Source organism: Nelumbo nucifera, chromosome 4, assembly GCF_055504915.1.
Source record: "Nelumbo nucifera cultivar China Antique chromosome 4, China Antique-T2T, whole genome shotgun sequence".
NCBI classification, from domain to species: Eukaryota; Viridiplantae; Streptophyta; class Magnoliopsida; order Proteales; family Nelumbonaceae; genus Nelumbo; species Nelumbo nucifera.
In genome coordinates, this window is record NC_142652.1 from 33,463,768 (window position 1) to 33,531,159 (window position 67,392).

The 67,392-nt window shown below is 38.3% G+C and overlaps 5 protein-coding genes, 1 long non-coding RNA gene and 1 other non-coding gene across 12 annotated transcripts; 5 read left to right on the plus strand and 2 right to left on the minus strand.

Moving 5' to 3' along the window:
- Positions 1–662: 662 nt before the first annotated feature.
- NDHL (inorganic carbon transport protein-like protein) lies at positions 663–3,167 on the minus strand. The gene is made up of 5 exons (XM_010276434.3): positions 3,000–3,167; positions 2,809–2,898; positions 2,618–2,725; positions 2,435–2,529; positions 663–874 (listed from the first exon to the last, which is right to left on the minus strand). The coding sequence occupies exons 1-5, from the start codon at positions 3,123–3,125 to the stop codon at positions 775–777; spliced, it is 519 nt and encodes a 172-aa protein (XP_010274736.1). The 5' UTR covers positions 3,126–3,167; the 3' UTR covers positions 663–774.
- A 167-nt stretch (positions 3,168–3,334) lies between these two features.
- Positions 3,335–6,683, plus strand: LOC104609983 (uncharacterized). Its single transcript, XM_010276435.3, has 5 exons — positions 3,335–3,635; positions 3,775–3,976; positions 4,100–4,181; positions 4,274–4,390; positions 6,269–6,683. The coding sequence occupies exons 2-5, from the start codon at positions 3,792–3,794 to the stop codon at positions 6,317–6,319; spliced, it is 435 nt and encodes a 144-aa protein (XP_010274737.1). The 5' UTR covers positions 3,335–3,635; positions 3,775–3,791; the 3' UTR covers positions 6,320–6,683.
- Positions 6,684–15,245: 8,562 nt separating this feature from the next.
- Positions 15,246–15,332, plus strand: LOC148792152 (small nucleolar RNA snoR14). Its single transcript, XR_016071140.1, has one exon. It is a non-coding gene; the product is annotated as a small nucleolar RNA snoR14 (small nucleolar RNA).
- Positions 15,333–17,501: 2,169 nt separating this feature from the next.
- Positions 17,502–31,895, plus strand: LOC104609984 (ARM repeat superfamily protein). Of its 2 annotated transcripts, none has more exons than XM_010276437.2 (9): positions 17,502–18,186; positions 18,286–18,636; positions 18,709–18,924; positions 20,204–20,853; positions 21,439–21,535; positions 21,617–21,670; positions 21,748–21,863; positions 24,976–25,166; positions 31,023–31,895. In XM_010276437.2, the coding sequence occupies exons 1-9, from the start codon at positions 17,929–17,931 to the stop codon at positions 31,661–31,663; spliced, it is 2,574 nt and encodes an 857-aa protein (XP_010274739.1). In that variant the 5' UTR covers positions 17,502–17,928; the 3' UTR covers positions 31,664–31,895. The 2 variants fall into 2 exon arrangements, with proteins under 2 accessions (XP_010274739.1, XP_010274738.1); XM_010276436.2 differs by having other exon boundaries at positions 17,513–18,186; positions 18,709–18,960.
- Positions 31,896–35,283: 3,388 nt separating this feature from the next.
- LOC104609985 (protein RSI-1-like) lies at positions 35,284–36,728 on the plus strand. The gene is made up of 3 exons (XM_010276439.3): positions 35,284–35,597; positions 35,685–35,715; positions 36,394–36,728. Exons 1-3 carry the CDS (start codon positions 35,517–35,519, stop codon positions 36,576–36,578), a joined length of 297 nt encoding a protein of 98 aa, XP_010274741.1. The 5' UTR covers positions 35,284–35,516; the 3' UTR covers positions 36,579–36,728.
- A 999-nt stretch (positions 36,729–37,727) lies between these two features.
- Positions 37,728–52,757, minus strand: LOC104609986 (senescence-associated family protein). 5 transcript variants are annotated; one of them, XM_019199849.2, is made up of 13 exons: positions 52,600–52,756; positions 50,951–51,396; positions 46,148–46,327; positions 45,363–45,436; positions 45,147–45,223; positions 44,973–45,044; positions 39,775–39,843; positions 39,509–39,546; positions 39,264–39,381; positions 39,069–39,137; positions 38,875–38,978; positions 38,466–38,541; positions 37,728–38,371 (listed from the first exon to the last, which is right to left on the minus strand). In XM_019199849.2, the coding sequence occupies exons 2-13, from the start codon at positions 51,286–51,288 to the stop codon at positions 38,207–38,209; spliced, it is 1,380 nt and encodes a 459-aa protein (XP_019055394.1). In that variant the 5' UTR covers positions 51,289–51,396; positions 52,600–52,756; the 3' UTR covers positions 37,728–38,206. The 5 variants fall into 5 exon arrangements, with proteins under 5 accessions (XP_019055394.1, XP_010274742.1, XP_088758814.1 ...); XM_010276440.3 differs by having other exon boundaries at positions 52,619–52,754; XM_088902688.1 differs by having other exon boundaries at positions 52,380–52,611.
- A 4,422-nt stretch (positions 52,758–57,179) lies between these two features.
- Positions 57,180–59,441, plus strand: LOC148792153 (uncharacterized). The gene is made up of 2 exons (XR_016068553.1): positions 57,180–58,634; positions 58,714–59,441. It is a non-coding gene; the product is annotated as an uncharacterized LOC148792153 (long non-coding RNA).
- The last annotated feature ends 7,951 nt before the right edge of the window (positions 59,442–67,392 follow it).

A 67,392-nucleotide genomic window follows, 5' to 3' on the forward strand; every position in this document is an offset into this window, starting at 1 on the left:
AGGTACCATGAATTTTCAATTGCAACACTTGAGTGCCTTGAACTTTTAAAAATAGACACTTGGGTCCATGCGTTAGTATTCTGTCAGTTAAATATTACATAATGTAAAAAATACCCTTCTCATGTATTTTTGAGATCATTCTCAAGTAATCGAACTTCCCCACAATCACGTTCTCACATGGACATCAAATAATATATTCAAATTTTTTGACGATGGCATTCACTGGTGATGATTTTACAATGTAGAATTATTTCAAAAATACATAAAAATGTATTTTTGACCTTGTGTAATGTTTAACTGATGGAATACTAATGGATGGACTCAAGTGTCTATTTTTTAAAGTTCAGGGTACTCAAATGTTGCAATTAAAAGTTCAGGATACCTATTTGTCACCGCCCCCAAAGTACAAGATACCTATCTGTAATTTACCCTTTTTTATTTACTTTTTTTTTTGTCAATGTAGTAGATACCAATTACATTAATGGAACAATGTCTCCCTTTAAAAGGGTTTATATTGCAAAACTGTTTGATATGTAAGAAGATTTTATTATTTAGATCTAGATCATTTTATATGCTCAATTTAATTAATGAAGGAGTACATATTGGAATTTCCACATAAACAGATCTTATCTGCTAGCACAATACTTATGATAATTACTATATATGAAATGCAAAGGAGATTTATATGGCAAGTTAAGCAAATTTCTGTAATATTATACAATAGAGCAGCTTGGCTCAAAAGATAATCAGCCATTTGATAACAGTGATGTTCAATTATTCAAATGAAGGATCTTGCGGTGTTGACCAAGGATACTTCATGGATGGATCTCGGGGAAGTCGCCTGAAGTTGATAAATGGTGCCCAAAGAATAATTCTGCAAATAGGAAGATTGAAGTAAACCTTATTATTTCTATATTTCAAAATAGAATTCATGGAATGAAATCTTGAGGCAAGATTCTACAAAACAAACCCAGTGAAATTTCTTAAAACAGAAATCGAATCTCATAATATTGTCTGCATTGATGTAGGTAGTCTACCATATGGTTTTCCCATATACCTAATGAATAATCTGAGCACTGTTATGAATGGAATAATAATTTGTCTTTCTGCACCTGTTTGGCTACAATTTATAATGTAAATTTACTATACTCGTTTATTTTTCATTTTCATTTTTTATATGTCCGCTGATTTTCTAATCTCATTTGCTTTGACTATTTGCATGCAAATGATCTATTCCCATAGTCTGTTTGATTCAGACAAGAATCGAATTGGGAATTGAAATCAGATGGAAGGGGATTTCATTCCACCAGGAATGTGAATGAGATTTCGATTCTGCTCAACCAAAAAGTTGGAATCTGAATAGCCCATTTCGATTCCGATTCCAAACCTGAACCAAATAGGCCATTAGTTTTAATTTTGACTATGTTATATTATGAATGTGCCAAATTCGGCTAATAAATTGCATTGTAATTTCTTTATTCTGATTTGTTTTCCGGTGAACATCATGTTCGTGTAACATTTGAAAATTGAGAGTTCATGTCTGTATAAATTTGGTCTACTGGCAAAGGAAAAGAGGGGCAAGTGAGTAAGCATTTAAGCAAATCAACCCCATTAATGGGTATTAGCACTTCAAAATGCGATTTGACTGGTTCCATAAGCACTTGAAACATGGCTCCAGCGTAATGAACTTTACAAATTCATGAAAAGTGACAGAAGAGCACAAGGGATTGTTTTTGGTAACAAAACTTTTCTGAATGAACTTCTAAACCAACAATGGAATTCCATTATTCTGATCTATTTTTACCCCTCATAGGCACAATCCTGCAAAGTGTTTTTAACTTGTAAAAACTTGGAATCCAAAACATTAATTTTCATGATTTTGCAGGAAATTCTGATTATACTACTAGTAGTGATTAAAAAAACAACATTTCATGGACAACTTTGAGGTGATATTGTGGCTCATGTGATCCATCTCATTATAATGAATATTGAGATCCTTGACTGAAAAAAAAAAAAAAAAAACAGAAGAAAGAAAATCTTGAATGGCTGCAAACTGAAACATGTACATTGCAGAACAGTCTTAGTTCTTCCATCAAGATCCATCAGGACAGTGAAAAGCAATATAAACAATTGTTGTGAACCAAAGAGGCAATAGGGCAGATGCCTTTCGATTCCAATTGCCAGTGCTACTCAAATTTTGAGCAGTCTTTAACATTTCCAAAGTCTACACAGATGGGGCCATGTTTCACATATAGTTTCCACAGATTACAAGTGTAAAAGTTTTCATGGTTTCACTGAATGGTGCTAGTTTCTGGTTCTACTGTGGCTAGTCAAAAGCATGGCCAAACATTTGAAGAGGAATGGTGAATAAACAGATTCAAGAGGGGGCAGCTGTAGAACATCTGTGCAATAATAGGAGCTACTCAGTACTCACCCGGGGAAGAACATGAACACAAACATGAATTGCAAATACATCTCCAGGAGCTTTCGTTTGTACCATCTGAGCCGAAGCCAATTCATGATGATAGGCTGTGATTCATTGAAAACAATAACCATGAACTCAATGCATTCGATGAGAGAAGCAGATCCAGATAACTATCTATGGCCCTTTACTCACCGGCATGATTAGGAAATACCAAAATGCAACAATTCCCAGTTGTATCAGTGTTGTCGTCAAATCTTGTTCGTCATTTACTCCCGTCACCGCAAATGCCGGTTGTTCAATCTGTCAGAATGGTCTCTCAATTATAAAACCCATCTCAAGAAGAAACAAACAGAATGGAAAACAGATGCAGGTTACTGTCTCACAGTGACCAAAAGAGTTCCAAGTTGTAAAGCTAGACCAGACTTCTGTAGAGCTGACCAGTTAATGGGCTTTTCAGAGGTGCTATTAAGTGCCTGTAATTGAACAAAAAGGGGTTCTCGAATTCATGATAGAATCGATAATTCAGCAGAAATAAGTGCAGAAATTAACAAAATCAACAAAGAGAATTGTAGACCTTTAAGGGCTTGAATTTGGGTTGCTGAACGTGTTTAGAAGTAATGGAGAGTGAAGGACGTCGGAATTGTGAAGAGATGCAGACTGGCACTGCCTTGGCCAGTGGAGAGCTCAATGAACAATTCATTTTAGAGCTCCCTCTCTCTCTCTCTCTCTCTCTCTCTCTCTGTTCCTTATCGTCTGGGTTGTTAATATTTAAAATTTGAGGATTTGCCACGTGGCTATTGCAATGTAGCTAGACCACTCATAATTACCATGAGGGAAATGTTACCATGCTGCACAATGCACCACAATATATGTACCATTCCATCTCAAGTAGAAAACTTAGTTGACCACCTGGATGTTTTTGACCATTTGATCTGTGTTGTTCCACAAACCACAATGTTACTCCTAATACCGTGTGGAGTTCGAAACGACAATTCACCGTTGAGCCGATCTCTCATCCTTCTCCGACATCAGACTTGACATAGCACCAGTGAAGGCATCAGGTGACAGATAGACTCCACTGTCACTGTAACTCAGCGGAAGAAGCCTTTCTCTCTGTACTTCTTGTTCTCGCCTCTCAGTTTCTCAGTTGCACTTGATGGTCCACTGAGTAAAACCCAAAAGCGGAAGCGTTTCTCTTTGGCAATTAACAGTTATTATCTGAATTTTTAGTTGTTTTGGTTTTAATTTTAATTCCCATTTGAGTTGGGTTGTGTTGGATTTGCTGCACACGTAAGGTGTTTGTTTGAATGATTGTTTAATGATCATTAGAATTTCAATTTGGTTATCAGGGGTTTCATAACTAATCATGAGGCTTTTTGATGGGTGGAGAACTTTTCGAAGAATACCTTACGAAGAATGGACGGCCATTCTAAGGATACCTTACGATGAGTGGAAAGCTATTCTAAGGATACAGAAATTCCGGAGGATCGTGTCCTACACTGGATTCTATTGCTTCGTTTCCTTATTGAGCTATGCCTATACAAACAATACGTAAGTCATTTTACCGCTTTGTGAGCTTGGAGTTGGAGGCATATAGAATCAAATCGTTTCTGGGTAATTCTCAAATGGCTTATATGTTTTATTCATTTGCTATTTCTTAACTTCCTCGTGCAGAACAAGAGCCGGAATTTCCAGGGGTGATCAATTCTATGCTTCTTTTCCGGCAGGAACTGAACTACTAACTGACACTGCCAAGGTCTATGACTTCAGTTTTATTTTTCATATTTATGGGGTTTCTGGTCCTCCTTATATGCAGCCTATGGATATAAATTTTGCACTCTCTTGCAGTTGTATAAAGCTGCGCTTGGTTATTGTTTTGAAGCGGAGGAATGGGGCCCAATTGAATTTGCCGTCATGGCTAAACACTTTGATCGCCAAGGAAAGGCACCTTATGCTTACCACTCTGTAAGTTTGTTACCAATATAATTGTCTGCTTCTTCTGTGTATGTTTTCCTCATTTTATAATATTATTTTTGTTATGCAAGTTCAAGCCATCCCTCTTAGGATTTAGGAACTAAGAAAATATGGCATTTTCATGTCACAACAGCATTCGCTGGTAAGGACAGATTTTGGCAGTTGACCCTCTGAGAAAGTCTGTTGAGAGTCTTGATGATATTTGATAACCGCAGTTACCACAGAAAGAGTGTGGGGAGTTGGTTCAGGTTGACCTAGAAGTAATGCTGGATGATGTTGTAGGTTGTGGATCCCTTAGAAACAACATGTTTTACTTCTTGAGTAACTTGGCACATGGATATAGAAGATATGAAGAGCTACTTGAGGTTTCTGATCTTGGATCTGGAAAACAAAGAACCAATTTACTGTACATTAAAGAAATAAGTTGCTTCTCAAGCACATATTTTAGGGTGGCTGTGATTGATATCTCAGTTAGAGTGGTGACAGCATGGTGGTAATGGCAAGACAATTTAGCTATTTCATGTGACCACCCAGTAGATGCAACATTTAAAAGCAGGAAGAAGAAAATTTAGAATTAGCATTTTTATCTAATGGCACAGGAGTTACTAGATATTGAACTGGAAGAGTGCCTTAGACGAGAGTACCTTCCTACAAATATGGATGGGAAAGCTAACATTTAGTTATCAGTATCATTGTGCAGTCTTCTGCTTTGTGCCCTTGATCCTGCATTAACTTATTGAGTGTTTCCAATTTCCTTTTTTTGACTTGATGGCAATAGGTTATCAAGTGTTTGAGCAATGTCTCTTTTAAACCTCCTAGTCCTAGTCTTATTGCTTGTCAGTTGACCATCAATATGATTGAGTGGGTGTTCTCTTTTTTCAATTGCTTAGAGGGGTAGAAGAACTTGTATTTGTATTTATTTTCTTATGAGCAATCAACAGTCAAAACCTTGTTTGTTAAATGAGTTGTCATAACCTAGTCTGGAGCTTTAATCTCTGGTTGTTCAGTATGAAACTTGCCTTGTAAATGAATTGATGCTATAAACTCTTCCTTCTAAAGTGCCCTAGTGAGCAACAAGAGTCCGAGGAACAAAATATATATATGTTTAAACTCAAATATGCTTATGATCAATTACTGAATGTCTTTCCCATGAAGAAAGTATAAAACTAGGAGATGGATTTTTTCTATGTCAAGTAGGCTTCTATATTTATTTAAGAAGTATATTATCTATTACATTGCCCTGAAACTATATTCAGCTTCTGAAAGCACTTGGATTTGAGGCTTATGAAAATAACTATACATTTCAGACATCAATGGCTCTTGAGATGCAGATGCAGTTACATAACCAGTTTAATAGATAGAGGATTACATTATAGCTAGACATCAAGTCAATCATGTGAAAAGAGGAGAGATCCCATTGAAAATGCTTATCTTTCTATTATCCTAGTGGGCTTGCTGAGGGATAAGTCACACCTAGCAACAGGATAAGGGGAAATAAAAATTTGATGGCCATTTGCCCTATATCAGCAGGAAGTAAGTGAATGGAGTCTTAGCATCTGAGGCATTACCGCATTAGTTTATCTGCAGAAAGACTAGATTAACTATTCTTGTCTGAAGTTAATTAGGTGATTTGCTATAAATAGTTGTCGTGCAAGTCTTGTAATTAGTCAGGACCATGAAGGGAAACAACTAGGTCTTTCTTTTCTATCCACTTGGATCTATCTTTATGCAAAGCCTGTTGATTGCATTATTTACTCTTTGATTTGCATAATCCTTTATAGTTTTATTTTCCTTATTCATCTTGAATTATGTATAATCTTTTCTTAGCCCTCTGGTGTTCAGCACTTGCTCATTTTCATTCTTTTTCAGCAATACATGGCGCATCTTCTTTCTCATGGGCAGCTTGATGGAAGTGGCTAGTGGAGGTGAAGTGCCAATAATCCACTGCACCCATGTGAAGATACTATGGCAGTGATTACATATGCAATGGAAATCTTTTAACAACCTTTTTGAAGCTATGTAATTCTGAAAGGGGAGCAGCTACTATCATTTGATCTCATCTTGGGACTCCTTCCTTGTTCTCCATCTGAACCACTTGTTATTTTAAGTGATGTGTGCCAATTCTGTTACCCATTTTATAATTTTTAAAGAAATTTAAATAGGAATTTACTATTTGATGGAGCTTCTGTGTTTAGTTCAATTCATTGTGCAGCATGCAGATTAATGCTTTGAATAATGTTAGAATTGACATGGTTCAAGAAGATTGTTTATTTTTGAGTTCCAACTTCCAAATTGTTCTATCAAAAACAAAAAAAAAAGAGTTTCCAAGCTAATGTTGTACATAGGATGCATTTCAACTGTTAGGCCTGCATTACACTGACTTCTAGATGGCTGAATCGTTTCCATATAAAAGGTGTAGAAAACAAAGTTTAGACCTCAACACAGGTAGAAATGTAACTGATTTTTTTTAATCTTTTTACAGATGGATTTTTCTTAACAATCCTAGAGAGAAAAACACAGCCCATGTTGAAGATTATTATTTTGTTTGGAATGATGAGTGAAGGTTCAACGTAGAATGAAGCCTGAAGTATTAGTTAAAAGGAAGTAGAAGGAAAATATTTATATATTATTTTGTGTATTGTAAAAATAAGCCTAACCCAACTTCTTGTCTAGACAATATTACATATTTATGCCAAATGAAGGGATTATGTGACCAATTTAGATTGTCAATTGGACGATAGGACCCTCTGGATTGGCCACTTCTAATTCCTCAGCTTCATACCTTCCACCGTTATGATAGATAGAATTAATTAAAAGGACAATTATACCCTTTCAAAAATACAGGTTCTTCTTTCGCACCTAACCGCTGAAATACCTTTGGTGTTTGGTTTAAAAGGACAATCATTGTTGTTTATCTAAAACACGGTATCAGTTCAGTGTCATATAAGCATTTCTCCTATGGAATTTGAAATGTTGTTTCGTTAAATCATTAAGAAACATTTTTTTGAAATAGTGTTAGAGCCATCTGTGGGGTTATAGTCTCAATGTTTATAGTTTAACAACAATGCTGACTAGGTGTTTATAGTAGATATGTATTTGGTATGTTCTGTTTCACGTTGAAGTGCTTAAAGTAAACTTTTTAATTCTATGTAACACTAATCACACTTATTTCAATCTAATGGATAAGAATTTTCAAATCTAGGATTTCATCAGATTTAATTTTCTCCAATGTACAAGGGTGTTATGCTTGATGATGGAAATCCAACGGTCCAAAATTCATGAAAAACACCCCCCTCGGTCAAACAAGTTCTCTCTCACTTATATATAAAAGATTATATATGGGTTCAATGAAAAGGAAGGGATCAAATAAGTTATCATGTCATCGTAAATTGGTTTACAAGCGTAGGCTTAAAGCTCTAAACCAATCAAAATTGTGAAGGAGGGTTTGAGGAATTTAACCTGCTGGTGCCTGAATTCTTTGAAGAATTCCAATAAGCCCAAGATGATATATGATGCACTATATCAATTCATCACCATGCCACATCGGATGACAGATAACTGCCATATCAACTAAAACATTGTGATAGGCAATGGCTGTTGGGGGAACCTCAATTTGACGTTTCCTCCAATGCCCCCTCATTGCTATTTTCAGAAAAAAAAAAAAACATTTTTTGACTTTTTTGAGTTAAAATAGTTTCAACCAAATAAAAAATTCCTATTGCAATTCAAAATGCTTAGGTGGCACTGATATGGCAGGGTTTCAATGGGAAACGACAATGGTACCAAACATATCCTTAGTTAATGATCAAGGAGTAAAAGGATCCATTTGTTGTGGATCCTAGAGTACATTGTGTTTGTCTTGTCTCCATGAACTCGATAAGGGGATAATATAGCCTCAATCCAAAGCAAGGTTCAAAGTATTGATACATATCGGGCCATATCTGTTGATACGTATCGTATTGGGGGCTTTTCAATATGCCCCTACAGGGGGTGTTTCAGGGTCTAAGCCAGTTCAGGGGTGGACGGACCTTTAAACCCACCCCCTAAGCCAGATTTGAAAAAAATATAAAAAAAAAATAAAGAAACAGCTACTGATACACTCCAATATGCCTTTACCAATATATCAGGTGTATCCATGGTTTTTAAAACCGAACCGGTGAGGGGTCTGGTTTCGGACCGCTCAAACAAAAAATAAAAAAATTCAAAAAAAATAAAAAAATTCAAAAAAAATAAAAAATGCTCAAAACCATTCGAACGGTTAACTGCCCGGTTCAGTGGTTTGCTGACCAAAATCAACGGTTTTGGGGGAAAATCCGGTTTTTGGGGAAAACAGAACCAGTCACCTAACCGGTTCCCGGTTTTGAAAACCATGAGTGTATCGATACTTTGAACCTTGATCCAAAGCACTTAGTTCTATCCTCTGTACCTATTTCGTCTATTTTTGCTTTAGGCTCCACTTTTCAGGAAGTTATTTACCCAGCTAAGTGCATTTACTATCCATGTTCTTTTATTTTCCAAATAAATAAGAAAATGATCATTTTAACCATAAAAACCATTATTAAAAGGGACAATTTTGTCCTGTCCAAGTATTGGTAACTTTCCCCTAGGTGGGAAAGTTATTTTCCACGGGAGAAGGGATACCTAGGAAAAATAAATTTTCCATAGACCTCACATAAATCTGAAAAAAAGAACGTGAATACCTTAGTTAATGGAAACCAAAATCCCATAACCAACTTTTCCCCTCTCAAATTCAAAAGAAAAAAGGGCTCTTAATCTTTTCTTAATTAGACCCTCGGTCTTCGGTCTTTGGTTCTTTTGAATTTGAATTCTTGGCAAATTTCCTTTCAATGCTTCTTCTATGACTTATGATTTAGGTTGATGAGCTATTGTTGAACGGTTAGATCCAACCAGTGAATCTTAGTTGCAAAGATCTCAGCACTTAGAAGGACAAAATTGGATTTCTATAATATTTACACTTGCACTAGAATCACATGCTAACAGAATATTAATGGAAGGTATGTTTAAGTCCTTTGAAAAAACACAGGCTATATTTTAATCCTTATGAGAAAGCTCAGGTGTACCCTAGTTTATATGGTAAAAAAAACTTATAGGTAAGAAAATTTGAACATTGGTATTTAGTTGAAAAACAATAAATCCACGGCTGCACCATGCTTTAATTACTTGCGATAATTACATATGATTAACTTTCATACAATTGTTTCTTTTTGGTATATATCTATTAAATAATTAACAAAAAAATCATTATTGAATCTTATATATCAATAAGAATTATGTTTATATCGTTTTTGCCATTGCTGATAAAAAAAAAATCATCATTATAATAATTGTATGGATTTCCTAAGAATTATGATACACATGCATATTTCCAAAATTTCCCAAGTGTGTCATAGTAATTCATACTTTATATAAATTATTAAACTATGTTTTTTTTGTTTTTTTGCATTTATGGGGCTGCAATATTAATAAATTGTCCCAATTTGAAATGAGATGGATCCCATTAAGGATGACCTGAATTTGATCTATTTGTAATTGGATCATGGATCCATCCCTATATGATCCAATATAACTTGATTTGAATATACATGGCCCCTGCTTCGCAAGAGTTGGATTGGAATTGTGACATTGCTATTTGTTACATTAAAAAAGACAATGGCTTTTTAATAAAAAACTTGCAATTATAAGTATTCGAGTCTTGAAATTCATATAAAGACATAAAAGAGATCATCAAGTGCTTGTTTTTTAAATATTGATTCAGCAAAATATCTCATATAAAAGAATGATCATATAGTGATAGTTCTGAGTTCTACTTCATAGATGTCCTTTGTTTTACATCAAGAACTCCCAGTTGACCTGGACGGTAGGACCGTTCGGCCTGGGAACCATCCAAGCAACTGCCTCCGTTTTACCCCCAACCCGGTCCTTGGCCAAAAATTGTTGAATCAGTCAATAACTCGTTGACTTGGGCAGTCAATCCATCGACCCGTTCAACGGTTTTTGGCCATTTTTATTTTTTAAATTTTGTTGTCAGAACATGCCATCTATTCGAACCAGACGGTCATGGGAAGGGTGGACATTGCAAGGGATTCCAAAATCTTGAAAGATAAATACAAAGTGACCTTAAACACAGAAAAAATTGGCGGTAAATCCACCAAACTGAAAAAACCAAGGAAAAAAAACAGAAAATCGAGTCCAAAGTTCTGCTTTGAATTTTGTAAGAAAGAGACAAAATAGATCGTCTTGTAAGAAAATAAAAAACATTGCACAAGAAAATTCAAAGAAAAAAACGAAAGGGAAGAAATAAAATGGTGGTAAACCCTAGACCGTTTTGGAGGATCTTGAAGAAGAAGACCAAACACAAAAAAAAAGAAAAATAGAAAAATGAAAAAAGGAACATACCGCACACGCTCGAATAAAGCCCATAGTAAAAGAAACATTTGAATAGTGAAAATCCAAAAGCATAAAAAACCATGGCTTTCGAACCGCCATTGACTTGGATGGACGGACATTTTGACCCAGGAACCGTCTAGGCAACTTGTTCCGTTTTACCCCAATTCCAATCCCTGGCCAAAAACCATTGAATCAGTCAACGGCCCATTGACATGGGCAGTCGAACCGTCGTCCTGTTGACATGGGCAGTCGAACCGTCGACCTGTTGACTCGTTCAATGGTTTTTGACTATTTTTTTATTTTTTAATTAGGAACTGTCTAGGCAACCGGTTTCGTTTTATCCCAATCCCGGTCCCTGGCCAAAAACCGTTGAATCAATCAATGACCCATTGACCCGAGCGGTCAAACCATTGACCCGTTGACCCGTTCAATGGTTTTGGCCATATTTTTATTTTTGTTGTCAGAATGGGTCATTCATTCGAACCGGACAGACGAACCGCTATATTTTTTATTTTTTTTAATTGGGAACCATCCAGGCAACCAGTTCCGTTTTATCCCAATCCCGATCCCTTGAAAAAAATCGTTGAATCGGTTAATGACCCATTGACCCATTCAATGGTTTTTGACTATTTTTTATTTTTTTTTTAAATTTTGTTGCCATAACGTGTCGTTCATTCGAACAAGACGGTTGAACTGTCAACCCAAAAACCGATGGCTAGAACGGTTCCGTAATTTTTTGCCTATAATTTTTTGGTCGTCTAGTCGAACCATCGACCCAAAAACTGGTGGCAAATAATATATATAAGATTCCTTATGTTTGTTTCTTGTAATTTGAGAATTTTCAATGAAAAATCTTATATATATATTAAAGGGAAATCTATAAGATGCTTATATATACTTCAATTGGTTCTATTACTTAAGTTGGTTTAATTGTTGTATTTTTAATAAAATGTCCTATCTTCAAGTTTCATACAAATAATTTTCAATTCATTTTGTTCAAAAAATACAATATAAAGTCATTTTTAGTTTATTCTAGGGTAAATTACAAAGACCCTCTTATACTATAGGTCAATGACAAAGACCCCCTGTACTTTAATTTGCAACAAAAATCCCCCTGAATTTTAGTCGTTAGACAAAGGCCCCTTTCATTAGTGTTCCATCAGTTATCCTCAAAAATATTTTTATTTAACTATTTATTTTTTTAAATCCCTAAATTACCCTTTTTCTTATTTATTTGAATGGTGAGAAAGATATCTCCGACCAAACCGCCATAGATACCTATCACCACACTAAAACCGTAAAATGTAAATGGGAAAATCAAGAACCATTAGGAACCCGGTTCACAAACGTACTGGGAATCTAAAGAGAGGACAACACATAGGATCCAAGAAGCGACTCTGCACTGCACTGATGCCTTTGATGACATAAAAAAATAATCATGTGCTCCTTCAAATTCTGCAACAAAAAAGTTAGAAGTAGTATTCCCTACTACTGATATTGGACTTCTGGGCTTGAACTTATCATGAATTGGCTTCTAGTTATGCTCTTGCCACCCTTCAATAGTTATGAAAAACACTAACCAGTAAATTTCAGAGATGCAAATGACCAGAAATCAACCAAAACACAGAAGCCACACGCATAACCTAAACTAGTAATACAAACATTAAGGTAAATTCCTTTGCCAATACAATTCAGAATTATGCTTAAGAAACACACATGCACATTGAGTATATATCTTGGATCAATTTGTCCAAGTTGCAGGAAGAGGAACCTTCTTCGCTGACATTCCATTACACCAAAAATGGTCTGGTTTCTCTTCATTCGAATGGCATTCCATTACAACAAAAACCAATAGCATCAGATGGTCTGGTTTCCTCTGAAATTCCTTTGCAACCCCTTCACTGTTGCAGAATTGCTCTTTGGTCAAATACACTGGGTTGCCTGAGAAATGTTCTATTCATGATACTAGAGAGAACTAGGCAGCTGGCAGGATACCCGATTTGAACTTCTTGTTAATCACTTCTTCTGCCATATCTCCAAGAACTAGGCCAAGCTCTGTGTTAACCATGACCACAACATAGAACCTTTTAACTTCTTCTGCAGTGACCCTGTTAGTAGAGCCTTTTAAATAACAATAAAATGTCGAACTAACCTCTGAATTCTAGACCATACATGAAGCCCATAACAGAACTACACATATTGACACTTCTTCTTTGCTTGTGAGTTGTTACTTGTTAGTGCAGTCGCTAACCTTTACAAATTCAAAGAACATTGTGATCAATGGATTATCACCGATAAATAGCCACTTATACCACATTATGATCAACGATTGCTAGAATGTCAATGTGCTAGGGGTGAAGATTGCAACTTCAGGAAACAACCCGAACACCAATGGCATTCATGTAGAATCATTGTCGACTGCCACGATCCTGAGATCTAACATCAAGACCGTCGACCGACCGACGACGCTTTGTCTTGTTGCTTGTGATCTGGTCTTAGTTTTTTGTTGGTTTTTTTGGGGTGGCTGCTTGCAAATTTGGGTTTCTGTTTTCTGCTCATCAACTGGCTCAGGTCCCAACTCATACTTAGTCGTGGAGAGATCCTAGAAGATTTCAATCTTAGAACTGCCAAATTCCAACATATGGTTGCCTTTCTTCTTCCTGACTAACCGTGAATTGGTCTTTGAGGGCAGAAGATGGATCATCGCCGTAGTTGATGATGAGACCTTGGTCCAAGAGGTTTTTACACCAAGTGACTGTGATCAGGAGCTGCTTTTGTGTGGACAGCTTTATTTTGTAACAACAAGTGATTGCATTTGCATTTTAGATTGAAGGGACCAGTGATACTGGAGGACGACAACCCTGCGTTGAACTACCTCCGCAAAAAGAGCCGTTCACTTTTATGGCGTATTTTCTGAAACAAGAAGCTATCACTCATTACAAACAAGCACCCAAATAAAGAAAATGAGAATTTGGAGATTACAAAATGAACAATACCAGAAAGAGGGAGAGGAAGAGAGGGAGTATTGCTTCTTGTGCTAGAGAATATGGAGAGATTAAAGATACATCATGGATTCTCTTAGATTGTATTTTCCTTTTCCAGTGACAAACAAAGGTGTTTTAGGTAATTAGGTTTTAAGAAAAAGGGACAAAAAAGAAAATAGAAAAAATTTAGAGGGGTATTTTGATAATTTAAGACTTAACGACTAAGGGGTATTTTTAGGGGGGTCTTTGTAATTTACCTTTTATTTATTAATAATATATATATATATATACATATATATAATTATTAGTTTAACTTAACGTTACTATTCATTATTCCAGGTTCAGGGTATCAATATCATCAATATGACTTCATTTTTTAGATGGGGCATCGATAATTTGTTAAAACTTGAAAAGGTATTGGCTCATACTTCTATAATAACAAATGGATTGAGGGGACAGTCTTTCAAATGACTGATTGACAGCAGCCAAGTTAGGCACACGTTTGGGTGGGATTTTGCATTGATTGAACCGCTTTGAATAAAGTCCATTTTTTTTAGGATGCATTGAGAACATCTTTTATTTTTTCATGAGGTGGTGCAATGTGCTGTGAAGTGGGTGTAACGAGAAAATCTGGATTCTCCCAAAAGTGTACAGTCTATAAGCTGAGAGTGCACACATTTCCGGGTAGGGAGTCGATCTGAACTCCTAAGGTGTGTTTGTTGAAAATGGAGATGTTCCCAATATATGGTTGGAATGGGTCAATCTGAATTCCTATAAGTTGTGTTTAGTGAAAAAGGAGATGCTCCTAATGAACGGTTGGGATGTGCTGTAATGTACATTTTGTGAGAAACAAGGTTCAAAATTTCAATTGGGCGTGTGGTATCATATTGGTGGCTTTTTTAGACCCTAAATAAGGGCTGTTTCAGAATTTGGGCCTTTTCAGGGGTACGGAAGTCTAAAACTGCCTCCCCCCAAGAAAAGGGTAAATTACAAAGATCCCCCGTACTATGGGGTCTGTGACAAAAAAAGGGTAAAATACTGTTCATCTTCCCTGACCTCATGATAGCAAATTTTCAAAGTCCTCTCCCTCTCTCTCTTCTTCCCCTTCCCATTTTTCTCTGGTGCATAGGCTGGGTTCCATTTCAGAACAAACCGAGGCAATCTGCGAGCTTCGTTTCATCTCCAAGCACGACCCGAATAGCCATTCCTTCATAGAAGAACCTTGCAGAAGTTGACTGAAGGTTAAAGTGGAGAACGTTTTGCTAAAAGTTTCCAAATAAAAGAAAAAACCATTCGGCAAGAAAACACGGTGGCTACTCTTAACCTTCATAATAAATTTTGGCGATTGCTTCAGTCAAATAAACGTTCTCCCTCACTTCTGATTGTTCTCCACTCTCTTTAGTTTCTTATTTCAAAACACTGGTTAATGGTGTGTTGATGGATGTTGGGGGAAGACGAGGTGACAATGAAATTCATGGTCTGTCAATCCACTGAAATTATTAGTGTGATGTTAATCATGAATCCAGACAAGTTATGATCGTTTTCTCCACAACAACCAACACCTTGAATTCATTTCCAACACGCCATTGGAGGTTCTGTTTCTTTTTTTCTTTTAATTTATTTATTTGGGGTTTGATTTTCTTTGATTTGCAGCTTTCCCTTTTTTTTTGTATAGAACAAGCCGTCGACGCCTTGTATGAGTGGGAACAGAGAACGTAGAGAACAAGCTGCGGCCGTTCCACACGAAACGACTTGTTCTGATCGGAACAAAGAACTGAACTCAGCCTATGCACCAAAGAAAAATGGAAAGGGGAAAAAGAGAGATCGGGGGAGAGAAAGGGAGGACTTCGAAAGAACAAGCTGTGTTTTTCGTGTATGGTGTGGTCGGAGAAGATGAACAGTATTTTTCTCTTAATGGGGATTAAAAAATATTGCAACCCCAGATTTCGACTGAAGGCCAATAGAAGATGTCTTTGTCTCACACGGTTATAGTACAGGGGGGTCTTTGTAATTTACTCAAAAAAATAAAAAGAGTTATAAAATATTGAAACCCTTGATAGGCCTATTTATGCATTTTAAACCCCTGAGAAGCCAATCCAAACTTCTATAAGAAGTAAGTTGTGTTTGATGAAAAATCTGAAGAGTCCAAATTGGTTGTCAGTCAATAATCATTTGAAGTAGGGCTGTGAATGGGTTAGGTTTGCATTGGGTCTAGGTAGAATCAGTCCCGAAAAAATCATAGACCCAAAAACTGTTCTGACTAATAGTTGGGTCTAACGGGTCTCAATTATATTGAAAACTATATTTGTTTATTTAAATAACAACTTAAATTTTAAATTTTGACAATATAATCTTACTAAAAATGATAGAAAATTAGGGAGAATGAAGGCTCAGCCCAAGGTCAGAATTTTTAGGCCCAAAGTACAGTTGGGGTAGGTGCCAATTTGGAATCGATGCCAATTCAGGATGGGCATTGGTTTATAAAGTGGGGTTTTTTGACATTTTGAATGTTAATAGGTCAGCAGATGAATTCAAAAATCTTCATTGAGCCTATCTATACTTTTCCATAAAAATTATAAGAAAATAAAAAAGATATTAGATACTTAATAAAATGATCGATTCTAGGTGATCAGGTTTGAATTGATTATGATAGGTAATAATCAGAACCAGACCAGAACCATTATAGCCCGATCAGTTTGGATCCATCTGATAGAACCGAACCTTTGACAGCCCTTAGTTTTGAACTCACAAGATTGTGATTATGCTAATAATCAGAGAGTTCACATCTGCGCCCGACAACGTACTACAACACACCCCCATTCATGTATTGGGAACATCTCATGATTATATCATCATTTTTTATATTATCATCGAGAGATATTTGTTTATTTAAATAACAACTTAAATTTTAAATTTTGACAATATAATCTTACTAAAAATGATAGAAAATTAGGGAGAATGAAGGCTCAGCCCAAGGTCAGAATTTTTAGGCCCAAAGTACAGTTGGGGTAGGTGCCAGTTTGGAATCGATGCCAATTCAGGATGGGCATTGGTTTATAAAGTGGGGTTTTTTGACATTTTGAATGTTAATAGGTCAGCAGAAGAATTCAAAAATCTTCATTGAGCCTATCTATAATTTTCCATAAAAATTATAAGAAAATAAAAAAGATATTATATACTTAATAAAATGATCGATTCTAGGTGATCAGGTCTGAATTGATTATGATAGGTAATAATCGGAACTAGACCAGAACCATTATAGCCCGATCAGTTTGGATCCATCTGATAGAACCGAACCTTTGACAGCCCTTAGTTTTGAACTCACAAGATTGTGATTATGCTAATAATCAGAGAGTTCACATCTGCGCCCGACAACGTTCCACAACACACCCCCATTCATGTATTGGGAACATCTCATGATTATATCATCATTTTTTATATTATCATCGAGAGATATTCCCAATATATGACAGGGATATGCTGTGGGACGTTGGGGGGGCAGATGTGAATTCGCTAACATCATATTACAGCCGTGCATCGAGAATATCTTCGTACTTATATATTCCCAATGCAAAATTAAAGGGAGTGTGCTAACGGTATGAACACAGTCTTATAAGGAACGGGATCTGCTCTCACACAGTGACGCTTGACAGGCACATCCATCATGCTTTGGGAGCATCTATAAGTATTAAATAGAGAAGATGTTTCCAATGCATGGTAAGATGTGCATGTGTGATCGGTGTGAGACGCCCTATGTGAGGAGCAGATCTGATCTTGTCTTGTGAGTACCAAATGCGATGGGACGGATGGCGCTTGATGATGTTCCTACCAATAAAAATCTCTCCTCTTATACAGGATAACCTTCACCTCCACCAGAAGAATGGAGAGGAGAGTTTGGCTCTGGACTTTAGCTGAATGGCAGATTCGCCCGCGACGTCGTCTTCTACAGTAAACTAAAAATATAAACATTACTGAACATGAACAGACAGATACTCTGGTAGTGGTAGAGAGCTCCACCATTACAAACCTAAAACCCATCCAGTCCCAGTTTCTTGTTCTCTGTAACCCTCCAATCGAATCGCTGAAACCAAATTCCACACTACAAAAACCCTGCTGCCCTCATCATCTTCGCCCAGAATGGCCTCAACTATGTCATTTACCTTCAAGTGCAGGTGCAAGCTTCCTCATTTCCATTACAAGATAGTCCACAAGGAGTTTCTGACACTTAGACCGAGAACTGCAGCAACAACCAGTAGGCATCATACCTCCTCCATCTTCACCTTTCACCCTTGCCTTATCCTTAACCCCAATCCCCGCTCCTCTCCTCTTGTCCGCCCTGTCAGCAATGACGGTGGTGGCGCAGTCGACGCCACCCCTCAGTCCTCCCCTTCTACTGTAAGTTCCGATTTTCCTTCTCCCCTTTTCTGGTTTCTTCAGTAATGCCATGAACCGGTTCAATCATCGATTGCCCATGTTTGCTTAATTCCTTCTCAGGAGGTTGAGGCATTGGAGGGAAACTCTTCGAGCTCTGGGGATGGTTACGTGGCTTTGTTTGTTCGGATGCTTGGGTTGGACAACGATCCTCTTGACAGAGAGCAGGCGATTGTTGCACTGCGGAAGTATGCACAAGGAGGGAAGCACTGTATTGATTCTATTATGCAGTTTCGTGGGTGCATCAATCTCACTGTTAACCTCCTTAAATCAGATTCTAGTTCTACTTGTGAAGCAGCTGCTGGCCTCCTACGGACTGTTTCCTCGGTTAACCTTTACAGAGATTCGGTTGCCGGAAGTGGAGCAATAGAAGAATTAATAGGCATTCTAAGTCGATCTTCTCTCTCACCGGAGGTATGAAAAAGCTATCCCTCCTTTGGAACTGGGGTTGGCATTTTTTTAGATGTCTTGAACACGTTTCTGCAGGTGAAGGAGCAGAGTTTATGTACTTTATGGAATTTGTCAGTTGATGAGAAACATAGAGCTAAGATTGCGAGTGCTGATTTCCTGCCGGCGCTTATTAAGTTCTTGGATGTTGAAGAAATAAAAGTCATGGAGGCAGCAGGAGGAGTGCTCGCAAATTTGGCTTTGAGCCAGTCTAATCATAGCATCTTGGTTGAAGCTGGTGTTATTCCCAAGCTGGTAAGGCTATGTATCCAAAATCAAAACCAAATTCAGGTATTACACTGATAATAATGCGGGGGCATTGGGATGAAGTTATCATTGTTTATGATAAGTTTACAAAAAAAGTGGTGAGTATATTATGAGGGTTTAGAATGTTATGTGATGTAAGGCTAGGTTTGAAGGGGATGGGAACAGAAAGCTTAGAGATCTGTTAGTTGGAAATATGTAAATGTTAAGAGTCCTAAGAATGAAGATGATGGAAAGTAGCTAGAGATATAGGAATTTACTTAGGTCTGACTATGGTCTATTACCTAATTTCGAGGGGTAGGCCAATCCGTAAACATCCAGTCCTGTGGACTGTTTGGAAGTGAGAATATTCCCCTGATATTTTGTGTTTTCCTTCTGTGTTTAGTGTCTGTTGCTATTTGGCTTGATTGTTGTGCAAGGTAGTGTTTTTACTCAAAAGGAAAAACAATTCTGCTTTGTAAGGCAATGCATTCTTTATCTTTTCCAGGTCATGATCTGATGTCTCTTTTTGCCCTGTAAATTTGGAAAGAGAGAGTGATAGACTCTTCTTCCTTTAGGCGGTGAGGTGTCATCCTCTTCATCCTTGTCTGGTCGGAGTCAGACATTAGTTAGGTTTAGGGTACTTAAACTCTATGTGTGTCCTCTCTCTCTCTCTTTCTCCTTTTCATCTATTTCTTCATCTTTCTTCTATGTTGTACGGAGGTTGCTTTTTCTCTTCCTTATTAACCATATGTTTTCAGATTTGTTATTGTAAAGATAGCTTTTAGGGATATAGCATCATATAAGCTATTTGTCTTGGTTTTGCCATCTAACATGGAGATTTAGTCATGTAGTTTACATATACTCTTTCTAACCGAAGTTTTATTTTATGCATGTTTGAGGTGGATAAAACGTGTTGAAACAAACATGTTTCATAGTTATGGTTCTTTAACTCTACTTGGAAAGAGATGTCTATTATCCAACCTCCAACCCTGCCTACTTCCCACTTCCCTCCCTCAACCGCCCCACCCCCCCCCCCCCCCCCCAAAAAAAAAAAGAAAAAAAAAGGAAAAAGGCATAGCCCTAAAACATTTCCTCTTTTCTTCTTGCCTTGGGTGTCAGACTGTCGGGGCTGTTTCTGTTATGGCTTGATGATTTCATATATATCATATTGGAGTATGTTAATAGAAAGTATTTCTTTAGAAGGTTCTATCAGGCTAATAAATTTAATATTTTCGATATTTGGATATCTGATTGTAGGATTTCTAATGGTCATGCACACTGACTGCAGGCAAAGATCTTAAAAGCTGATCTGGAAGAATCCAAAGTCATCAGAAAGGAAGCAAAGAATGCGTTGCTGGAACTTGCAAAAGATGAATACTATAGAGTTCTTATAGTAGAGGAAGGTCTGGTTCTAGTTCCTTTGGTTGGAGCAGATGCTTACAAGTCCTTCAGACCAGCTTCACATTCATGGCCCTCTTTACCTGATGGAACAGAATTTGAAAGGAGTAACTCAGGTCCTTCAAGATATGGTGCCTCTGAGCTGCTCCTTGGATTAAATATTCAAGACAAGAATGTTAGCTTAGAGGAAGCTAAAATGAATGCAATAGTAGGGCGAAGTCAACAACAATTTCTTGCACGTATTGGGGCCATAGAAATGGAAGATGGAAGAAAGCCTTACTCTGGATCATTGATGAATGAGAGATATACACTCTTACCATGGATGGATGGTGTTGCTCGCTTAGTTTTGATTCTTGGACTTGAAGATGTTACAGCCATTTCAAGAGCTTCACACTCAATCGCTGATGCAGCTATCAATGAACACATGCGAATCTCATTCAAGGAAGCTGGAGCTGTCAAGCATTTAGTTCAGCTATTAGACTGTAATGATGATTCTGTTAGAGTAGCTGTTACTCATGCTTTGGAGAGGCTTTCTGTCAGGTCCTTCATCATGTTTTCTTGTTTTAGCTACTAGTTTTCATCATCTATGCCTTGTCCCAACTGTATGGTCAGCAATGTGAATCCCATTTTGCCATTTCATTCTATTAAGTGCCATATCCACTGTTAAATTGTTGAGTGCTTAAATCATTTCTTACTACTTCAACGCATGTCCATTTTGGTCTGCCCCTTCAACTTGTAACTGATCACTTCTTATCGGTTCTGTAGATGGTCTTCTCTGCACTTGACCACAGACCATATCCTGTTACTCTGTTAGTCTACTTTCTCTCATTTTATCACCTATTGTGTCCGGTTGGCAGCTGGCATTATAACTTTTCCCAAACTCATATGAACATCTAGAGATGTAATTTATGTCCATATTGCAAAGAACATCCTTACTTTTTTGTTCAAAAGTTGATATCAGTCAATATTTTTTGATGAATAGTTGGTATTAGTCAATATTGAATTTTATTGTCTCATTTAGTTTTAGACTCTGTTATGCTCCAAAGAATTAGTCAATAACTGAGTTTTTTATAGCATCTTTCCTTTCTTCTTTATTTTAATCTCCTACCTTCTTTCCTGGTGCAGCAATAATGTTTGCCAATTAATTGAAGCAGAAGGTGCTATATTTCCTCTGGTTAATTCTCTGAAGCACAAGGAGATATCAGAAAACCTTTTGGAAAAGGTCTTTCAGTTCTTTATTTCCAGAGGGAAATGTGTTTTAATTTGATTTGCATGTGCTGACGGTAGTTTTCTGGAAATGCAGACCATGGATATTCTGGCCCGGATTTTAGACCCTGGTAAAGAAATGAAATCAAAGGTAAAACAGTTGCTTTGTGCTGCATTTTAGGAGCTCCTGACTTTCTTTTGACTTACCTATTTATGTTTTGTTTCCAGTTTTATGATGGACCAGTAAATGGATTAGGAAAGTTATTGAATTCAACAACTGCAAATGGTGTCAGAGGAATAGTGGGTACTCCAGATAATATGCCAGTCTCAAAAAGAACTGCTAGGTTTGTTATGTCTGTTTTTCTCAGCCAAATATATAATTTACTTTTCTTTTCACTTCTCAGAAATATTCAACAAATTGTCTCAGAATTTTCGTTTAACTAAGACGATCAGAACCTTCATCATTATACCTTCGTTTCTTTTGATCATCAATACTGCCATCATTATCAACAATTCAACTATCATCATGGTCATTATTATCATCACCGCCATCCTTTTCCTCTTCCTTATCTGTAATGTTATTGCTGTTATAGTTATTATTGTGGGTTATGTCTTAATTTTTTTTTTGATAAAAGGTAAGGTAAATTTATTAACTGAAACAGAACCATACAACTCAGCCCCAAACAAGGAGCAAAACTGAGAACAGACTCCCAGCTTACATTACAATTCAAATGCACTTCTGGACCTCAACTGAGTTCCAAATACCCTAGGCTGGAAGCCTTTCACACCTGCAGTCCATGACACTAATTTTCCCACGGCACAGGAGATAAGACAGTCTACATCCTTAGCTTTATTTTGAAAGATTCTTCTGTTTCTCTCCGTCCAAATGGAACTGATCTCAGCTGCAGGGATAACCCACCACACGCTTCTAGCCAGCTTAGAGGGACCTTGCAGGTCCCAGCTCCATAACAGATCTGATACCCGTTTTGGCTTGACCTAGGAAAGACCTACAGAAGAGAGGAAGTGGCCCCATAATGCTGTCAAAATAGGGTAATGGATGAAAAGATGATTATTATCCTCTTCTGCTTGCCCACAAAGCTCACAAAGCATGTTCTGAATCAGAATTCCTCTTCTGGCCAGATTCTGTTTAGATAGGTTCCTATCCAAAACTACAGCCCAAAGCAGAGCATTCACTTTGGAAGGAGGAATCTGGCTCCAAATTTTAACAGCAGGGAAATTTCCAATTCCTCCACCTGATAACCTTTTGTCAAAGGAACTCACAGTGAAAATTCCATCTGCATTCCACTCCCAGATCCAAGAATCTTCTTCCAAGGGGTTCAAAATCTGGTTTGAAAGCAAGCCCAACAGATCCACCACTTGATCCACTTTCCAATCTTGAATAGGTCTTCTGAAAGCAGGAATCCAGGTAAATCTATTTCCATTCACTTCACAACAATCTGCCACCATTGTATTTTGGTTTTCTGCTAGTTGAAAAAGCTGGGGGAACAACTCTTCAAAGGACCTGTTATTGCACCATTTGTCTTTCCAGAACTTCAGATGGTGCCCTGAACCCAACTTAGGGGACAAACCATTGTGAAGAAGAGGGTAAACTTCCATGATTTTCTTCCAAAGAGAGCACCCCAAGGAAGGAAGTTTGAAATGGTTAGCCAGTCCCCTCTATCTGTTTCATACTTGGCTGCAATTAAATTCCTCCACCAACTAACTCTTTCTCTTGCAAACCTCCAAATCCATTTTCCCATTAAAGCTCTATTAAAAGTTTTTAGACTTCTCACCCCCAAACCACCTTTTTCCTTTGGAGTACAAACCTGTTTCCAACTGACCAGATGAATTTTCTTTTTCTCCTTCCAACCTTTCTAAAGCAAATCTCTCTGAAGCCTTTCTAATTTATGAGCCACTTTAGTGGGTATTGGGAAGAGGGAGAGGAAGTAGGAGGGAAGATTACAAAGAGAACTTTTTAGGAGAGTGATTCTACCCTCCAAGGAAAGGTATTTGGCTTTCCAGGAGGCCAGTTTCCTTTCTAATCTTTCCACCACCGATCCCATATTAGGGAGGAGGAACATTTAGCCCCTAAGGGGAGGCCTAGGTATATTGTTGGTAGAAAACCAATCTGACATGCAAGAGCATCTGCTAGAGTTTCAAGATTCTCTATCTTCCCCATTGGAATTACTCTACCCTTGGCCCAATTGATTCTCAAGCCTGTCACCACTTCAAACCAACTCAGCACCCCAAGCATAACCTCCAATTGATCTAGATCCGCATCAATAAAACACAAGGTGTCATCTGCAAACTGAAGTAATTGAACTTTTTCTCCTCCTGGAGTTGATTCAAACCCCTTCCACAAACCCTCTTCACCAACTCGGTTAACAAATAAAGACAATATATCCATTATACAAATAAACAGAATAGGGGAAAGGGGGTCTCCCCTTGCCTGAGGCCTCTGGAGCTTTTAAAGAAGTTAGCTGATTCTCCATTTACTAGAACTGCAAATTTGGGGGAAGAAACACATACTTTGATCCAGTTCCTCCATTTCTGTCCAAAGTTCATCTTCTCCAAGACAAAATCCAAGCATTTCCAGTTGACATGGTCATAGGCCTTCTCCAAATCCAGTTTGCAAATCAGCCCTAAATTTCCCTCCCTTTTCCTTGAGTCTATCAGCTCATTTGCCACCAAAACACTGTCTAGCATCTGTCTACCTGGCACAAATGTAAATTGATTCTTTGTAATCACAGTAATCAGAACTGTTTTCAATCTTTCTGCTAGGACCTTTGCCAGAATTTTTATAAAAGCTATTCAGCAAACTGATGGGTCTAAAACATGGAAAAAGGAAAAATAGGTATCTTCAGGTTGAAGAAAAACAAGTTTACTTTCTGATTCTGTTTGTGCTTTTCATGCTACAGTTCATATCAAACTTCTATGATAATCGAGTCTGGAAAAATATCTTCGTCCTTTTGGGAAGATTGTGCAACTTATTTTTTTACATCAATGTGTCATTTATGATGCTATCAGTCCTTCCATCAGTGGATCTGTTGATCCATATATCTAAATGCTTTCATGCATTATGTAGGAATTCAATTTATCCCTTGCATCAATATAGCTTGAAAAGCCATTGTTTATTAGTCTCCTGGATACCTGTATTTGTATCTTTTATTTGTTGAAGAGTGTTGCTTCAAATTGCGAAGCCTTATGTAGAGCAGTATCAATATGTTGACAAGATGCATTTATTTTGAGATTATTCAAATTCCAGCAGTATTTTAAGGTTTTTTGTGGTTCTCATTTTTCATTTGAACAATGTAACCCATTCAATTCACATTTACACGGTGAATCATGTTTGGACATGCATGCTATTTTTAGAATTTGTAATCTTTATCTAGAGTTGTAATTAAATTGTGTGGTAGACATGATATTAATCTAATGCAGTTCTGCATACCATCTCAGGGAAAGTATATTAGATTTTGGTTTCATTTCTTGCCTTGCTGACATCTTGAAGACATCATCCCCAAATTTGCAAAGAAAAGCTGCATCCATCCTTGAATATATAGCAGTTATTGAACCATGCATGGATAAAATCATTGCAGCAGATATTGAAGCTGGGATCTATTCTGTTTTCCAACAAATATTTTTAGATGGTAAGTAACAAGTATCTATCCTACTGTAAAACTTTTGGTAAGATATTGCCAGAACTTATTTTCCTGTTGTTTCCCTGATCATTCTAGTGAACTTCTTAGTTGAATTGAAGAACAATTAGGAATTAGGAATGCTGTCTCATCTACACTCTGTCCAATACAAATGTCTCAGTAATGTAGGACAGGGTAGGGGTCCTACTAATTTCAGATCTGGTAGTGGGCTTTATGAGGTGAAGGAGGAGCTTTTGGTGATCAAGGATGAAGAAAAGAGGTAGAAAAGCAAGTAGACTGCTTGCTGTCCACCAAATAATGAGCAAGGAGTTAGACGAAACAGTAGAACTCTTGCTGTTGTGGCAAACAACAAGAATTAGGTGAAAATCCTGGCAACAGCCAGAATTTGTTAAGCCAAACTTTATTTCTTCAAATCAACATTTTTTTTAACTCTGACTCTATCTATAGGCTTAATTTGTGAATTTGGATGTCCCTTTACAGATCTAAGTTGGACAAGGAAACTGATCCAATTACCCAAATCAACTTCTAAGCTTTAAAACTGAGACAAATCCATAGGTAACCTGTAGGGATACTCAAATAAGGACTCTTAACCATTAAACATCTCTAATAACACTTTCCTAGTCCTATTAATACCAATTGAATGTAAAGACACCAGAAATTACTAAAATTAGCAAATCGTCAGTTTACTAAAAATAGTAATTACGAGAATATAAATGGTAAGCCTGGAAGTTTTTTTTGAAGAATAAAGAAGAAAAGTTTTATTGAAGAAAAAAACAAGTACATTCCAATCAGGTGTCAAGTCAACACACCAAATACAAGCTTGGATCACAAGGAGACCCTAAGAGTTCTCTATAAATCTGAACTGCTGATTTGCTCAAATTCTTGAAGAGAAAGAGCTCAGCTTGTGACAGAAAGAAGATTTTAATGGAGCAAATTGAGGAACTGGACTTGAAGGAGGAAAGGGGTTCTTTTGGAGAAGAAGACAAAGAATTGAGATGGAGGGTTAGAAAGCAATTGGAGGATCTCTTATTGTAGGAAGAGATAAGTTGGAGACAAAAGTCTAGATGTAAATGGTTAAAGGAGGGAGACAGAAACACTAGATTTTTTCACTCTGTGGCAAACACCAGAAGAAGGAAGAAAATCATTTCTAAGCTAGAAGTTGATGGAGTTGTTCTTTCCCAACCAGCAGAAACAGCATAGGCTTTTGCAACCCATTTTAAATCAATTTTTGGAAGGCCTCTAAATGAGAGGATTTGGGTGGAGGGCTGGAATGGCCAACTCTTAGTTTAGAAATTAGGGTGGTGTTAGAGAAAAACTTTGACTTAGAGGAGATAAAGGAAGCGGTATTTTCAATGGATAGAACGAAAGCTCCAGGCCCAGATGGATTTACAATGGCATTTTATCAGGATTGTTGGGATATTGTGAAGAAGGACCTAGTGTTGGTTTTTGAGGAGTTCCACAGGAGGGGGAATCATTAATCTGAGGTTAAACTCCACATTCATTGCATTGGTCCTAAGAAGAAAGAAGCATCACATCCAAGGGATTTCAGGCCGATTAGTTTGGTGAATAATCTATACAAGATAATTGCAAAAGTCTTGTCTCTAAGAATTAAGAAAGTTCTTCTAGCCATTATCACACCCAATCAAGGAGCTTTTGTGAAGGGAAGGCAGATCGCTGATCAAATTTTGATTGCAAATGAAAGCTTAGAGAATTTTAGGAAATCCAAGAAAAAGGGAGTGGTTTGCAAACTAGACTTAGAGAAGCTTATGACCTAGTTGACTGGTCCTTCTTAGTGGAGGTAATGAAAAGTTTTAGTTTTGGAGACAGATGGTGTAGATGGATCTGGGGTTGTATCAGGAGCTGCCATTACTAGATGTTGGTGAATGGAACTGTGGTGGATTTCTTTCCGGCCATGAGAGGAATAAGACAAGGTGATCCGCTCTCCCCCTTTCTCTTTACTCTGATTGCAGATGTCCTGGGGAGACTGATACATAGAGCCAACTCTAGAGACTTGATAAGAGGTTGGAGAGTCGGAAGGGGGGAAGTACCACTTACACACTTGCAGTTTGCAGATGACACAATCCTATTTTGTGAGGGTGGGGATATAAGATGGATCAGAAACCTAAAACTGACAATACAACTCTTTGAGCAGATGTCTGATCTTAAAGTGAACTTCGATAAGAGTTGTGTGGTGGGAGTGAATTTGGAGGAAAGGGAAGTAAGTGATTGTGCATGTGTGTTAGGGTGCGCTATCTCGGAGTGGCCTATCACTTATTTGAGCCTCCCCCTAGGAGATAACCCCAAGAATGAAAGCTTTTGGAACCCGGTAGTAGAGAGATTTGAGAAAAGGCTTGCTTCTTGGAGGAATCACCTTGATTAGGTCTACCCTTTCCAACCTTCCTATTTACTTCATGTCAGTGTTTAAGATTCCTACAAAGGTCTCCAACAGGATAGAAAAATTAATGAGGGATTTTTTATGGGAACCAGGAGTGGAGAAGAAAGACCATAAGGTGAGGTGGGAAGTGGTAAATAGGAGCAAGAAGCTAGGGGGGTTTGGGATTGGAAATATCAGGAAAAGGAGCATGGCATTATTGGGGAAATGGTTGTTGAGATTCCTGTTGGAAAGGGACAAATTGTGGACGAAGATTGTGGCTAGCATACATGGGCTGGATGAGAATGACTGGGATCCTGGAATTTTGGCAAGGACTACTGTCACATCCCCGTGGAAAGCCATTCATGATCTGCTTCCAGTTTTCTCCCCTTGGATCAGGTACGATTTGAACTCCAGTAACCGAATAAAATTCTGGGAGCAAATTTGGGTTGGGGACCTACCCCTGAAAGACCAATTTCCATCATTGTTTGCTTTATCAGATTTGAAAAATGAACCCATTTCCTCCTTCTTGGTTCCTTCTGATTCTTCTTCTGGGTTTGGGTGGAATCTAGGGTTGAGAAGGGCAACAAGGGATACAGATTTGGGGTGTATGTCATCTTTGCTAACCATCCTTGAAAATGTTTTCTTGAACCCTAGTAAGGGAGACACCAGAATCTGGACCCCTTCTTCATCCGACTCTTTCTCTTGTGCTTCGTTTTTTGAGATATTAGTCCAACCTACTACTCCACTTGGGTTGTCATTCCCGGTTAAAGAGATTTAGAGCAAACCCATTACTCCTCAGGTTGGTAGTTTTTGTTGGGAAATTTTCCCGGAAAGATTTAACACAAATGACTTGCTTCAAAGAAAGAGGCCCAACTGCTGTTTACTTCCCAATAGGTGTATTCTTTGCAAAGCTGATGGGGAAACGGGTTATCATATTATGGTTACTTGTCCAGTTACTAAGACAGTTTGGGAGTGGGTGTTTTCCCTTTTTGGGTATACTTGGAATCCCCCCGTGAGTGTGCAATGCTTGTTCTCTCATTCTTTCTTTAGTTGGCCTAAGAGAAGGAGGAAGATTATGTGAAGCATTAGGGCTGCAGTGTGCTGGTCAATATGGGAAGAAAGAAATTCACGATTTTTTTCAGATAAGGAAAGAACCACAGAAAACCTAACAGATTTGATACTTTCAAGGGTTGCTCATTGGCTGAAATCAATGGAGATATTCTCTGAATTTCTATGGCAGACATGCTGAGAAAGTGGAAAGAGATTGCTACTGCTGTTATGTATAAAAGGAACAGTAGTCCCACTTGGACCCCCCCTCTCGCCAGATTCATAAAACTGAATTTTGATGGATGTAGCTTAAGGAATCCAGGGCCCTCTGGGATAGGGGGTGTTTTCAGGAATGAGGAGGGGTATATTACTGCCATGTTCTCTGGGCCAATTGGAGAGGGTGACTCTCTTAGGGCCGAAATTCTAGCAGTTCTTGAAGGAATCCAAAGATCAAGAGAATTAAGCATTAGATGCTTAGTGATTGAGGGGGACTTGAAGGTGGTGATCAGGTGGCTGAAAGGAGATATCAATGGCTTGTGGAGCTACAGCAATGAGAAGAAAAAAATTAATTGGCTGTGTAAGGACTTAGAGGTGCAATACAGCTGGGTGAAGAGAAGTGCTAACTCAATGGCTGATGGGTTAGCTAAGCAAGGGGTGGCTAAGGACTTTTTGTTTTGGGCACAGTTTTTGTATTTTGTTGCCATTTTGATGTTGGGGAGTTAAAATAGTTTACCTCCTCATTTTCTGTAATTAATTTTCACAAGTATTATTCATTAATAAAGATTTCTGTTATCAATCAAAAAAAAAAAAGGGAAGACCAAGGTAGGTGGTTGGCAGATTTCCAGATTTACAGCCCAAGACACTAGCCATACTGGGATCAGGAAGACCTTCCTCTGTCTTCAACAATTCACTCTTAGGTAAGTTAATTTTGAGGCCTGAAATTGCTTCAAACCATCTGAGAATGTAACCCAAACAGGCCAGCTGATTCGAAGAGTAGTCATAGAAGAAGACAGTGTCATCAGCAAATTGAAGTAGGGAGATCTGAGTACCTCTTTCACCGACTTTAAACCCATGAGGGAGACCACTATCTGTTGCCCTACAAGTGAGCTTCCTTAATTATATTGAAAAGGAAGGGAGACAAAGGGTCTCCTTGCCTTAGACCTCTTGAGCTTTTAAACCTACCACAAGAAACACCATTGAGGACTGAGAAAGTGGGACTGGCTACACAAACCTTGATCTAGTTTTGCCACTTGGAGCTGAAATTCATTCTTGTGAGCATAGTTCAGGAAACTCCAACTAACATGGTCAAAAGCCTTTTCAATATCCACTTTGAGAATCAGCCCCTCTCTACCCTCCCTCCTCCTACATCATAGGTTCTGTGTTGGCAAATTACTCTTTCTGTTTGTTTGAGTTATCATGATGATACTGAGGAGGCTATTTTAGGTTGGAGGTCATGGACAGAAATGTAAAATGGTGCCAAGAGACAGAATTCTTCAATGACTTTTCTAGAAGGACATCTCTTAATAATAGATTTTGTACATCTTGACCGAATTGCTAATTGATATTTAGAAAATGCTGTACCAGAAAAGTTTTTAATTCAAAGCTTTTAATTTCTAGGGTTTACAAGTAAGAAAAATGCTTAAAAATGTGATGAAAAACTAAGAATGCCTGAACTGAACTTTTGAAAATTTGGCTACTGGTTCCCACATAAAACACCTCCCCACCCAAAAGTTAAAATTTGATAAAGTACTAAAAATCATGCTCCCAAGTCCCAACTGCTTTCTAACCTGTTCAAATCCTAGGTTCAGGGATCTTAAAAACATTGCATAGCCTAATCCCAGGGGCTTTTGGACCTACATTTTTTCATTATCCATATGGCAGATTGTATTGTCTCTTTTCATACAACTCTAAAAGGTTAAGAGGTCCCAAAGCTCCATGCTGTCTGTCATCATATTGGTCCTAGAAGGTCAAGTACTCTTGGCCCAATTACAGGTCTGGCGAGATTAATTGATAATCCATTTAACTATAGTGTTGTGCTTGTACATGGTATTATGAAACGGTGAAACCGCTGGATGTTCAGAAGTAAAAATTACTTAGTTACTTCTAAAGCCCTTCCTTTCCTTGTGTAGGCTCTTATAAAACTGCACTTTAAATAGAACAATACCTATATTTTTTTCCCATTTGGCACCCAGATCTTTGTTGACCATGCTTTCTGCTTATGAATTATGTAATTAGGAGCTATTTTCTCATCTTATCACTTAATTGCATCATTTGTCTCTTAAAATTGATTAACACGATTCCACAACAATGAATCCATGGCTTTTTATCCAGTCAATACAACCAATTGACGAGGCAGTGATACTCGTGTACTTTTGTATATTCTTCTGGTTAGTGTTCAAGTATAATTCTCCTTGATATTTTGGCAGACATGGAAGATGATATTGATGGTTTGAAGCCAGATATTAATGCCTTACAAGTTGAAGAAGCTGGTCTTGCAATATCTGCAGCATCTAGACTGTTAACAAAACTGCTAGATTTTGAGAAGTTTCGTTCTGCAATAAAATCATTGCAAATGATGAGGGTGCTATGTAAAGTACTGAAATCAGACATCCCACTTCATAACAAAGATTGGGTTGCAGCGTGCCTTGTAAAACTTGAGTCATTGTCTGGTTCCCATACAGATCCTAGTAGCTCTATTAACATGGAGGTAGCTCTTTATGAGACAATTCCAAGACTAGTTGAACAGATTAAAACGTCTTTCTCTTCAGAAGCACTAGAAGCTGCTGTTGTTGAACTTAACAGTATAGTATCCAAAGGAGTGGCAGATTGCACAAGAAAGGTTGCTGCAGAGGGAGGGATTTTCCCATTGGTAAAGGTAATTGAAGAAGGGAGTGGCAGGGCTGTGGAAGCTAGCTTGGCTATACTGTATAACCTAAGCATGGATTCCGAGAATCATCCAGCCATCATAGCTGCTGGGGCAGTTCCAGCATTGAGGAGGATTGTTCTTTCACAGGGACCAGAGTGGATGCGTGCACTGCATTTGCTCAGAACTTTGCCTACACAGTGAACATGTATGGTGGCACTTGGTCACGCAGCTTCTGGATTTGAATGAAAATGCAACTGTAAGAGATCTTGCCTCAGCCCAGTCATTCATCAACTATTCTATGTGAGCCGCGTCATTTAATGTACCCTGTTCACATCTGATGTAATCAATAGTTTCAAAATGTATAAAAATCATTCATAATTTTGGTACATATTATCTATTCTTGAATCATATGAAATGTTTGGATTTGACCTCATTTAGTACTGTCATAGGGCTGGGTTTGGTCTGGGTTAGGGCAGAGACTGGTCCTGACTCCTGTGCAGATTCAGTTCCAAACCAGACCCTAGTCTCAATAGTGTCCGTGATCGGGACTATTGGGTATGACCTAGTTAGATCCGATTAGAGTCGATATCCATCCTTTAACCGGTAATTTGACAACCAACCTACTGATTTTTGGAATTGACACATTTGGACATCGTAATATGAAATGCAGTGGTATTGACTGTTTGGGAGGAAAGAAATGGAAGAATTTTTAATGAGAAAAACAGATCAAAGGAGGAATTATGTGAAGTTATTCTAATCAGAGCAGCTCACTGGATAAAGATAATTGATGCATTCAAAGATTTCTCAGTTAATGACATCATAAGGGCATGGTCTGAAGTGGTGCCTCAAGAGAAAAGGAAAAGAGGGTTATGATATGGTCACCCCAGCAACAAATTAAATAAAATTGAATTTTGATGGGAGTTTCATGGGAAACACTGGTATGGCAGGTATCGGAGGAGTTTTAGAGACTGCACAGGGAAAGTTTTGGCTATGTATTCAGGTCCAAGGTTTTAAAAATCAACCCGGAGAACAAACTGGTCAGGGGTCTGGTTCCTGGGTCGAACAGTTTGACCGTTCGAACCGAACGGTTGACCTGTTCTGACAAAAAAAATAAAAAATTAAACAAAAATAAAAAACGGTCAAAACCATGGTTTTCAAAACCGGACCAGACCGGAAAAACTGGGAATCGGTCAAGTGATTGGTTCCGTTTTTCTCAAAAACTGGATTTTCCCCCAAAACTGTTGATTTTGGTCAGCGAACTGCTGAATCGGGTGGTTAATTGTTCGAATGGTTTTGACTGTTATTTATTTATTTTTTTAGAATGGGCCGAGCATTCGGTTTAAACGATTGGATTGTTTGACCCAGTAACCGGACCCCTGATCGGTCACTAGGTTGGTTTTAAAACCATGGTAAAAACCATTCAAACGATTCGAATGGTTAACCGCTTGGGTCAACAGTTTGCTGACCAAAATCAATGGTTTTTGAGAAAATCCAATTTTGGGGAAAAACGGAATCAATCACCTAACCAGTTCCCGGTTTTTTTGGTCTGACCATATGATTCGGTATAATTTTGAAAACCATGTTCGGGGTTGGGAGACTCATTAAAGGCAGAATTGATGGCACTACTTCAACAGTTGGAAGTAGTGGAGGATTCAAAGCTTATGATCTCTTGGGCAAAGAATATTCGGCTCATGCCATGGATATATAGGCATAATTTTAGGGAAATTGAAAGCATAAAATAGGAGCTGAACATTACTTTCAATTGAGTAAGGACTGCAAATGGGATGGTATAGGCAATAATTGTTTTGGACGCAATTGTAACTTTTGTCCCTTGTGGGATTTGATTGGACTTCTTGTAATTTCAAAATTTAATTCATTTTACTAAAATTATCAGTTCTTTTGCTGATCAATAAAAAAAATGTTACAATTATATTATGAGAAAAATAGGTTTTAGACAGTATCTTTCTAATATGCTAATATACAAAGTTACAAACACATAATTTACATACAATTATATACATAATCAGTTCAGGTCTTAATTGGTTCAGAACAATCAGACCCAATTATAATCAGGACACAATGCAGACCCAGGCCTAATATAAATGGCTCGGTTTGGTCCAGGTTTGTTGGATAGCCCCAACCATTCACAGCCCTATATATGTGGCCTGTTGACTATAGGTTCAGTTTTTGATTTCTTCTTATTCAAACCAGTTGACTGGGCTAATACTTTGTCAGATAACCTGGTCGGGTCATAGAGAGGCCGCTGAAGGTGTTGGTAATTGTTCCAAAACTCTGAAATCTGCAGTTGTTTAGGCCTAGTTTGGGAGGAGTGTAAAAGCAAACATGTACAGTGCAAAATCTTGTATTTGGTGTGTCTAAACCTTGTATTTGCACTCTTCGCAAACTGAGCCTTCTTCTCTACTCATCATTTTTGTTGCGGCTTCTACTCAACGCCAATGTGAAGGTGGATTATATGTGATGGGATTCACCATAAGCAAAAATTATACACACTTAAAGCATGGGAATTCAGTTGTACATGGGGAATATCTCCATTCATGAAGAGATATTCCCAATATGTGATGACCAAAATTTTGTTTGCAGGAGATTCGAGCTCGACGGAATTACAGTAAAGGACATGCTTTGCACCAAAGAAAAGATGTTCAGAGTGATTGCTTAGGATATGACCATCTGGTTGCTTTGCTATGCATTAGTTAAGACTAGTGGGGTAGTGAGTGCCTTGCTCTTTGGATGAGATGACAGAAATAGAATTGATGATCTCTCTTTCCAGCAAGGAATCTTTTGGTTAAATTGCCTCTCAAGCAATTACTCCGAACATTTTCTTTGGTGCAAAGCATGTCCTTTAGACCTTTACTGTACTATTAACGCATATACTCCACCTTCCACATTGGCGTTTAGTTAAAGCCACAACAAAGATGATGATTAGAGAGTAAACAACTGCAAATTTCAGAGTTTTGGAACAATTACCAATGCCTTCGGCGGCCTCTCAATGGCTCGACCAGGTTATCTGACCAAGTATTGGCTAGAGATGCAAACAGATCGAATTGAATTCGAATTGGGATACATCCAAATCTGATGTGATAAGAATCTGAGAGATCTGAATTCGATCCCATTGATTTGTAAAGCACATTCTCAAATTTAATTTGTAAACATATTTGATTTGATTAAAATATTATTAACAACTCTATATAAAATTAGCACAATTTATTATATTAAAGCATCTTCATCACCATTATCATCTAAGCTTTGTCTCAACTATAAGGGATTGGCTACATGAATTCCATTTCATCATTTCATTCTGTTTGATGCTATGAAAAGACAAATTAAGATCCATAATCATGAGAATTCCGCAAGAGTTTCAATGTTGGCTGCCAACCTGGTGCAACCATCGTTTATCCGGGGTGGGGACCAATGGTGTAAGACAAGCTCTTACTAACGAAGTTATAAATTTGAACCAAAATCAGATCAAAATCCAAATCTAACTTAAACCTATTGGATTTTAATTTGAATTGGATCAAAATCCAATCCATTTGCAACCTAGGTAGCAAATGGCCCAATGCCGACTCTCCCATGTTCCCTTACCCTTGACCGCATGATCCATTCATTAATCATAGATAGTGAACAAAACAGCTCCATGTGTTGATACACAGATCCAATTGGGAATAAGATATCTGCTGAGAATCTGAGTTATCTTTCATATATTTAAATGATAAGGAGATCAGAAGTTATTACTAAATTATTAATAATACCATTGAAATAGAATGAGAAAGGAAGCAATTGAGTAGAATAGCAGAGGCAAAGCACATGCAGACTGCAGTGTAAACATGCCGCTTTTATCGCTTTCCTTCCATGAGCTATCCACCGACTTCCAGCCCATTTTCACGCCTCAAACAACGCATCCTTACACTTGATCGTACACTCGGAAGCTCTATAAGTTAGACCCAGTTTCTTAACTTCTGTGTCTGCTAAAATCTAAGAGACCTTTGTTAGGGAGAGAGTGAGACTGTAAGAGACCAGAGACCAAGCAGTTGCAGACATGGCTGGAAGCAATCGTCGCAGTTCCCACTTGTTGCTCTTGTTTGTGCTTCTTCTAATTGCATTGTCTAGTGTAGCAGAGGTAGCACTGATACCCATCCTTAGTGACTGTTGGTGAACTAGTCTGTTGTAAATTTTCTCTCATCTTTAGCTCTCACCTTTCTTACAGGCATATGACAATTTCCGGTCGTCGTCAAATAGTAAGTTATTATACTTGTATCCAGATTCCAGGAATACTGTTTGTTTGTAATTTGGCATTCAGTGTAAGAGCGCAGACCACCATAGACCCAACTAAGTCTAAGTGCATTAGGTCCGGTCTAATCAACCCAACAGAGCATGTATTACAAGGAAGGAAGGTTCAAAATTTCGTATTGACACCCTATTGATATACCTTTTTTAAGGATAATCCCCAAACCCTTGTTTTATATGTTAAACCATGTAAAAACCTTCCCCTCTGATATTTTTGAAAAAAAAAAAAAAAACTTATGTGTGGTGCAAAGTACTGATACACCCCTTCCGCCATATGGGCGATACTTTGAACCATGATTATAAGAGTCTAGAAATCAACTTCTCCATTTAATAAATAAGAAATATAAACAATAAATTACAGGGGGACCCTCCCACCACCGACATTCCCACAGACCCCTCTCCTGGATTATCTTAGGCAATTCTTACTCTCCTCTCTGCAGTCACCAACCTACGGGAAACCACATTGGCTTGATTCCTTGCTGAAGGGTACGTAGTGAAACCCCTCCAGAAACCCCCCCACTTCTCAGCTTCCCTAACCCATTTCCCCATGTTCCTTGTACTCAGTACCTAACTGTTGCATCCAAGCTCTACTGTACCAGAAAAATAACTAGTGAGACTTGGTTTTGCAGAGTTTTGCAGGCCGAAGTGTAGGCGTCGCTGCTCGGCTACATCACATAAGTCGGCTTGTATGTGGTTCTGCCTCATGTGCTGCTCCAAATGCAAGTGTGTCCCTCCTGGCACCTATGGAAAAAAGAATGCCTGTCCATGCTATAGCAACATGAAGACCAAAGAGGGAAAACCCAAGTGTCCATGAAGCCTGAAAATTTGAGCTAATTTGTCTCAGTGCCAGTGGAGGATTAGAAATTAGGTTTTTCTTTTCTCTATAGTTTTGGTGCAATTTGTAAGCCCCTAGTTTTAGTTTGGGGATCAAATAAAAAGTATTTTCTTGGCATTACTTCTGCAATGGATATTGGGCCTTGTATGTTTTTGGGTCCATACTAGATTGAGGTGTGGACTTTGAATTGGGGACTACCCCAACCCACCTCAACCCAGCCCTACATTATTATATGTAATAATCACCGCTCTCTCAATAACCACAACTACCCATTATTTTGGGATTGTTTTACTGTTCTTTTTATATATGGCAAGAATTTAATCTGCCTCTCCTTGGTCTGCAGCTTAAGTGGCCAAGAGACACCCTTTTTTTCTTGTATTAGCCATGTGGAACATGTAACCAGAGAGAGAGAGAGAGAAGCAAGGTTCAAAATATTTCATGTATCAGTGTATTTCATGGATAGATATCAGCTTTTGAACCCACCGAAATGCCTATTGTAGAGATTTAAGGCCCTATAAGGAGATTCAGTATTTCACCCAATTATAGGAAACCATTTCCCCCCAAAAATAATCTTCTACATAAGAACGGAATAATAAAGCAACAGCTTATTAATAAAGTCAAAAGGAATAATACCTTAGTCCCCTGCTATGGAGGTTTATGTTGATAAATAAAAGCTCCAATAAACAATAAATAGATTTTTCAAGTTATAAGAGTTATTTTCTAAGGAATAAAGGGGGGTGTCTAGATTTTACAAGTTTTCTTTTTCTTTGCTCATTTGCAACATTAAGCTAGTAATTAAAGGTCCATTATATACAAAGAGATCCAATTTGTACATCATAATGATGGCATCAAACGCATTTGGGGAGACATTGGTGAACAAAGAACTTTTATGTGTGGCTTTTAGGAGGGCTGAAGGTGAGCAAAAAGATTATTAAAGTAACTTATCAAAGAAAAAAGGTTATTAAAGTATATTCATAATTAGTGATAGGGTGGTGGTTGTAGAAAAGAGAGGCTGCTCTGTGGTCTTACAGAAATGAAGTGAAAAAGAGGGTAAAGATTATATATATATATTTCACTGTTTTATAATAGTAAAATTGATGGTTATTGATCAAAGAAGAAAAAGAAACATTGCAAAAATTATGAAATGCATTATTGCCATTAGATAACTTTACAAGCTAAACAATACAAACTCTTTCTCACATTTGAGACATTTGTAAACTGAGAACTTCTGTGGCTTTTGGGGAGAGGTTAATGTTACGAAATACATTATTTCCATTAGATAACTATACAAGCTAATCATTGAAGCATCATTGGAAGCACTTCTTACATTTGAGGAGACATCAGCGAACTCAGTAACTTCTGTGGCTTTAGGGGAGAAGCTAAACATTTCAAAATTATGAAATACACTATTCCCATTAGATAACTATGCGAGCTAAACATTGCAAGACAATCTTTGGTTAGGTTGTGACTTGTGAGCTCCTTCTCTTGCTGTTGGAACTAGGAAGAATAATGCATTCATTGGTCCTGTAAGCTCTGAAACTTATTTATGCCCGATAATCTTTTCTCATGCAAATATTCACAATAAAACATAACTGTACTTGGCCTGTCTAAGCATCTTCATCAGCTTCTTCTTCCATATCTATTTCCATTGCTATTTGTTTCATTGTGAACCTCCAACTATCTCCCTCTTCTATTTCCCACTGTCTCTTCAATTCTTCTATGGCTTTGGACGCTGCAGCAGCAACAGCTGGGTTGCTGTCTTGTGCTAGCCTCTATCCAATTAACTAAGATATTAAGTATCTCTATGAAGAAACATAATCTGAAAATAGAACTCATTTGATCATAATGCTTGACGAAATAAGCTACCTGCAATGCTCCCATGCCTGCATTTCCAAGAGTCCACATAGATGGAGCTGCAGCCAATGCATTGGCTAGCGCTTTCCTACATAGAAACAGTAAACAAACCAAAACAAAAGAACACAACTTGAGTCTCAAAAGATCAAAGCTCAAAATACGAGTGAGGATAACCTTCACTTCCATGTTGTATGCTTTTTTGCAAATGATCCATATTGAACTTGATCAGTGGAGAAATGATAAAGTTGCAATTGTTGTTCAAAAAATAAAGATTGTTTATTTTCATAATCAAGCTTCAAAAATAAAAATAAAGAAGGAAAATACTGTAAGTTGGAAGTTTTCAGGACTAGCCAATTGGATTTTATTAGTGAGATTATAAATAATACACTTCAGCAAATAAATGCTAGAGAGTAATGCTTACCTGGTATTGACATCAGGCGAGCTTGAACACTCTGCCAATAACGAGGCACTACTTTTACCATCCATTGCATCAAGATCAATCAGAGTTGCAACTAACAATTCAAGCTGCTCAAAGTAGAAAATCAAAGCTTCATTAACATGGCATAAGTAAACAGCAAAATTCCAAAGAAGAGCAAGAATCTTTCAGGATCAGACCTCTTCAGGATTAGTGTAGTCAATGCCATCGGCTTCAGATAGAGCTGATGCCATACTCCAGTAAGCATCCTATAAATTATTAACCATGAAAATAGTGATATTAATTTAGAGATTAAAAAGAAATAATAAAGGAAACAGTTATGCACGGTAAGTACCTGAATGATACTTGTCCAAAAGGAGGGAAAAATAAAATACCTGAATGGCAGTAATACGATCAGTAGAGACTTCAGGAAAGATATCAAGACTCTTTCCGTTCTTTTCAAGTACTATACAATCTGTCATGTCATCATCAGAAGATAGAGAACCTTGTTTCCTATGTAAATGATAGCATGACTAACAGTTAGTGATTAAATTCCATGGTATGAGGTGCAGAGATTTTCCATATTAAAAAAAAATGAAGAAATCAAAATAATTAAATCACATTGCATAGTTTAACTCACAGTTTAGTCACCATCATGTCATGAATGTTCTTGACAAACTGCAAGATCACGAAGCAAAAAGAGTATTATTTTTTAATGTTTCCTCCCTTCAATATGGACAGTAAGAAAATGTAGTATATAAAATTATCAAGTCAGATAAGTGTAATCATAGAAAAGTAGTTTGATCTAAAGTAATTCAATTATGCTACGTCAAAATAAAACTAACTGGATAAACCTGCATCTCTTCTAGAATATATTACAACACGACTGATAGCAAATACTTTTACCTCCAAAGCCATTAGGGCATCTTCCATGGCTCGCCGCTTAACAATGACGTCAGCTCGCCGCAAATCCGCCTGGAAAGCAACAAAAACAGTTTTCAAGAATTATTTGATTGTAATATAATACTTTTTTTGGTAAGTAATAAAGCATTTTATTAAAATTAATCAAGGTGAACTAACAAAAGATATAGGAAAGAGATCCCCAAAGAGGCGTGAGGTGGTGCCTCAAAAACAAAGAAAAATTACAGTTGAGCCCAAAATAAATGATCCTTGTGCATCCCTTGCTTAGCTAGTAGGTCTTCCAGCCCATTAGCCAATTTCAACCACCCAGTTACCAATTTAGAGTCTCCTTCAATGACCAAACTCCCGAAGTTCAACTCTTTAGCAATCTGTGCTCCCTGTAAAACTGCTTGGACCTCTGCATTAACCACACCCCCCACTCCGATTGGACCAGAGAATAAGGCAACAATCTGACCCTCTGCATTCCTGAATACACCTCCAATACCAGAAGGCCCGGGATTACCAAGGCTACTGCCATCAAAGTTTAGCTTTATGAAGCATTCGTCAGGGGGCTTCCAGGTTACAACAGGTTTTTCCTTAACCAAAGAAGATTTTGCAACTAATTCCCAGTTTCTCCAAATGTCAACAATGTGATTGTAATGTAATACTTCGACAATGTGATTGTGCAAAAGTAGTTTCCTCTTATGAGTGCAAAAGGATGTGCATGTATTCTACTTTTGTGTCTATGAATGAAATTTCAATTAAAATTCATCAGTTATTATCTCTCCAACTATACAAATCATTTTGTTTTTGAATTAGGTGGATGCATGCTAGTTGCATGGATCTTCCTCCGAAATCTGATATCAAGCTTAATTTTGACAGATACAATTGGGGTAACAGACCCATCCAGGTGTGGAGTTTTTCAGGGACAACACAGGATGGTATTCCCTGATTTCCTACTCTATGAGGATGTGTTATTTGGTTATACCTTGCCCAAGGTATGAGATTGTCTTCTTTGCTAGGACTCGAGTGGATCATTATAGAAGTGGACCTCTAAATTGTAACTGAGGTGCCACTGCTTGGTGTAATGGTAAATTGTCAGGCTGACAAGTGTGAGGATCTGGGTTCAAGTCTGAGAGTGGCCACTTTGTGCAAAAGAATGCCAAAGGTTAGGTCAGTATCCAGTCCACTCCTCTCAAGACCCCAGATATCTGGGAGTGACATTGGGTAATAGCCTTTTTTACCTCTAAATTGTAACTGGTTGATTGAAATATATACCTTTGGGACCAGAGAGGCTGAATCATCCTTTCAAAGAGGTCATATCTTTGACATCTAAATTGAATGGTGGTTCTGAGGTCCACTAACTCAGTGGCAGATAGGCTTGCTAGAGTGGACATGATGAGGAATAATTTGTACTGAGATATACCTTTCCAACAGAAAGGTAATTTTGTATTTTCATATAATTGACACCCTCATAAATAGGGTATCTTGAGGCCTTAGGATTGCCATTTTTCTCTTTTTTTTTCTTTTTGTTGGTAGATCATATAGACTTTGTATCTCATTTTCTCCCTTTTGTGCATTTCACTTAGCTAATGATAAAAGAACAGTTTATTAAATTTTAAAAAATTATCTTGGGACAGATTTTACAAGAATTGGGGAACTTTGCACTGGCATGTGCAAGAGCTAGGAAAACCCCGGGTTATGAATTGGTGGGACTAATTACCAGTTATTCTTGTACAAGTAGTTTGGGGATATATGCATCTAGCTTTCACTTATGTCACTTGTATTTGTGTAGTTGGGGAGTATTTTCTGGATTTTAGTTTAAGCTAAGCTGCAGGGCTACCTCATATATAATTGCTTTATGATCTGAAAAAACAGAGCAGATTTAGAGAAACCAAGAGCAGGTTGAGGTTTCACTTGAAGGAATGGGGAATTTCTTTCTCCAGGAGTGAATCCTAGAAATCTGCCATAAGGACAAGTTACTACTCCTTTGTCACACATGTCATTCACAATTTGCTGAATCAAAACAGTTATACAGTATACACTGAAGGACATATAATTGCCTCATAGAAGTCTGTCATATGGACATTGAACTTATGCTGTCTTGTACAAACCTGTAAATGAATAATGTTGCCTGCCATATTTATGACAACAAAGTTTCAAAACCATGGAACCTCCAAGAAAGACAAAGTTTGGTCAATAATGTCCTGTTTTGGAACAAAATATAAAAATCTGAGATATCACTAACTTCTATTTGGCCTAGGCACTAAAATCCTTCTCTTGATGAACTACTTTCCTTGGCTCTCAAAAAAGAAAATTATTACCATGCTAACTTTTTATCTATACATTGATGTTTAGACTACTTTTGCCTATGAAAAGTCAATTTTACATCTGATTCCTGGGTGCATTACAATAACATGATCCTCTAAAAATAAAGGCCTATACACAAAAAATCTTTCAGAGCCAGAACCTTATCCATCATAAAATTGCTTGCATTGGCACAGAAAGGTCATCCAATTCCTTCAAAAATTCTTCCATTGCTTTTTCTCCTAGAGTCCAATTAACCACAAATAGGACCAAATTCAAGAGGATAGCACTCCTACTGCCTACCGAAGGAAATACCCAGCAAAGGATAGCATCAAGAAGTTGAAGAAAGACAAGATGAAGCAGCATTTAGGAGAGAGCTCCCTCTCCAAAAGAAGAAAAAAAAATACTCACAACACAGAAAACTCAAAATAAACAAGAAAAGCATTATTCCTTTAACAGATTTGCATATAATGAATCTTTGGGATATCCTGAGATCTCTAAAGTTCGGTTCATCAACCATAAGCATCTCATCCAGGAAGAAAATCCACTTGATAGTCTCAACTCTCTAGAGGGGAACATGGCTATGAGCAATTCATCATTAACATAATCAATCACTACTCCAGCAAGAACCACACAGAAGGACATAATTGAGAATCCTCCCTTCAGATATTATTTCCAAACAATTCTGTTCCTTTGCTCTGGCCAAATAGGGATTTCCTTTTAACACTTGAGGCAAAGGCAGTATCTTAACTATAAGAAAGATCCTCTAGAATAATAAGGAAAATCAGTATCCTTCGGTACAATCTTACTCTAATGCCAGCTTGTAATGCATGTCACTGATGACAGAAAGTAGAGAAGAGAAAAATAAGGAAGGGAGATGAGAGACATTTTAGGCACAAAACTTAGAATAGCAATTGTCAACTCCTACCTTCTATATTAGTTCAATCAACCAGTGATCTACTAATATAGAAGGTAGGAGTTGACAATTGCTATTCTATCTAAGTAGGAGTTGACAACTGCTTTGTTCTCTGGACCGATTGGCATGGGCAACTCTCTAAAAGCTGAGTTAATGGCATTGCTACAAGGGCTGAAGATAGCTAAGCAACTAGGAATGAGGCATATTGTGGTTCAAGGGAACTCCAAGGTGACCATCTCTTGGGCTAAAAACAATAGAAGTATTCCGTGGACTTTCAAACAAGTGATAAGAGAAGTGGAAAAGGTTGCAAGGGAGGTAGAGGCTGAATTCAAATGGATTAGAAGGAGTGCAAATGGGCTAGCTGATTATCTTGCTAAACAAGGGGCTTTGAGGCAACAATTGTTTTGGGCTACAATGTAAAGTGGGACAGAAATATGTAATAGTGTGGGAGCATTAATCCCATACACAAAACTGTAAAACTTTATTTTAACCCTAATTTCAAATAAAATTCTCTTTTGCTGATAAAAAAAAAAGATCTACTAACAAATTTGGCATGATAAATGGCACAAAAAGAGAATCTATACTATATTTAAAAGTGGGAATACAAATGTGAAACTTTTTTTGGACTAAAATTACCCTCTACTTCTTTGTTTGAGAAAGGGTATAAAAGTTATTTTATTACAACTTTAATGCCAGCTTTAATGGCTACTAAAATGCCCATAATTGTGCATTTAGTCCATCTCTAATGGTAAGGGTTGAAAATGTAACTTCAATTATTACTTCCCATGTCATTTAATCCCTTCTCATTAAGTCTTATACTTAAATTATTAACTCCCATTTTCTCTTATTAAATTAGATCTGTCAATATTTTTAACTATATAAACCCATATAAAACTAATTCAAAAACAAAACCATTTTTAATTCAAGTGGTGGCTAAGTAATTCAACCATCTGAATCAAACTGGTCAACCTATGAAGTCATAGTTATGTAATAAAAATTTTTAAGTAGAAATAAATATAGAACCTTACAAAAATGTAGAAAAAATTAGACACATTTATGATATTTTTATTAATCAAATTAAAAAAGAAAGTGTAATAAACAAGAATTATTTTTAGTGGTAATGAAAATGAAATACATAATATAGAACTGACCAAAAATGAAATTATTTTACTGTTTGGCAAGATCATTAGTTCAAATTTTGGGTCAAACATATTAACCTTTAATGCATAAATAAATAATAAAAGTTAATAAAATATAAAAATGAAAAAAATACATAAATTTTGCAAAAAAAAAATTAGGCACATGTATAATATCATATATTTATCATATTAAACAAAAAGTAAGTGTGGCACATTAGAATTATTTTTACACACAAAAATACAAAAGAGCTATAGAAACAATTGAACACATCTATAATTCTATATTTACACTACTATTAAAAATATGAATAAAATTGTGAAACTTTCTTTTGACTAAAATATTCATTTTTGAATTTAGTCCCTATTTCGTTATGAGGTTTAAATTGTAAATTGAACTACTACTTTTCACCCCATTCAAATCACTCTATTTAAATCTTACATTTTTTTATAAATGAGCAAAAAAAAGATACACCAAAAAGATTAAATATTACAAAAAGAAGAATCTAGCCAATAAAATAGGCTTCTCAATGACACTTAAAAACTTCATAACTCGATTTGATTATCACATATTTGGATGAGGTGTTTATGTAATCAAATGCAGATTACCTGATTAATAATAAAAATAAAAATATATAAAAACAAAAAAATAAAAAATACATAAAGTTTATAGAAAATTTTGGGCACATTATTACTATCATTATCATCATCTAGAATTACCACGTGCAAAGCACATGCACACTTACTGGTACTAATAAAAAACAAGAAAATAATTTCTACCACCCAAGCCATAAAATTAAACAAGGTAATATATCAAGACTATCAAACAAAGGGAATGAAATAACCTCCAATGCTCCATCGCTCCAATGCTGCTCTGCTGCACTTTTCAACTTAGATTGAGCTTTGTCTTTTAAGACCTAATGGTGCATACAGGTGTTAATCAATATCAACAAGCAGGTCATGAAAACGGATCATTTGCCTACAGGAAAACAGAAAATGAGCTATGAAAAAAGACACACCATGGCTATATGATGCAGTCGTTCAGCTCTTCTCTTCACACTATTATCAATTTTTTCAGTGTCCTCTCTTGCTCGAGCTATTCAATTTATATCCAAATGAAGATTTAAAGAGACAAAGAATGACTATATAAGTTCAGAAAATTAAATAGTAGTAAATTAAACAACATACTAGTGCTAAAGTTAAACTACTTTGGAATAGAAAGTAGCAGAACTTACCATCAAGCTTAAGAAACTCAGAACCAAGAACTGCAACATCTTGGCGGGCACGATCATTTAGCCTCATTATGCCACTGAAACATAATTGAAATTTTATAAGTGGATATCCCCAAGTACACATGATTTGCAAAGCATGCAAAATAGAACAGAACTTCTAGCTTGCAGAAAAAGGGAAACCCTGTACAACTTATAAAAGTAAATGCCATGGGTGATAATCTATTTAAGATGGATGTGGTATGGCTCAAGTAGACAATGAATCTGAGCTCCTATAAGCTTTATTCCAACTTAAAAAAGGCCATTACCCAATGTTGGTCTTAGCTATCTGGGGTCTTGGGAGGGGTAGACTGGATAATGTCCTAACCTTTGGCATTTTTTTGCACAAAGTGGCCACTCTCAGACTCAAACCTCTTTTCTCATGCTTTCCAGCCCGAGATTCTATGCCAACTATACATGATTAACTAAACTAATCCTGGACCACCATTTTACTCTATGCATAACCAGATTCTCTGTTAAATCATAGGGTTCAACTTCATTGGTCATTCACTTGCCTTGAGCATTCAACAACTTACACCAAATTACCCCACTGGTGCAGCAGTTTCCCTTTGGTGTAAATTAGTGAACCATACCAGCTAATTCCTCTCATTTTACCACCTGTTCAGACTACCTAATTTGCTACAAACACACATTAATCTCTAGATTTATCCTTCTTAACCCAGGTGCCAACCATTAATACATGCTGGTTGACAAAATCCATATGGAGCACAACTTATGTGAGTAAAACTTACCGTGAAAGCAAGACAATGTCATTACGGGCCCTTTCATTAACATACTTTGCATCATTGCAAACAAATTTACATGCTTCAGCTAGCCCCCGACTTGAATAAGAAGTGCCTTCAGGAATGACTGGATGCTCAGGCAAGAGTGAATCAAACAACTCTTCAACATCTTCATCTCCAACTTTGGTTCTGTGTACCAAGGACATATTCATGAATATGTGATATCATACAAAAATTAATTAACCTATAACTGGTATGTACAAATATAAGATAATCTTTCAACACAATGAACAAATCTGCAAAAAGACACTTTCCAGAGAGAATCTTGCAACGGTGATCTGGACACTTTGGGAGAAAGAAATCTAAGAATTTTTGAAGACAGGGAAAGAAGTATGGAAGCTGTGATAGAAGTAATAACTTTAATGGTGTCTCATTGGGTGAAACTTTAAAGCTCTTTGCAGATTTTAAAATTGAAGATTCTTTCAGTGTGTGGGGCTTAATTTCTGTTTCCTCCTAAAGCAGACAAAGAATTATAGAAACCTGGTCACCCCCATGTGCTGGGTGGAAGAAATTGAACTTTGATGGTAGCTGTATGGGCAATCCTGGCCCATCTGGTATTGGTGGGGTTATTACAGAAGAAAATGGAAACATCCTAGCAATGTATTTCAGGTCCTGTTCAGCAAGGTGAGTGGTGAGATCAGAACTAATGGCAGCAGTTTACAAGATGGAGAAGGCTAAAGAAATGGGGATTGAGAGACTAATCATTGAAGGTGATACAAAAATAGTTGTGGGCTAGATGAAAAAGGAGGAAAGGATAATTTGGCTGCTAAGGAATGAGTCCAGGCGCTTCAAACAGTTATCTAAAGATATGCTCATCCAAATAAGATGGATTAGAAGATCTGCAAATAGCATGTCGGATGGCCTAGCTAAACAAGGAATTCAGAGACAATCCATGTTTTGGGCTCAGTTGTAAATTTGGGATGGCTTTGGGTTTGCTGTTTTTTCACAACCTCTTGTTGTATTCTTCTATTCTAATTTAATGAATTAATTTTCTTGTTGCTGATCAAAAAAGAAAATATAGCAATTCAACATAAATTTGGTTCTGAACACAAAAGGACACGTGAAAGTTACTATTCCACTATTTCATTAATAATAATTTGCATCCAATTGAGATTCAGGAAAGAATCTCCAAGGAACATGGAGAATGGCTGATTTTAAGGAGTTAAAGAGAGTATGGATCTAGAAGAATAACTCTAATAGTATTCTGATATAGGCATCATGGCCAAAAAGGGAAAATTTTAGCTTAACAGTTCACACTATGGTTATAGGAATCACTCCTAGAGAAAAGCATCACACCTTCTAAAATATTTGAGAGATTTTTCATTCAAAGTAATCAAACAATAATTCTTCATTTCTTCCAAAAGAACACTCTATAAGTATATATATAGACTTGGCCCAAGAGATTTCTTCATAATCAAGTAACTCTTTTCAGCTGCTTGTCACATGACAAGATATACATTCATTTCCTCAGTCCTCACATCCTTGTCACCTACTTAGTGTTCTTATTTTTTTGGCAAATAAAAAGCTATTGTATTAAAAGGAGGGCGACATCCCCTCAAATAAGTGGAACAGAACAGTGAGGGAAATACGCAATAAATATGGGCTTCCCCTTAGTTATATACTAAATTTTTATCAAAATTTCCATTCCCAATGATTGAAAAAAAAATTGATATTTAAACCCTTCAAGCTCCCTTGCCTGTGCTGACTGGCTGATCAGCACCACTCTGCCCTGCCCAGGAGAGCTGTCTGATTTGTCCTTATTTGTCTTGTTTATTTTTGTTCTTTGTCCATGTTTCTATATGCCTTATATATACACACACACACACACATACTAGTAAGTGTGCACATGGCAATTCTACATGATGATAATAATAGTAATAATGTATCCAAAATTGTCTATAAAATTCACGTATTTTTTATATTTTTTGTTTCTCATTGTTAATCGAATGCATATTGCAAAATCCAAATCATGTTATGTAAACACCTCATATTAGGCTGCAAAGTTTTGAGTATCTTTGACAAGCCTTCCTGCTTGGCCAGATGGACTATTCTTTTTGTAATGTTTTATCTTCTTAGTGTATCTTCTTTTGTTCATTTATAACAACAAAAAAAATGTAAAATTTAAAAAGAGGGAATTGAATGAGGTAAAAAACAGTAGTTCAAAATATATTTTAACCTCACAATTAAATAGAGATTAAATTCAAAAAATGGGTATTTTAGTTAAAAGAAAGTTCCACAATCTTATTCATATTTTTAATAGTAGTGTAAATATAGAATTATAGATGTGTTCAATTTTTTCTATAATCTTTTTTATTTATATGTGTAAAATATTTCTATTATGTACACTTATTTTTTGTTTAATATGATAAATATATGATATTATACATTTTTCCAAATGTTTTTTGTGTTTTTATATTTTATTAATATTTATTATTTAATTATGACATTAAAGGTTGCCACATTTGACCCAAAAGTTGAACTATTCATCTCCGCCAAATAGGAAAATAATTTCATTCTTGATTAGTTTTAGATTATGTAACTCATTTTCATCATCAATAAAAATAATTATTATTTATTACACTTGTTTTTTAATTTTTCTACATTTTTGTAACTTTCTATATTTATTTCTATTTAAAAATTTTAGTATATGACTATGCGTTCAATAGTTGACCAATTTGATTCAGATGGTTGAATTGATTAGTCGTCACTTGGACAAATAATGGTTTCACTTTTATGTTTTAAAATATATGGGTTTATACTGTTCAAATTATTAGACATAGATATAATTAGTAGCATTTATTAATGAAAAAAGATCTTAAACATATGATTTAATAATAGAAAACGGGAGCTAATACCTTAAATATAAGACTTAATGAGAGGGGATTAAATGAGGTGAAAAGCATTAATTGAAATTACATTTTCAACCCCCATAATTAGAGATGGACTAAATACACAAATATGGGCATTTTAGTCAAGAAAAGTTATAGGATTTAGGGGTGTCCACGGTTTAGTTAACAGAACCATGGGCAATTTTTGCAAACCGAACCGGTACCACCGGTTTTTCCATTTCTCCAAACCGAAACCGAACCAGTACCACCAGTTAACCGGTCCGCCAGTTTCGGTTTTTGACCGGTTTGGTTCTTTGGTTTTTGGTTTTTTATATTTATAATATATATTATATAAATATATGTATTATATTATATAATAAATAATAAATGATATATAATATATTATAAATATTTAAAAATATATAATATATTTACAAATAGATTATTATAAATATAATATGTGTATATATTTATAGATAATGAATATATATTTATATATAATATATAGAAAATATGTGACATATATTAAAAATATATATAAAATATACATATAAATATATATACCGGCCGGTTCGGTTAACTGCCAGTTTTTTTGTAGGTTAACCAAAAACCGAACCAGTCCTTCGGTTTTTCAAAAATACCAAACTGAAACCAAACCGATCGGTTTGGTTAACCACATTTTGCGGTTCAGTTTTTCGGTTTTTCATGGACACCCCTAATAGGATTTAATAAGAGAGAATGACAGTTAATACCTTAAATATAAGACTTAATGTGGGGGGATTAAATGAGGTGAAAAGCATTGATTGAAAATACATTTTCAACCCTCATAATTAGAGATGGACTAAATACACAAATATGGGCATTTTAGTCAAGGAAAGTTCCACTCTCATTCGTGTTTTTTATAATAGTATATATGTATATATATATATGTGTGTGTGTGTGTATGTATATGTATGATAGATTTTATAGATCTGAATGAGTATGCTGAAGCTGTAGAATTGTGACTTGGCAGGCATTACCCATTGGACAGAAGTACTGATAACCCAAGATAATTTGGGATTTTCTGCTAGCTTATAGACTTGGTATTTAAAGGGTATTGGTTATTTTATCAGTATTGAAATGGTAGTGATTCAAAAACTTAAAGGCAATTATTCAGTTTCAGTGTTTGCAAGGCATAAAGAAAAGGTGAACTTGAGTCTAGTAAAATCTAGTCTCGAACCAGTGACATTTGGTAATAGGAACCATATAAATTCCAAATTCCAGTAACTGTACTTCATTTCTCAAGTGAAACGGGAAAAAGCATCGACAGAGAGTTTTTAACAGCCCAAGTTTTCTTATAAGAATACCTGCATATTTGTAATCTCGTTCCAGAAGTAATAGAGGCATGGCATGTAAAGGTTCGACCTGAAATTGCCAGAGGGCCATTGCCCTATGGTGGTCCTGGCTATCTATGATCTTGGGAGGGGTATGCTGGATATTAAACTTAACTTTTGGCACATTTTGCACAAAATAGTCACTCTTGGACTAGAACCTGAATTATCATACTTGCCAGACTGAGATTTTACTATAGCACCAAGCAATCACCCCTACATGTTTGGTGGATTGAACCTGAAATTGTTTCTACATATCTTAATATCAGGGAGGCAAATATGCTTTAAGGTTTGGAGACCTTGGAAATTATAGTACTTCTAAACATATAATGTTGCATGCATACTTTATAATGTTGTTCATAAAAGTAAATTGCTATATACATTTGTCTGTATGAGCATATAATTCTTGAACAATGGGTAATAAAATTCACAGCAACAGTAATAATTTCCGCCATTAAAATGCCAGAACCGACATGTGTCTCTCATGTTATGTTGGCAAGGCAAATCCAATAAAGATCTTAGCTACATAACTAATGTCTTGTGAGAATTCATACCGAGATATTCTTGAACAATCAGCAGGGTGTGTAACACGTTCAGTTGCTTCAGTATTATGTGCTCCCGCTGATGAACATAAAACAGAATGTTCCCGAAAGACAACATAAGCACAAGGTTTTTCACATGGGTACCACAAACTCTCAGAGGAGAAGCTCAGTTTTGCAGCGAACAGATGTCCATTACTTGGTCTCCTAAACTCAACTCTTTGACTTGCAGAGTGTAATCTAGTATGCTGTGATAACTTGGCAAAAGAATAAACAGTCCCATGTGACTCAGTGGCATTGGTCATATTGGTCACCACAGGGCCACCAGACACCCTACTTGCAATCAAAGCCATGGAAGAACCAAGCTAAGTAGCAAATTAGTGGCACTGTTGATTGATAATTGGCTGTTTAGAATGATTGACCAAATTAATTCTAGCCAGTGTTTCCCATTCTATTCATCCCTGAAACCAATGCAAGCACAGCATCTTATTTAATTGCTTTGAGGTCAAGGCATAGAAAAAGGAGCACTCCCATTACCAGAAATGGTGTCTAACAAGCTACAATTATTAGGAAACTGTAATATTACATATATCTAGGATTTCTAAGTGAAGTTACACATTTTAAAACACCATATGGGAATGGCATTGTTAACTTATTTTTATATCAACGATTGGTGCTAGACTAGCCATACTGTGCATTTTGGAAAATTTTCCATGTCAAATTACACAGTAAACACATCATAAAATTCAGAAATCACAACAGGTGGAAAAAATATCTGTTGGATACAATAATTAAAGTTCTGATGAAGGAAGAAACACCAAAGAAGAAGAAATCTTTTAACAAAAAAGTGAGAAACCAAGCTCAATAAAAGTAAAGGATAGAAATAAAAACAATTTTAAAAGGATGAATGGAGTTGCAAATTTTCACTAAGCCTTTTGCTTTTCAATAGATCAAAGTCTTCTATGACTGCAAGACGAACTAGTGTGCAGTAACAGAAGACCATTTCAAACTAAAGGAAAAAGAATATCACAACCATTGGCATTCGCCAAAAAGATATCTATAGACAACAAAAAAGCCCCTAACGATCTCTGATGCAGATGCAGTATCCCCGCTTTGCAATCTTTTCAAGTAGGAATTGGAGGCCTTGAAACACTTGGAAATATTCACAAATGGGTTGCAGACTTGCAGTTGTTTAATGATTTAATGAAAGTGTAATTCATAAAATTCTTGTGACGAAGATTCTACCTCATGCAGTATCCCCTGTTTGTAATCTTCTCAAGAAAATCAGAGGCCTTGGAAAGATTCACAAATTACTTGCAGTGACTTAGTGATGTAATAAAAATGATAAGAAGCAAAGTTCCAATGAACAGCATTATACTTATCCCTTCACATTAACCGAATCACCCCTATTTCAAGTTCACCCTTTACTAAATTTCGAACCTACCTTGGTGAGTTTTCTACATAGACATATAGAGTAAAGCTCAGCATCAATTAAGTTTCGAAAAGCATTCATGAGCTAAGATCACTAATTTAAGCCTGACTAAATCATTGATCATTCACAGAAAGGAAGTCAAGAAGATAACCCAGACCCAGAAAGTTCATTCAAGAAAGAAAACCAGAAATGCAGGAAAAGGGAAAAAAACTGTGAAGAAGGCAGCACTGACGTTTGTCTGATTGTCTCACCTGAGAGAGAAAGGGAGAGGGAGAAGGAGAGGGAGAGGTGAAACGGTTAGCGGACGAAAAAAGAAGTAGAATGGTAACTGGTAAGTTGAGTGGATTTTAGTGAGAGGAAATAGGAACCAGGATTCAGGAAAGAGGAGGGTGCATTGCATCCACATGTTCAGTCTATGGCCCAGTGATCGCCAACACATGATTAGCCAAAAAGTAGTGGATAATTCATAAATGGGTTATGGGCCTTTTCTACCCACTGCGTACACGTAGCCCACTTAAATCCTCCTTTCTCTCTCTTGAGTGCAACGAGTGGGGCCGTGACCGGTGAACGGGGATATATGGCGCTGTCAAATAGTCCGGATCATGATTCGATCCGAATTTGAACCCGATCTTGTCGGAATCAGGAATCGATAATCAGATTGGATTAACTGATTTGAATTTAAATCGACCTATTGGCCTTTGTGAGATCCGACCGGATCTTCGGAATGATTCATATATAAGATTTGTATTTTTGGATCAGATATATCCTAATTCAAATCTCCGATCCATTTGCATCCTATATGTCAATACCTTGATGATAAACTCCATATACCCCTCCAAACTATGTGGTGTTTCACTTGGCTACTTAAACTTTATTTGGATAAGTTAAAAAATGGATAGAAAAAGTCCTATAGCCCGGTGCATGAGGCTCTCACCAATGTGAGGTTTAGGGAGAGACAAATGTATACAACCTATGTACAAAGTAGCTTGTTTCCAATTTTATTAAACAAAATTATTGTTGTTGGGAATTAATTATCAGTAAGTAGGTCGAGCTTTTCACGAACTATTCGAGCTTAGTTTATGAGGTTTACCAAGTTAAAGTAGAGAAAGAATAATAACAAAATAACAAAATAGAGATTTAAGAGAAGAGATAAGTTGAAAGAATAATTCGGTTTAACCTATCTTGCTAGGGCCGAATGCCACTCTATTTATAGATACAGAGATTGATTGAACGGAAATTGATGAAACGCATTTTGGCAGCTCCCAACTGGCAGGTGACTCGGATGCCTGCCTGAATAATCCCTACCTGGAATGTGGCTTGGATGCCTGGCTAAATGGTTCCTACCAAGAAGGTGGCTTGGACGTCTGGCTGAATAATCCCTACCTAGAATGTGGCTTGAATGCCTGGCTGAATGGTTCTTACCTAGAAGGTGGCTTGGACGCCTACCTGAATGGTGACGAGCTGGAGAGTGGCTCTGATGCCTAACTGAATGGTGACGAGCTAGAGAGGTGGCTCTAACGCCTAACTGAATGGTGACGAGTTGGAAAGGTGGCTCTGATGTTTAGTTGAGTGGTGACGAGCTGGAGATGTGTCTCTAATGCGACCTGCAAGGACACAGTGTCAAAGTGCCCGGGTTGCTTTACCCGAGGTGGGCACTCCGATGCTAAAGTTAGCGAATCAGAGATTTTAAGATAGCTAAATGTGAGAGAGCTGGAGAGCTGCGAGAACTAAATTGCACATCTCCCCCCTGGGGTTGGAGGTAAGGCCTTTATATAGGCATTGTTTGGCGTGAGCATCACGCAACATGTTTGGGATCTCTGGGAGGACGTGCTTAACTACTCCGAAGTTCTCGAAGGTAGTCGTGCACGTAAGCCAATCTTTGCGCCTTACTCGATTTCTCCCAAAACATTCGGTGTGAGAGCTGACTTCTGAGAGACCCGGGAGTGATGGGATGCATGCAGAAATTGACGGCGAGCACGTCTCATAGGTCGCCGGGTTGGTGCTAGAGGCAGGTCTTCAAATCGGCGGTGGAGGCAAGTCGCCTGGTCGGCAACAGGGGCAGGTCACCAAGTCGGCGCTAGAGGCAGGTCGCCAAGTTGGCGCTAGAGGCAGGTTGTCAGGTCGGCACCAAAGGCAGGTTGCCAAATCGGCGGTGGAGGCAGGTTGCCAAGTCGGCAATAGGGGTAGGTCGCCAGGTCGATGCTAGAGGCAAGTCGCCATGTCAGCACCAGAGGCAGGTCGCCAAGTCGGCGCTAGAGGCAAGTCACCAGATCGGCACTAGAGGCAGGTTGCCAGGTCGACGGCAATGCCAGATCGCTAGCTGGGACTCCATCATTTTGGCTAAAGCAAGTTGTCACCTAGGTGGTTCTGGGTGTCACCTAGTTGTTCCAAGATACCATGTGTCATGATGTTAGTGGAGGGCCGAATTTGCCCTCATCAAGAATGTACAAAGATAAGCACCCAAGAGATAGGGACTAACAAGGTTAGTTGAGGTTTATCTAGGATAATTCTTATCCTGAGATAGGATTAGGATTATCCTAGTTTGTTTCAGTTAGTTAGATACAAGCACCTCAAGGGATTTGGTTGGGCTTGGAAACTCAAGGGATTCGGTTGGGCTTTGCAAGCTTTTATATATATGTATACATATATACAATACATAATATTTTTATATTATATATAATGTACAATAAAAATATTACATAATATTTTTATTTTTATATATAATAATAATAACTAATTATTATAATTGTTTGTTTTTAAATATCAAATAAAAATAAATTTTTATATATAATTTTTTACTTTTATAAAGCATTTAATTCACATTCGAGTTCAAGCTCAAGTTTCTAACTTGAACCGAGCTTGAGCTCGAACTCGAACCTCCTGTCTTGGCGAGCTGAACTCGAATATCTTGCTATTTGGATTGGCTTGACTCGAATCCACCCCTATTTGCAAGCCCCACTCCCACCGGAGTTGGTAACTAAAATTCCGGTGGTTGTGGAAAGTGTGAAAAGGAAACTCTAATGCCAATAAGGAAGGTGACTGCGCTAATCACGTTGCTGATTTGTTGCTCCTTAAGTTTATGGAGTCATCAGTAAGTATAAAAGATTTGGAAACTGGTCAATACGATCTTTCAGTTGATATGGTTTCCATTAATAAAGGCAATCACAAGTGGACATGCATCTTGTTTGATATTGGGACCACAAAAAAGCTCATATTTTGATCCAAGTGATGACAAACAATTTGAATATCAAGTGGCAAAGCTCGTACCAAATTTCATATTCTCGTAACTGTGTTGGTGATAGGGCTGGGTCAGCCTCTAATATCGGCCATTCCTCTGTAGTGAATGTGGATGTGGGCCCAAGGGCCTTTGGTGTGTTTAAGATTTAGTTTATTTTTTTCTCCTTATGGTTGTCGATAGGTGTTTCAGGTTTTGGCTGTATTTTACTGTTTCGGGAGTCTCTGATGGCGGCTTTGTGGTATCTGTTGAAGGATTATGCCCTTCTTTTGCTGGTGATTTCTTAGTTGATGTCAATTGTAGAGGCCTTGTTTGACGACACTCCTGATGCTCAGTTGTTCTAAGGTATTATTTCTTTGTGGTGGTGTCTAGTGGGAATTGGTTTGTTTTAGTTGATTTTATAGATTTGAGCCTTGGATTCTTTGTTCTGTGTTTGTTTTCTTGTAACCTAAGTATTATCAATGAAGAGTTGCCTTTTGGCATCAAGAAAAAAAAAATAGTTTACAGACTTGGTATGAACTATAAAGAGTAACCAATGTGTAACGCAAGAAGAGCCCTATTGGGTGTCCAAATTGTTAATCGTGGACAGTTAAAGTTTTCTCATGGTATTCAGCTTTGAATGAGTTAAACCCGCCAATTAATTAGTAAAACCATGACCCAATGAACATTTAAGTTTTTCTAGCTAGTTTGAGCCAATTGGCAACAATGGTGTAAATACCCGAAGACATAAGTTCATAATTGGGTCATCTAGACAATTCGGAGTTTGCACTTGATGGCTGTGTTAGGGGCAGTTTGACCAATAATAAGGCGCACACCGACCATTCATGCAAAGTGAGACATAAAAGTGATTGTGGAGCACGGTTGAACAGCAGCTAACACGAGTTTGGCTTCAGTCAGGGCAAAGCCCGTTTGAGCAACTTTTATTGTCTTGCATTGAGAATACTTTCATACTTGTGTGCTTTATTTTATGGGGAGATATTCCCAATGCAAGGTTGCAAAAGGCTGTTAGAATGGTGTGGGCATAGGTTTACCCTGATAGAAGTCGATCTCCGCTAGTACATCTTTTAAGAGCCTGTTCATTTGCTCTGAAGTTTGACATCTAGAAGTGCAATAATTACATTAAGAGGTATATTGGTATTGGTGAACTTTTATTTCCTCTGAACTTTGAATGCAGAGAGTGTTGTTTTGAATTTTGAATTCTAAAAATGATCAAATATCCATTTTGACCCCATATATGAGAGATTTTATTTGTCTTTTAGGGAGTATCATTGGAAAACAAAAAGTTGTATGATTGCACTTTAAGAGATAAGAGATAAGATGAAACAAACAACCATTTTTCTCTTAAAGTTAAAAGATTCCTTTTAAGAGATAAAAGTTGAGAGGAAACGAACAATCCATAAATTCAACTAATCCGAACTCACACCTAGGAAAGAGGTCCGAGGAAAAAAATCCGAGAATCTCCTACTTGGCAACACGATTGATCCCCAAACAAACCCATTTGTGCAAGAAATGTACACCATCCAACTATATTCATAACAAAAAAAAAATGTTTTTTTCAAGCCTTGAAAGGAAATTTTCATTAATAAAATGCTCAAAATATAGTTGACAAAATTATAATCAGCAAGAAAAGGACAAGAAAAGTGATGAGGGTGAAACTTGGACCCAAGTTAACCACCACATGGACCAATCCAAAGAGTGTATTTGGTTGATCCGAGGACCAATATGTACCCCCACGTTGGATGAGTGACACCATATCAATGTGGTGTGCCCCCCATTTGACCTATAGGCCAACGTTGGCAGGCATCACATGTCTTAGGTGGATAAGGACACATGGTGAATACTAAGCTCGAATGCAGTGAATTCATTGGTTCACAGGGAGCATGCACCCTCCAATGGGAGGTGTGCATGTTGCCCTTTTTAAATCCAACAATTCCATTACAGTCTGTTTGGTTGTTGTGATGCGGATGAGAAATATGGAATATTTGGGTTAGATTCTTTGAAACTCATGTTTGTTTGATGGAATGGTGCGGAAAACGATGGGATATCACTTCTCAAAAACTGGGATGAGGAGAAAAGAAAAACTCGCGACCCAACACCCTATGACGGCTACCATAACACCAAACTGAGCATGCCTCTAAACACCAAATGGTTGCCTAACCATCAAGAACAACACTGGACTGCACTCCCGGCAGCCACCGTGACTCACCCACCATTTCAATTGACGGCCAAGTTTCTGACCCCCAAATGCTTTCCGTCGAACACCATTCTGATGCCAAAACCAATGGTCACGAATGCCATTAACCAATTTCCGACCTCCAAACTGAACATCCTCGCATCAGCTCCATCTCAAAAGCAAAGAAAACTAACGAAGTAATAGGCAGAAACCCAGAGGAGATCAGAACCTGTAGCACAGAGAGAGAATGTGTGAGCGAGAGAGAGAGAGAGAATGGGCAGGGAGATCAATAACTTCATCAAGGTATGGATCTCAGTTTTTCTGGGCATTATTCTTTTACTAATGAGGGGGGAGATTGGAACTCACCTCGTCCACGCCACTGGTTTGAGTTCGAAGGAAGACGATGAACAGTAATTTTCCCTTCTCAGCAATCAAACACCATGCCAAAATGAAAAAATAAATTTTCCCTTCTCAGCAACCAAACGGACTATTAATGTTAAGTTCGATTCACGCTCCTGTTAGGTGAGTCAATCTGGTTCAATCAATTGGGAAGAGACAAAACCACCTATAAGAAGCCTTTTCTTCCTCTCATTCATTTTAATTCCCCTTCCCCCACTTTCATTTTCACCCAGGCCTTAGCCCAAGAGCAGACCACCGACAGTGATTTCACCGAGCTTTGATATGGAGCCAAATAGTGATAAGAACCAACTGAATCTCTTTTTCTCATTATCCTTCCAACCCTGTTATTCCTCTTTGTTAATATCTTATTCCTTTCTCTTCTTCTAGCAACAGACCACTGGCAATTTCACTATTTCACCGAGCTCCAACGGCAACGGCAACGGCATGTAGTCAACCGGTGGTAAACATCCTTTCTTCTCCTTTTTCTTTCAACCCTATCATTCATCTTTGTTAATATCTTCTTCCTTTTCTTTTGGCAGGAGACCACCAACTGTGATTTCACTATTTCATCGAGTTCCGACAGCAATTCCCTTCCAATTTTGATGGCATGTCACCTAGCGGGAGGTTGGTGCCATCAAGCTCGAAGAACAATTGTGCTTCCGAGTTTTCGCATGTTGTGTCGGCTACGACGAACCCAAACGATATTGAATGAAAAAACAGAAAGAACCTGATTTCCATTGAAAGGGTACAAGTGTTTGTTGTTTATATGTTCTGGGCAAAGAAGTTGATGCCCTTGAAGCCATGTGAATAGAAAGAGATTTCATTGAAGCCTTTTAATTCCGAGCTTCTTACAATTTCTCTGGTGAAGTTATTATCGAACAAAATCCAAATTGCTCCTATTGGATTAGTCGACAAGCATAATACTGGTGGTGCCATTCAATCACTGGAGTAGGATGACAAGACAAGTTTGGTTCGAATTGGAGTTAGTGGAACTGGGGAGATGAGGTTGTTTGCATAAAAAAAAAAGAAAAAAACCAAAAGTTTGTTTAATTGATGGTGAAGAGGTGTCGTTTATGTTAAAGGAACACTTGGTTGTGGTTCAAGCTCCATGGCCTACATTACCAGTTTTAGAATTTGGGATAGGGATCGAATCCAAAAAAATGGATGTTTATTTTGGTAAACAAAAAATGGATTGATGTTTGATTTTTGTTGAACTAAATATATGTAATATGAATAGTAGTAAAGTGTGCTCTGTTATTTATTGTCAGTCTTGTGCATTGAACAGTAGCTTATTCATTTTTCACAAAACAACCAACTATGATATCAAGAAAACTTGGTAACCAATGTAAATGAAGAACCAACATGATAAGCGTGGAAACCTCTCTTGATCTTCTGGGGCTACCTATACAACAACTGTGATGGTTGAATTTAAATGTATACATAGAAGGTGGGAAGGAATCAGGCCATATGAATCATAGCTCTTAAAGGATATTCTCTGCAATGAGAATCATGAAGTTGGAGGTAGGAACCGGGCCATATGAATGATAGCTCTTCTAGGTTATTCTATACAATATAGTGAGAATCATGAAGTTGAAGGTGGAAGCTCGGTGAAACAGTGAAATCGCCGTCAATAGTCTCCTTGTAGAAGAAGAGGATGGAGGAAGATATTAAGGAAGAAGGATAACAGGGTTGGAAGGGGAGGAGAAGAAGAAATGCTTACTGCTAGTTGATTCTACGTCGTCGGAGCTTGGTGAAATTGCCACTGGTGGTCTCTTGCTCTTGGGCTAGGGCTTGGATGAAAATGAAAATGGAAGAAAGGAGAGTTCGAACGAATGAGAGGCAAAAAGACTTGTTTCATCTAATTTTGTCTTTTTTCTAACCAGTTGAACCGGATTGACTCGCTTAACGGGAGTGTGAAGCAAACTTAACTTCAACGGAATTGCTGGATTCAAAAAGGGTGATGTGCACGCCTCTCATTGGAGGGTGCACGCTCCCCGTGAATTGACAGGCTCACTGCACTGGATTCGCCCTGGTGAACACCAATGCAACTTGGACTTCGTGAAGCTTGACACCAATGGCCCCCAAACTCATTGCCCTGATAGAAGCCGATCTCTCTTGCTCTCTCTTATTCTTCATCTCGACTGTTTGGTTACGGCCAACTTATGTTAAATATCTAGGCCTAGCCAACCAAGACACTTCAGTTACTGACTTGGTTCTCCTCCTTGCGATAACCACCGGGGGCCTTTGAGGCCTTGACATTATATTTGCAGGCCATTAGACATCTCAACTCCTCAACGAGTTTTCATCTAGTGCTTGTCCGCATCAGCTCAAACAACCTCAAAATGTAACAAGAAGGATAAAGAACAAAGCCCATCAACAAACTGAAGGCTAACCTACTAAAGAAAATAAATAGACTGTGTGAGAGGGAATTTGTAAAGTGCTATGCAAATCTTATGTGAACAATGTATAATTATTAGGTTGCATTGTGGACAATTTATCTAATTGACTTTGATTAATTCTTTGTTTAAGACAATTTTAAATTCAAATCATGCCCTTATTTGATGCTAACTCTATCATTTATGACAAATTTAAATCCAATACAAATCAATAATGTTTTTAATGCTTATTTTTGTAATAAATTCCTATTCAAATTTCAAATATATCTCTAACTCTTCTTGAAATATACAAAAAGAATTCAACGAGTGAGAATCAAACCCAGGTGGCTTATATGACTGGTGAGAAATATTACCACCTCACCATATTATAACTATTATCCAAAATGACACATTTTAAATTTACATGAAATTTTTTAGACACTTTTAAGGACTTTTAATTATTTGTATTACATCAACCACAAAATTAAGAGAGAGAACAATTATTTAGTTATTAAAATAGCATTTCTTCTACAATTTTGCATATTTCCTAAATATATCCCAATAATTCATACTTCACATAAATTGTTGAAATATATATTTTTTCCTATATATTTATACATTATTTATTACCTTTTCAACTATAATGTAATTGATGCATTTTTTTGGACTTCATACACGTTTTGGTAGCTAATAGAGGTGTAAAACGAGCCATGTTGAGCCAGCATGGGCTGTGCCTCCCTCCCCTGTGATATTTTGGGGGGTCAGCCTGGCATGGCCCATGACCCAAACCCATGCAAGTCCATGCCAGGCTGGTCCATGGGCCGAGCCGTGGATTGGGCCAAAGTTATTTATCTAAAAAATAAAAAAAAAACTTGAATTTTTAATTTTATATGAATTTTGATGTATACAATTGCTTATACATACAATAATTAAACAAAATAGTATAATAAAATTGAAAAAACTTGTTTATTTTATTAATATATTATACACTATATATGGGCCATGGGCGGAATGACACGATATGGCGGGCCATGCCAGCCCGGCCCATTGACTTGAAACCCCAAGCCCGACACGGCCCATCGGCCCATACAATCATGCTACCCATGGCCCAACCCGATTTACACCTCTAGGTAACTACTAATGTCTTTATTATATCTGATGAGGGCATATTTGGCCCTCCAATGATATTGTGACACATGGCACCTCGAAACAACTAGGTGACACCCGGAACCACTTTGGCAACAACTTGCCTTAGCCAAGTTGATGGTGTCCCACTTGGTGGCCTGGCACAGGCGTGAACTGGCAACCTGGCACTAACGCGACTTGGTGGCCTGGCCTGGGCGTGACCTGGCCTTGGCGCGAGCTGGCAACCTGGCACCAACGCAACTTGGCAGCCTGGCACTAACGCAACTTGGCGGCTTGGCCCGGGCGCGACCTGGCCCTGGCACAAGCTGGCAGCCTGGCATTAGCACGACCTAGCAGCCTGGCACTAGCACGACCTGACGGCCTAGCCCTAGCGTGACCTGGCAACCTGGCACAGGCGCGACCTGGCGGCCAGGCATAGGCGTGACCTGGTGGCTTGGCCCAAGCGCGACCTGGCAGCCTGTCACAGGTGCCAACCTGGCGACTTGCAAGACGTGCTCGTCGACGAATTCGGCATGCATATCCAAACACTCCCACAATCCTTGGAAGTTGGCCCACGTGCTGAACGATCCGGAGGGTGGTCAACGTGCATGGTGGTTACCTCAGGGAATCTTAGACCACTTAGACAACTTATCAGAAATCTCAGATATGGTGCGTGAAAAAGCCCACGCCAAACAATGCCTATATAAGGGCACCGACCCCAATGACATGGGGGGCAAGTAAGCAAATTCTAGCTCTCATACTTTGTGATTTTTAGCTCACAGTCTACTATGAGAGTACTAACTTAAGCATCGGAGCGACCTCGTCGGGTTAGCCACCCCGGGTCTTCTGACATTTGGTTCCTTGCAAGTCTCTAAAGAGCAACGAAGCTCATCAATTCAGCTCGTCACAGGCAGCCCGGTACCTCACAGGCAGCCCAACACCTCACAGTCAGCTCGCCACCTGATCAGCTCGGCACTATAATCAGCTCGCCACCTAGCTTGCCCAGCTCGACTCAGTTCAGCAGCCAAAGTTCTCCACTTCGGTCTGAGTCAATGACCACTTGGAAGCAGACCAAATGACGAGGTACTTAGCCAAAAAATCGATACATCAATAAAAATCGATTTATCAATATCCATATCCATATAGACAAAGTTCAAACGTCGGCATATCGACCTGTATTAATACTTTTTTTTAGGTCTTATTTATTTTTTTGAAATTGGTTCAGAGGGATCGATTTAAGGTCTGACTTCCCTCTGAACCATAATTTAACCTGATACAACCCCTGGAATGACGTATCGAGAAGCCATCGGCATGATACGTATCGATACTTTGAACCTTACCTATAGATTCAATAGATATTCTCATACATCTCTTAAAATTATATTCATATATTTTTAACCTTGATTCCAAATTTCAATCAAACATCTCTAATATAATACTCTCCACGTAGATTTTGGATGTGGCAACCAGCAAGTATATAAAATCCAAAAGATAATATAGAGCCGAGTTCGGCTTCAGTCAGTGCAAGCTGATGCTCACACCATTCCAAATGCTTCTTCTAACCTTGCATTGGGAATATCTCCCCATAAATAAATCACATACTTGCAGAGATATTCTCAATGAAAAACTCTAAAAACTGTTTGAACGGGCATTGCACTGATTAAGCCCAATCTCCATAGGGCCTACCTCGAATTTGGTCCAGTTTAATCCTATACATCAATTGCTCATATCTTCCAAAATGCCACACACTCGCACAACATTTCTCCAAGTGCTTCCCAACAAATTTTGCATTTTTGGCCGAAAGCGTATCTATTCTCCGCCATTCACGGAATGCCAACTCTTCACCCGACCCATCAAAAGCCATATAAAAAATTAAAAACCCCACTCCTGTCACTAGTTCTTGATCTTTCTTGTCTAGAATCTACATGTTTGTTTTGGGGAACTCTCAGCAATAGTTGATTTGACTCAACCCTGACCCGAGTTGGTCATTTACGACCAACCTGGCTTAACGCACTACACATAAGACATATTCTGTTTGGGCGGTTCCCTGCGACCCAAAACTATACTAAGATAAAATATCTCATTTGTTGGTTAAGTAGGTCCCCCTACATAACATATTCTATTTTTGCCACATGGAAGGATGATATGGAAGTTCTGAATTATGCACTTCAGCAGTTTTTTTAGACATATTCGTATCAATTTGTGACCCACCCTTTATTAGTTTTTCTGTTTTTTTTTTTTTATTAAGTATTAGCTATACAGCCTATACCATAAAAAGAGCTTTTAGGCTCGTATCCTCATGTCATATTCGCGTCATGTCGAGTCATGAATATTTGGATATATGGGTATCTATGGACATATTGCATTTAATTATTTGTATTAAATTTTCAAACACAATTTTGATTTATTTGTAACATGTATAACACAACAGGATCTACACAACACGAATTAATACAATTAATCTATTAATTCTTTATTAAACGACACATATAACTCAAATATGAAACCAGCACGATTATTAACTTATTTAAATTAAGTAATAAATAGATTTAAATAATAAAATAAATATTCAATATATAATTCACTATATAAACAAATTCATAATGTCACACTTATCTACTGATGGAGGGAGATTTGACCCGACCCCTTGGTCATGCGACACGTGGAAGCAACCGAGAGTGACCTGGCAGAAGCGCTAAGTCGGTACGGTAGCGGGTCCACGGCCCGAGCTCCAAGAAAAAGAATCCCGAGCTCCCCCAAAGGAGGAACCTACAACCCGAGCTCCGAGCTAAAGAGTCCCGAGCTCCCTAAGGAGGAACCCAATCTCTCCCTTCGAGGTCCTGAGCCTTACAAGGAGCACAAAAGGCAAAAAACCTGAACTGCCCACCCAGGGGCAGTTCGGGCCACACTTCTATCCGAACTCAAGACCACCTCGCACACCACTTCGGCTCCAAGTCGCCTGACTGAACAACCGTACCTGACGCCCAGGAAGCCCGTACACGGAGGCGGTGCACCTGACTGATTAGGGGTCCGACACATGACAGCCGCCCGCCAACGGCCACCTGCCACCGCCATCTCAGACGTGGCAGAGACGGCCCTGACAAGGAACAGTGGAGGTTATGACACCCGAACTGGCAACTGGCAATGGAAGTTATGACACCCGATCTGGCAGAGGAAATGACACCCAATCTGGCTGAGGTAATGATACCCGAACTGGCAGAGGTATGGAAGTAAGTGTACATGGTGATTATAAAAGACCCCCATCTCCCAAGGAAGGAGGTATGTGATTCTTGCGCTTTTCTGGTCTTGAAGTTCTTCATTTCCCTTGCCTTCTCAAGAGCACTAACTTGAGCTTCGGAGTGTTCCAACCGGGTTACTCCCCGGAAGTCTCCAAGTTCTTCCTTGTTTCAGGCACCTCCGATTCCATCAGAGGCAAGGTAACCGGCAGATAGGATCAACCGGATTGCGCATCATCATTTGGCGCCACCTGTGGGAATCTTTCAAAAAGCCTCCCCTATCCTTTAACTCTCTCTCTCAAAGAGACCTTAGCTTCCATGGCTTCCTCCAGCAGCAACAGGCACAATGCCGACTTGAATGCTGTAGGGGAACACCCTCAGCCCGCCACTGTATGCATCGGACAATTCACCGTCCCCCTCTTGACGGACGGAATCCCTAGCCTCAATGCACCAAGCATGGTGGCACCTGTGAATGTTCCCCTTCCCCTCCCTATCGAGACAACTTTCGCTGAACCTACTGTTGTCCCTCTGGCGACTAGCCAAAACCAGTTCAATGACTTGGTGTAGTGCATGCGGGCAATGCAAGCCCAAATGCAGCAATTCCAGCAACATCAGCAGCAAATACTGCACTACATTTCTCAGTATCACTATCAATAGCAGTTCCCCCAACTGCCTCTGAACCAACCACAACTCCCACCTCGGCACCCTGCTCCGAAGCTGGTCAAGCCCTCCCCTTAGGACGGGCGCCTTCACCGAGGAGAAGCCTCTCAACTCCAGGACCCACCCAAGAGCCAGGCCTCATCCCCGGGCAGGAAGGAAAGACTAATCACCCCCGCCTCGCAGCTCGTCGGCGGATCAGGAACCTCCTTGCTAGTCAAGTTAGCACCTCGACACTCTAAGTTCGAGCTCCCGCTCACAGAGAACCAGTTCGGCATCCTGGCAGCGGACTACCAGCAGTCCGAGCCGATCAACCTCGGCAACACCGAGGCGAGTAGCGCCAACACCAGGCCCTCTAAGCAGCAGCGAAGACGCCGCCGAAGTCGCCGAACTACCACCTGCATCCTGCCCGAGCTCCGAGGTAAAGAAGAAACAAGCTCGGACGAGGTAAAAGTTGCCCCTATTCTTTCAGTCCCTTCCCCCCTGTCATCAGAACTCCTTGCACTCCCCATGCCCAAGGATTTCAAACTCCCTCCTCTAGACAAGTATGACGGGTCTTTTGACCCCAATGACCATGTCGATGCTTTCCAGTCCCAAATGCACCTGGCAAGGGCCAGTGAATCTTGTATGTGTGTGGCGTTCACTACAACCTTCAGGTGAGTAGCCCACACCTGGTACAGGAACCTGCCCCCCGGGTCGATAAGAAGTTGGACCCAGTTCATGCAGGTCTTCACCGCGCACTTTGTTACTAGCAAGTGGTGCCCCCGCACCGAGGAGAGCCTCATCGAAATAATCCAAAGGGAAGGAGAGTCCATCCGAGGCTATATCAAGCGGTTCAATGACGTGTGCTTACAAATACCGTGCCTAGACCCTGCGGTGCAGCTCGCGGCAGCCAAGAGGGGAGTGACACACAAGGAATTCAAGTGGCACATGGTAGTTAATCAGTCCGCAACCGTGGCTGAATTCCTCAAGCTCACGGACAAATTCATAAGAACAGAGGAGGAGATCAACCAAAGGACTGAAGGCGGGATCGAAAAAAGGAAGAGGGAAGGCGAGCCCTCCAACTCAGATGACAGGAGAAAGAGAGACCCAGCTCGGGGGCCGAAGCCAAGGCAGTCGTTCCGAGCTCCCTTAGCAGGTCGGGCGGACTACACGCCCTTAAACGCGAAGCAGGCCGAGATCTTAATGACGATCAAAGACGCCCTGTATGTGAAGTGGCCACCTTGTCTGAAGGGAAACCCGAACGAGAGGAATAAAAACTTGTACTGCAGCTTCCATAGGGATCACGGTCATAGCACCGAGCATTGTAATAATCTCCGCGACGAGATAGAGAAACTTATCCGTCGCGGGTACCTACGAAATTTAGTACATCATAACAATAATAATAATAGTAATAAGACAGGTTGGCAGGGAGAGCGCAGCAGAGACGCTCCCGAGTCCAGCAGCCAGCCAGCAAAACCATAGAAGCAGTCCCCGGAGGAAAGACCAGTTCGGGGAACAATCCACGTGATCGTTGGAGGATCAATTGTAGCAGGTTGCACCTCGGCAGCAGCCTGGGCATCAACTCGGTAGGCCGCCAGAGAAGAACAAAATCCCCCAAAGCGGCCTAGGATGGAAGACCCCATATTCTTCACCGAAGACGATGCGCGCGGGGTCCACTACCCCCACGACGATGCACTTGTCATAAAGATGAAGATCAACGACTTTCAAGTCCAGCGGGTACTCATTGACTCAGGCAGTTTGGCAGACATCATTTTTTAAGGCAGCCTTCGACAAACTCCAGTTCCAAGAGAGCGACTTGAAGCCCGCGAACACTCCGCTAGTC

Bases quoted from the DNA above. Each gene is read 5' to 3' on its own strand.
- LOC104609986 (XM_019199849.2), bottom strand. From the start codon at position 51,288: ATGGCTTTGATTGCAAGTAGGGTGTCTGGTGGCCCTGTGGTGACCAAT. The intron at 45,045-45,146 runs GTGTGTCTTTTT...ATGCACCATTAG, and splicing joins GACTGCATCATATAGCCATG to GTCTTAAAAGACAAAGCTCA. The intron at 38,979-39,068 runs GTCTGATCCTGA...TACTTTGAGCAG, and splicing joins ACTACACTAATCCTGAAGAG to CTTGAATTGTTAGTTGCAAC.
- NDHL (XM_010276434.3), bottom strand. From the start codon at position 3,125: ATGAATTGTTCATTGAGCTCTCCACTGGCCAAGGCAGTGCCAGTCTGC. The intron at 2,899-2,999 runs GTCTACAATTCT...GTTCAATTACAG, and splicing joins CCAAATTCAAGCCCTTAAAG to GCACTTAATAGCACCTCTGA. The intron at 2,530-2,617 runs GTGAGTAAAGGG...AATGAATCACAG, and splicing joins GGTATTTCCTAATCATGCCG to CCTATCATCATGAATTGGCT.
- LOC104609984 (XM_010276436.2), top strand. From the start codon at position 17,929: ATGGCCTCAACTATGTCATTTACCTTCAAGTGCAGGTGCAAGCTTCCT. The intron at 18,187-18,285 runs GTAAGTTCCGAT...ATTCCTTCTCAG, and splicing joins CTCAGTCCTCCCCTTCTACT to GAGGTTGAGGCATTGGAGGG. The intron at 21,536-21,616 runs GTCTTTCAGTTC...CTGGAAATGCAG, and splicing joins CAGAAAACCTTTTGGAAAAG to ACCATGGATATTCTGGCCCG.
- LOC104609985 (XM_010276439.3), top strand. From the start codon at position 35,517: ATGGCTGGAAGCAATCGTCGCAGTTCCCACTTGTTGCTCTTGTTTGTG. The intron at 35,598-35,684 runs GTAGCACTGATA...CCTTTCTTACAG, and splicing joins CATTGTCTAGTGTAGCAGAG to GCATATGACAATTTCCGGTC. The intron at 35,716-36,393 runs GTAAGTTATTAT...TTGGTTTTGCAG, and splicing joins TTTCCGGTCGTCGTCAAATA to AGTTTTGCAGGCCGAAGTGT.
- LOC104609983 (XM_010276435.3), top strand. From the start codon at position 3,792: ATGAGGCTTTTTGATGGGTGGAGAACTTTTCGAAGAATACCTTACGAA. The intron at 3,977-4,099 runs GTAAGTCATTTT...TTCCTCGTGCAG, and splicing joins TATGCCTATACAAACAATAC to AACAAGAGCCGGAATTTCCA. The intron at 4,391-6,268 runs GTAAGTTTGTTA...ATTCTTTTTCAG, and splicing joins CACCTTATGCTTACCACTCT to CAATACATGGCGCATCTTCT.